The sequence below is a fragment of the Acomys minous genome, assembly GCF_964271855.1.
Source record: "Acomys minous genome assembly, chromosome: 13".
Lineage (NCBI taxonomy): Eukaryota > Metazoa > Chordata > Mammalia > Rodentia > Muridae > Acomys > Acomys minous.
In genome coordinates this window covers 82,271,170-82,342,798 of record NC_140495.1, presented here as the reverse complement: position 1 = coordinate 82,342,798, position 71,629 = coordinate 82,271,170, and the positions used below count along the sequence as shown (strand labels likewise).

General features: G+C 43.7%; 1 protein-coding gene, 2 long non-coding RNA genes and 1 pseudogene across 5 annotated transcripts; 3 read left to right on the top strand and 1 right to left on the bottom strand.

The window, feature by feature from the left end:
• Positions 1 to 1,335: 1,335 nt before the first annotated feature.
• LOC311582012 lies at positions 1,336 to 13,035 on the bottom strand. 2 transcript variants are annotated; one of them, XR_014773987.1, is made up of 4 exons: positions 12,847 to 13,035; positions 11,432 to 11,540; positions 3,060 to 3,165; positions 1,336 to 2,088 (listed from the first exon to the last, which is right to left on the bottom strand). It is a non-coding gene; the product is annotated as an uncharacterized lncRNA (long non-coding RNA). The 2 variants fall into 2 exon arrangements; XR_014773988.1 differs by having other exon boundaries at positions 12,958 to 12,993.
• Positions 13,036 to 13,133: 98 nt separating this feature from the next.
• LOC311580647 (large ribosomal subunit protein eL21-like) lies at positions 13,134 to 15,372 on the top strand (annotated as a pseudogene). The gene has a single exon. The product of its transcript is annotated as a large ribosomal subunit protein eL21-like (transcript).
• An 11,253-nt stretch (positions 15,373 to 26,625) lies between these two features.
• On the top strand, positions 26,626 to 40,470 carry DAZL (deleted in azoospermia like). The gene is made up of 11 exons (XM_084754664.1): positions 26,626 to 26,886; positions 29,827 to 29,970; positions 30,369 to 30,460; positions 30,965 to 31,016; positions 31,477 to 31,540; positions 31,623 to 31,762; positions 33,264 to 33,335; positions 34,825 to 34,875; positions 35,547 to 35,660; positions 37,157 to 37,255; positions 38,556 to 40,470. Exons 1-11 carry the CDS (start codon positions 26,884 to 26,886, stop codon positions 38,616 to 38,618), a joined length of 894 nt encoding a protein of 297 aa, XP_084610790.1. The 5' UTR covers positions 26,626 to 26,883; the 3' UTR covers positions 38,619 to 40,470.
• Positions 40,471 to 46,259: 5,789 nt separating this feature from the next.
• Positions 46,260 to 54,877, top strand: LOC311580511. Its single transcript, XR_014773482.1, has 3 exons — positions 46,260 to 46,550; positions 48,397 to 48,483; positions 54,701 to 54,877. It is a non-coding gene; the product is annotated as an uncharacterized lncRNA (long non-coding RNA).
• Positions 54,878 to 71,629: the final 16,752 nt, after the last annotated feature.

The following is a 71,629-nucleotide window of genomic DNA, read 5'->3' as shown; positions in this document are numbered from 1 at the left end:
GTGGGGAATGGGGGGGTGGGTGTGTCTGCTGGGGTTGGGGGTTGGGATGAAGCAACAAGGCCAGGAGGGAAGTTAGAACAGGAAGGTCTGTGGGATCCACAGGAGATGTAGGTAGGGGGCAGTGGTGGAGGGTAGGCAGGCTGCAGCAGGTGTTCCGTTGCAGAGCTGGGGATGAGTCTGGGGAATTGGAGGAGAAGAAGGTGTGGTGGCAGTCTTCAGTTAGCTTCCCAGGCCAGCTGGGATGGGTGTTTGTTTGTTTGTTTTGTTTTCCTCTCCATCTTTAATGTGATGATTTTCATGCATGCTTGTCAGTTTATGGTCTTCCCATGGCTCCTGCTCCTTCCAAGCCTCACTCCCCTGTAGAAGGTCACAAAAAGTGGACAGAGGGAAAGGAGTGCTCTCCTCTATGTTTTACATTGTCATGCAGCAAGTGACATTCTGGAGACTCCCCCATGGGAGGCACTTCTTTGGTTTTCCACCTGTAAAAGATGCTAATGTCGGTCTCAGCTTGTGTGCAAGTCAGGAAGAAAGCTGAAGAAAATCAGGAAGAAAGAGCTGACCAAAGTTTGAGTTCAGGTTAGGCAGAATGCAGTGGTTTCCACAAGCCCTTTCTGAAGGGCTTTTATCCAGCATTTCTTGTCTGGGACGTATAGCCCCTATGATGCCATTTAATTATGTACCCAAACTAAATGCTCGCACCTACCTCCTCATAGGCCATGAGCCTATGCTTGGGAGTAGTTGCTGTTCCAGTTGCCCTTGCTTGATGCCTTACGTTTCCCATGGTAAGCAGTCTGACTGCCAAGTGGTTTTCATCTGACTATACGGAAGCCATATTATTCTCTGGTGATCAAAAATGTGCAACGAGATTATGTTTGTTTTCCACTGTATCTAGAAATACTATTAACAAAACCCACCTGATTTTTCAATGTTGTCATTTTGTTTTAAGACCAAGTCTTCGTGCTTAGCAGGTGGGTTGGTTTTTTTGTTTGTTTGTTTGTTTGTTTTGTTTTGTTTTGTTTTCTCTTGCTTCAACTTCTGGGTTGAGGGTGGGGTGGGATTATAGGTTTATACTGTCTAGCCTTACATCTTTATGTTTGCTTTTTTTATTTATTTAAGTTCAGTTTTTCTCTGATTGCTAACTTATAAAAGCATGAATTTACCCTCTGATAACACTTAAAGGTTTTGCTCTCGGTTGAATCTCTATTTGATTTCCTGTCATGTGCCCATATATCCTGTGTAAAGGACCTGCCCTTAATGGGGAATAAGAGTTTCCATTGCTCTTTTCCCACAGAAAAAATGGGCATCTCTAGACAGTCAAGAAGGATAATTTTAAGGGTTTTATCCCTAAAGGGAAAAAAGCTACCTCAAAGTAATTTGCTATTTTTCTTGGTGAATTCTACCTGTGCTAGGAATAATAATAACTCAGTTATAAATATATTATCACACTTTCCAAAGTGGGTAGGGAAATAAGATTTTTTTTTTTTTGCAGCAATCTGTGTGCTGGAACCAATAGTAAACAAAGACTAAGGGAAAAGGGAAACACAAAGATAAAAATACAAACATCAAGGTAGCTGGGCCTAGCATTCTTCGGGTTTACTGAGATACAGGAGAAAATGGAGAATGAAGAAATAGATTCATATTGCAGTCTCAAAATTCTGCACCATATTTAAATCTAGGATTCAGCCTCTTTCATGTAACCTGTTATTGTCCCTGAAGTCTCCGGTTCCTGCAGCAGCATCATGCCTCTAACCCCTGAGCAGCTGGCAAGAAGCACACTGGGAACAGTGCTGAGGACAGAGAAGGCAGTATCTTTGGTGCCTATCTCCCATTTGCTGGACTCCACAGGAGGGAGTGGCCTGGTGGCAGTTGTCCTCAGATCCTTTATCTATTGCTCAGAAAAGAAGAAATTCCGGAAACAGGAGACAAAAAAAAAAAAAAAAAAAAAAAAAAAAAAAGACAAAAAAAAAAAGGCTGCTTCATTTTGCCTTTGAAACTCTGGATGACTCTCAACACTCAAGCTGTCTCGATTTCCACAGAGGTTGTAAGGGAGCTTTTATTCCTGTCCTCTTCTGTGCCAATATTTCATGCCTGGCAAAAAAAATATACAGGATAAAGAAGAAAAGTGCATTTGGAAAGAAAAAACATGTACAAGAGGTCACTTTCCCCACAAGACCCAGAAGATGACTAGGCAGGGACAGAGTGCAGTGCTATCCTGGACTTGAGATGCAGGGCACTGGGGCAGCCACAGGTCCTGACACTCAGGCTTTGGTTGTAGTTTAGTTCTTAAGGATAAAAGATAGCATTCATGGCTGAACAGTGCTTTCACTAGTCAGCCGTTTTTGTCCTTGAAAATAGCAGACTTTTTCTAGGGGAATCTACTTGTGCTGCATGACCTCATAAGATCTCAGGCGCTCTCTCTCTCTCTCTCTCTCTCTCTCTCTCTCTCTCTCTCTCTGATCTTTGCACTGATAAGAAAGAAGAGCTGGGCCTGTGAGAGTGGAAAGGAGGTAAGAGATCAACAGCACTTCTGGTCAAAGTCCCAAGGGTCAGGCTGTATCAGGCAGAGGAAGAAAAAGCCAAAGGTTGAGACACCCAGGGAGGAGCAGAGTGGTCCACCCCCTTACCCTGCTGAGATGGGGCTCATTGACTGTATAGGGTTGGCACCTTGCAGCTGCCAGGACATCCACAGCTTGATGCAGGTCTATATGAGAAGAGATAACTAACTGGCCAAGGACCAACCCAGGGAAGTGTCTTTAAATCCAAAGTCTCCCTCTGCTATCATCAGGCCTCACACAATGCCCAGTTAAGAACAAATGAAATTGAAATGCATAATTAAAATGTCTATCTACTACATGCTACTTTCCATTTTCAAGATTACCAGGGGTACGGAGCTTTGAGTTGATCCTCAGATGCGTTGACTGAACCCAGAGCAGTAACTCCACAGGAGAGTGGGATATAGCAAGACGGGTGGTTAGATCTTACCTCACCTTGACTCCCGCCCTCCCTCTGAAAGCCCATTGGGGGAGAGGTTTGATGAAAACAAAACTCAAGGACGTTACCTGTTCAGGAAAGAAGCATGGGTGAGTGTTTGTCACTGGCAGTCCTGACAACATCAACAACCTGTGGGTTTTAGAGACGAGAAGGGCAATCCTGTGACAGCATATCCTAAGTGGATGAAAAGAAACAATAGTGTTTCCTTACCATAAGCATTTATACTGTGTGTGTGTGTGTGTGTGTGTGTGTGTGTGTGTGCGCGCGCACCATAAATTCCTGAGTGTCGACTCTTTTTGCTGGAATCAAAACAGAGCAAAGTCGCCTTTTCGTTGTTTTGGATTCATCTGTGGGCCAGTTGCAAGATCAAGCACCTATTGGATCTAGATTGTTTTATAAACAAAAAGCTTCATTATATTAATTTTGTTTCTTGTAGACATGGATACTCATTAAACTAAAGTCTATATGACATAAAATTCAATATTTGGCATAAAGGGGAAAACTCAGATTTGGCTAATATATGGTTTAACACAAAAGGCCTGGTGATGCTGCATCACTTTTTTAAAAACAATGAGCAGTAATATTAAGACAATTTAAATTATCCTAAAAATGTACACCAAGTCAATTTTTTTTAACGTTTTAAGACAGAGACAGGATCTTATTCTGTGGCCATGACTATCCTGTAGACCAGGCTGGCCAAAAACTGACAGATTGCCTACCTCTGCCTCATGAGTGCTAGGATTAAAGGTATGTGGCACCATATCTAGCTTTTTTTTTTTATATCTAGCTCTTATGTTCATTTTTAAATCCTATTTTAAGTTAAATAAGAATATCTGGGCTGGAGAGATAGCTCAGAGGTAAAGAGCACTGGCTGCTCTTCCAAAGGTCCTGAGTTCAATTCCCAGCAACCACATGGTGGTTCATAACCACATATAATGAGATCTGGTGCCCTCTTCTGTTGTGTAGGTGTACATGCAGGCAAAAACATTGTATACATAATCAATAAATAAAGCTTAAAAAAAAAAAGAATGTCTAGAGTTCTTTAAGGGAACATGTGAAATTCAGCACCATTGTACTCAAAACTGTGCTTTTCTGTCTGGTTAACATCACCCTAAAGAAACAGGAACCAAATCATACATGTCAGTGCAGGCCAAGCTGGTGTCTCTAAGGTGAAGGCTTTGTGAAACAAATATTTCAAACACAAAGAAGGGAATTAAGACATATTCACTAGGGCTAGAGATGTGGCTCTGCCATTAAAGGCGAAACTCACAACCAAAAATATAAGAAACATGTACTAAAAGTGGTCAAGTGTGCTTTTTTTCCCCCAATTTCCTTTTTAGAAAGTGTTAGCTTATTTTTCTACAGACTCTAATGGTGCTTTGCATCCTTGAAGTGATGGAAAGTTTGGGTGGAATGAGGTGGATTGTCCCACAGATAGGGCTTGCAACCTTACCCCTTAAGGTAACAGAAACTCTGTTTTTGTATTGAAGTACATCTTCTCATTCTTTTAATAATTTACTTGAGTTTCCAAGATGTTACCAACCTATCAGTTTAGAACTGCATTTTGCTAATCTGATATAAAATGTTGGGGACAATAGGCCATATGGCCAATGTTCAGCCATCTTGTCCAAGTTTGCACCTTTAAGTCTCTGTCTTTCCCAAAGCTTGCCTCTCACCAGAAACTAGTTGACCCTGTTGTGAGTCAACAGTTAGACTAAAGACAGATAGGGATGGAGCGACCCTGTTGTGAGTCAGCAGCTAAAGACAGATAGGGATGGAGCGACCCTGTTGTGAGTCAGCAGTTAGACTAAAGAAAGACAGAGATGGAGCGACCCTGTTGTAAGTCAACAGTTAGACTAAAGCTAGATGAAGACAGAGCAAGATACCCTGTATGGTATGACTCTGCCTGGAATTCCGTATGTTTTGAGAAAAGGCTGCAGTTCGGTAGCTATGGCAATATGCTTCCCTGCCTTCTGACTTATAAAAGCTGCTGCCTGACTAATAAAGTTTGAGAGTTTGATCAATCAGATTTGCTCTCCTTCTTTGTGTCTTGCATTTTCAACAGGTGAACTCTATCCCGAGTTTTAGTCGAACCCCGCAGGCCAGGGCAATAAAATATATTATGATGCTTTTCTTTCTGTTTATGAGACAGCCAAAAATGATATCAACCAATCAACCTACAAACATTAGATAACCTTGATCATATCTTGTTGTTAATATTTTTTTAAGAACTGTGGGAAAGGGGCTGGAAAGATGGTTAAGGGCACTGACTGCTATTCCTGAGGGCTGGGATTCAAATCCCAACACCCACATGGCAGCTCACAAGTGTCTGTAACTCCAAGATCTGATGCTCTCTCATAGACATACATGGAGGCAAAACACCAATGCACATAAAATAAAGGTAAATAACCTTTAAAAAAAAAGAGCTGTAAGAAATACTGTATATGCTTAACTTCTGTCTTAAGGATTTTGTAGTCTCTGGACAAGAAGAGACATACATAAAATCATTTCTAAACAGAAGTGGACGGTTACTATTACAATGCATGTTTATTTTAGTGACTGTCAATAAAGACCAGACAACTGAGGCTGTGGCTTAATTAAAGTTCATCTCATTTCAAGAGCCAGAAACTGGGTTGAGGATGAGCTCAGTAGTATAGAGCTTGCTTAGCATTTGTGAGCTCCTGAGTTCAATTCTTAGCACCAAAAGAGAAGAGTGGGGAGAGGGAGAGGGAGAGGGAGAGGGAGAGGGAGAGGGAGAGGGAGAGAGAGAGAGAGAGAGAGAGAGAGAGAGAGAGAGAGAGAGAGAGAGAGAGAGAGAACAAATAGCTGTAGTGATAACCTTTAAGGAAAGGTACGGTGACACATAATCCCACACTCAAGAGGCTGATGCAGGAGGGCAGGAGGGTTGTGAGTTCAAGGCCAACACAGATTACATAGCAAGTACGGGGCCATTTTGGGTTACATAGTAAGATGACGGAAGAAAGAACAAAAGAAGGAGAGAAGAAAGGAGGGAGGTACAGTAAATAGGAATTTATTGAGAAGATGCAAGGGTGTATCTGTGACATGAGGGTCTATTTCTTGGCTATACCACAAATCACTACAGTCTCTGGGGAAACTGGCTATGGAGGCTGGCCTAGAACTGGCAGACATCTGCCTGCCTCCACCTCTCCCTCCTGAGTCCTGGGATTAATTAAGATCACCATGGGAGAAATCAGTTTAGATAAACATTCATTCCCATCCAGTTGGTATAGCCAGAAGAAAGGCCACGTGGCATCTTGAGTTACTCAAAAGAGTAGACATCTGTCCATCCCTCCTCTTTGCTAGTAGCACTTGACTTTAGGGGAGAAGATGCCTAAGATAAGCAATAAATAAAAACAGGTCAAGCTAGTCATGACTAAAGCGTTTCCCGTTTGCCTTAGACATGCTTCCCAGACTCTTTGAACTGGGGGGTGAACACACTAGACAGCTCTGCAAAGTTGAGATTCCAAAAGGAGCCCATCAGGAAAGACTTCCCTCCCAAATGAATGAGCTGTAGGAAGAGACTAGCTTCCGGTCACACTCTTGGCTCTGCTGCATGACTAGAAGCCATATTGGCTCCTAGAGGGGTCCATTTGACACAAAGATGAGAACATTAAGGTAGCTTGCTAGTCGGATAGGGTTTTTTTTTTCTCATTTATGTATTTGTGTTTTTTTGTTTGTTTGTTTACTTTATACTCCTCTTCTCCTCCTGGTCCCACCCTCCCACCATCTTTTCCCAGATAAATTTTTAAAGTGTTTTCTTATGTACTCAGGCTTGCCTTAAACTCGGGGTGCCTCCTGGGGTAGGCCCTTTCAGAAGGAGCTAAAAAGACACGAAGGAACATTTCGATGTGTCTGCTCTAGTTCTGCATGGTGTGAAGCACCACACGCCAACCATTCCACGTGTGCTATACTTGCTCTGATCCTCTAAGGTGAAATAATATCATCTCCCTTGTAGAGGAGGAAACAGCTCCAGAGTGTAGGAAGCTCGCTCGACATCCTTGTGTACAGTGCCGAGGGGGCTGGCTGGAGAGGTGGCTCAGCAGTTGCTGCTCTGGCGGAGGATCAGGGCTCTGATGCCAGCACCCTAATGGTGGCTCACATTCATCTATAACTCCAGTTCCAGGGGATCTGACACCCTCTCCTGTCCTCTGTGGGCACCAGAAACACAAGCAGTACATATATATGTCAATAAATCTAAGAACATTTAAAACACAGTGCAAACGACCGTGCTAATCCACACATAATCTCCAGGCACAAACCTAGCGACTTGCTGGGCCCCCTCTCTATCTCACAATCCCGAATCACACATTGCATGCTGTGCTGACATGACTACAAGTTCAAGGCAGAAGAGACGGCAATGTTCATGGGCTGGACCTTTCAGAACAGGTCAGAGAATGACCAGGAAGGCAAAACAGAACTCAAAAGAGGAAGACAAAAAACCAAAAACAAACAAACAAAAAAGCAAGGCGGCTGCTACATAAAACAAAACGTCTGCTGACCGTGTTCAGAGATTAATTCCACAGAGGATGGATGTGGGGAAACTCTTTTGAGGAGAAAAGGAAAATCTGGGTTTATTCATTTTTAAGAAACATAATACTATAGATTCTTCTGCATAGAGCCTTCCTCACTAACCTCTGAACACCAAGCCAGTGAATGCTGTTTGCTGGCTTATCTATATCTACTGCACTATACATAGCCTCACTCTAAATTTAGGGCTGGCTGCAGGCACAGGAAGTGTTGTCAGCACATCAGTTCCCTTAGCAAATTTCTTTTGGTTGTCAGATTGCCTTTTTAAATGCAATATACAGGGGCTGGAGAGATGGCTCAGCACATGAGAGCACTGGGTACTCCGGTGTAAGATGGGGGTTTGATTTTCAGCACATGGATGGCACCCCACAACCTACCCAGTAGATCTAATGCCCTTTTCTGTGATACACAGACATGCGTTCAGGCAAATCACCCATATACATTTTTTAAACCTGGGCAGTGGTGGCACATGCCTTTAATCCCAGCACTTCAGAGGCAGAGGCAGGAGGATCTCTATGAGTTCGAGGCCAGTGTGGTCTACAACGGAAATCCAGGACAACTCGAAAAACCAAAAAAAGAGTGTTTTTTTGATGAAAAATAAGATAAAACAATAAAGTGAAATAGACAGAGCCTCCCTCTGGAAGTCACACCTTCTCTCTGAAGTCTCTGGCATTTCCAGAGCATGTCTGAAAGGAACAGACATGAATAACATCTTTCATCTGGTCTGTTAGGAGGATGTCCAGAAAAAGACTCACACTCAAAGGCGCTGAAAGATTCAACAGCCGGCGTTTATGACCAGGCATTTCTTTTTCTCTCCTGTGCGTGCCTTCAATCTCTTAAATTTAGGAACAAAGAATTCCTGAGAGTGAATACATTTCTACGTCACTATGCTAGACCTGAGCTTTATATCACTGCAGGAAATACAGAAGGAAGTCAGACGCCCACACACAATAGGAGAGACACAAGCAGCCCCGGAGACACATAACAAAGGCTGTGAACCAGCCAGTCGCACAAAAGAAACCTGAACAGCAGACAAACAGCAGAAAGGATTTCAGCTCTGCTACCAGGCAGGGAAATGCAAAGTAAAATAAAACTGAAGTGGCACCCACCCCTGTTGGTTTGGCAAATTATCAATATTGGCTAGTAGACAGATGATCGAAGTTATCCACACACACATTACAGCTGCAGAAATGTGAGTGGATGTTTATAGCACTTTAAAGGGAAGTGTCATGCTTGCTACTAAAATCTGGGATGTAGTTAAGAATAGAAGACTTATTTTTCTTTCTCTTTCTAACTCCTGCTGATTTGATAATTTGGGTCCATAGAACAAACTAATAGCAAAGTGACTGAGGGAAAAAATAACACAAATTAGTTAATATACAAGCACATGAAAGCCACACTAAGTAGAGACCCCAGGTAGCAAAAGCTCAAACAGCACGCTGAGCTAAAGGAGAACATGGCCTGAGGTTTCTGGTTGTGGTTGCCATGGCCACAGGAAGAAACAGAGGAGTAGAGACTTTAGAGGAAGAAGCAGACCAGGGACCCCTGCTGCAGCTAGGGCACTGAGTGTCCTCCATGATGTTATGGAGGCTGATTCTGACTTTGAGGAGTGGAGTGACAGTGGGAAGAGTGCGATGGTTCCTCAGGGTGGCCCTCCCAGTGATAGTGTGCTCTCAACCTATCTTCTCTGTGCTCCTGGCTCAGGACACAGCTGATCTGTTCTGCCACTCTGTACTACCCTTGCCAGCATCCTAAAGCAGAGATGCCACGTGACCTTAGACTAGAGCAGTGCTTCTCAACCTGTGGGTCTCAAGCCTTTTGGCAAACCTCTGTCTCTGAAAATAGTTATATTATGATTCATGACAGTAGTAAAATTGGAGTTATGAAGTAAGCACTGAGAGTAACGTTATGGTTGGGGGTCACTACACTGTATTTATGGGTTGCAGCATTAGGAATATTGAGAACCACTGGGCTAGAGCCTCAAGAATTTGAGCCAAACTAAGAGGTGTGTGTGTGTGTGTGTGTGTGTGTGTGTGTGTGTGTGTGTGTGTGTGTTGTGTATTTGTGTGAGTGGGTGAGTGGTGTGTATGTGTGAATTGTGTATGTGTGTGTCTGTGAGTAGTGTGTATGTGTGTATATTGTGTATGTGTGAGCAGTGTGTATGTGTGTGCATGTATGTGCATATGTGTGTATGTGTGTGCATGTGTGTGTATGTGTGTGCATGTGTGTGTGTGTGTGTGTGTGTGTGTGAGATGCATGGTGAACAAAATCATTCTTGCTATGTAGATGTTCTGTTGGGTTATGACCCACAGAAGAATGGATAATTGCCTTTGGTAGTCTCTCTGGGCCAGATGTCACACCCTTAACCCTCCTTGCCCTGTGAGATAAGCCTCTATGTTTAATGGATATAAGTGGGGAGGAAGGAGGTGAGACAATTCCATTCCTGAAGGAACTCCCTCAGTCAGATAAAAGAACTTCACATAAATCCCTTCCTGCAGCTTCCGGAGGAAAAAGGGCTGTGGGTGGGAGGTCAGAGGCCGTCCTCTGAGTTCAAACTCAGCATGTAACTGCCATAGTTTGGGGAGTGCTTTCATTTTCTGAATGCATACATAAATTCATACATACATTCATACATACATATATACATACATGTATATACATGTATATACATGTATATCCCATGACCCTGAGAGTTATAACTCTTTGGAGTTTATCACAGGAAAATGTTCATATGGCTCTAATGAAATACATTCATTATGTATTATTTGTAACAATGAAAAAATACAAATAACCTAAATTATTTCTATTATAATTATAATAACCACTAACAGGAAATGACTAATAACTATGACAGGCCTACATTGTGCAAAAGCATGTCACATGTAAAAGTGCTTAAGTAAATATAAATACTAACATTAGAAATTTCTGAGTTATATTATTAAAAGCAAAGTGTCATGTTGTAGAGCTGGGTGTGATGGTTCATGCCTGTAATCTCAGCACTTGGGAGGCAGAGGTAACCTGGGCTACATTTCAGGCCATCCTGGGCTACAAAGTGAGACCTTGTCTCACAAAACAAACAGCAGAGTTTTGACACAATAACAAAAATGTCAACATTTGCATATTACAATTCAATTTATGTTTAAAAAAAAAATGTTGTGGAATGCTGTCCTGATAGGCATGGCTGCTGCTGTGGGAAAGATTAAGCTTTGTCACAGGTGGAAGCAATCTTGGGGAGCTTTACCCTTGGGGCACCCCATGAATACCTTATGACAGACTGAGTGGAGCCATCCTGGGCCTGGAATTCAGGAACAGACCTGGGAACCCCAACTGGGCTATTGTTTTTCTAATGGACTCTCAACAGGAGAAGGAGACCGCCTTTCCCATGTGACTCAGGCAGGTGGGGAGCAGAGAGCAACAGGTTCAGCCAGGGCTGGAGTGAGTGTGGAGCAGCGGAGAGGCTGGACCAGCACGCGGGCCAGAGAGACACCTAAGGACCCGTCCCGAGGAATGGATACTGGAAGGTTCACTCTTGTTTCCCTTTAACCTTTTTTCCCTCTTGTGTAAGCTAGTTGGGTTGTATAATAAAGTTTAATTGTTAAGAAACAGAGCCAATATGCTGCCATTTGGGCATCGCAGCAGCTGCTCAGGTACCCGTATCATAGGCCCTCACCAGCATGGAGGGAGAGCTCTCTAGGCAAGCAAGGCAGGGAATGGGGTTACCAAGGAGACCACCCTGGAGGCAGTGCTTATGGCCTTGCCCTCCAGTGAGACTATGTCAACACTGACAGCTGCTGGGGAAAGTCATTCTTTCTTGGCACACTGTTGCCCTGCTCCTGTAGGAAACCCGTCACCAGTGCTTTCTGAGAAACTCTAGTTAAATCTATTGGCTCACCAAAAGAGTCTTGGATGGAGTCATTTCTTTTGGCCTGTCACTGGTATCCTCTTGGATATTTGTTCATGTTTTCCCAGAAAACTTTAATGCAACAAGAGATGCATTCTCTCTAAGGACAAATATAAAGCATTACTATATATAGTCTACAAGTATAGAATACCACACACCCTCTACTTAAATGAGTATTTTCTATAAGTATAAATAGCAGGTATTTTATATATATACAAAAGAGAACATCCATAAGAAGAGCTGAAAGAATTTGTACCAAGCTAGCAACAGCGCAGAGTTAGCGATCAAGCTGGCAACAGTACAGAGTTAGTGACTGGGGGGGGGACGGGGACACACGAACCTTCATTTTATTGCTCTGAGTATTTTGTCTAAGAAAGAGAAACAGAATAAACCTATAGAAATAAAGCTGAGTGACCAGGGCTAAGCCAACAGAATTATTCTATCATCCTTTTCTCCTTACTTCTTTTACAGCTAACAAATGTTCGCTCAGCGATGCCTCCACACAGAAACTGTAGCCTCAAAGTGCCTGGAAGAACGTGTTTATAACTTAGGGAGCTGGTGCTGTGGCCAAAGCTCAAGGTTAGATCGTCAAAGCTTTTACACTTGAGCTCAGTACTGGGAAAGCTACTGACAGACTGTACCAATGAAAACGTGAGGTTCTCCTCTCTGTTAGGTGGGAAACATCCTCAATTCACTGGTGTAGGTTGGCATCTGTTGTACTGAATGTGCCCCCTCAAAATTCATGCACTGGAAGGTTAATCCCCAACACAACAACATTGGGACCCTTAAGAAGTGTTTGATTCTTAAGAGAGGACTAGTGTCATTGTTACAGGAGTGAGTTATCAAGACTCGTGAGTTCATGACGAAAAGCTGTGTTTGTGCACCCTTGCCCACTCGTCTTCTGCTCCTACCCCATCCTTTGTGTCCGCACTCCTTTGCCCTTTTAGCCTGGATTGTGACAGCAAGAAAGTCTTTATTGGGCACTGTCACTTCAGCATCAATGTCCCAGGCTGTAAGAGTGTCTAGTACTAAAAGAAACAGGCATTCATTGTCTCAGATATTTTAATATAGAGTCACAAAATGGATTAAGAGTGTCCTTCTAGTGCCGGGCATGGTGGCACACGCCTTTAATCCCAGCCCTCAGGAGGCAGAGGCAGGCGGATCGCTGTGAGTTCGAGGCCAGCCTGGTCTACAAAGTGAGTTCAGGACAGCCAAGGCTACACAGAGAAACCCTGTGTTGAAAAACAAAAAAACCAAAGTATAAATAAATAAATAAAGTGTCCTTCTCTGTTTATGCCACAAAATACTAGGACATGAACACAATTCATCCAACCTCTGTGACTCTGTGACAAAAAAAAAAAAAATCACCATTTTCCAAGCCCCAATAACAAGTTCTTCATTTCTACCTGTCATTCCATCAGAGCTGGCTTTACTGTCCATATCTCTACTCTCCATTCTGCTCATGGACACCTGGGTGTTCTCTGCAAAGACTCTAGAATATGCCCCCACACACACACCCGAATCACCAATCTGCAGCCAGCTGCCTCACGGCGATGTACTGGAAAACTTCCATCCTCTCCCATTATCCAGCTCCAAAAGTGTTCCCACGTTGTTAGGTATTTCTATGGCAACAGCTCACTCCCTGTAGAAGATTCTTTGTCCGTTTGCGTTGCTCTAACAAAAGTACCTGAAACCCAATGGCTATAAAGAAAAGCCTTCTTGTCAGTGCTCTGGAGGCTTACAAGGGCACCGGCACGACCAGTACGCACTAAGGTTTCTAGACTGCCACTGTCTGCTGGTGTCACATCAGGGAAACGACTGGACTCCTTTGGGTGCTGCCTCGGGACCTAAACATCCCCTAAAGGCACCGTCTCCTGCTAGTACCCAGGGTTTGTTTCTCTTCGGTGAATTGTCTGGAAGCCTGAGCCTAACCCTGCTTAGTAACATAGACATGGCAGTGACCACCACTCTGCTAAGTGAGAACACCTCAAAGCCTCCCTACTGTGTCCTGCTATGAAAACCAGGGACTTAGACGTAACTTTGTCTATGCTAGTCCTTTCTTCCTCTGCACAGCTGGCCAATATGTCACAGGTGACCAAGAAACACTCTAAAGCCAGACTGGGTTTCAGCTGAGGCTCCAATGCTTACTTACCAAGTATGCTTTTTGCTTACATCTGCTTTCCTCTCTGTGAAATGAGAATAGTTAGAGCAGTTATGGGGCTGGGGAAATGGCCTGGTGTATAAGAGCGCTTACTGTGGAAACAGGTTGATCTGAGTTCAAATCCCTAGCACCCGCTGAAAGCCCAGCAAGATCACAAATGCCTATGCCCAGAACTGGGTGGCAGAGACAGGTGGATCCAGCTTTTGCGTCAAGCAGCCCAGCTGAAACAGCAAGCCTGTGGTTCAGAGAGACCTCCCACCTCCTCAAAAAATAAGGCAGCCCATCCTCTTCTGGCTTCCATATTGAAAGAGGTACACATGCATACTTGTGTGCATACACCGGTTGTGTGCACACACAAAATGGTGGTGGTGGTGGTGGTGATGATGATGGCGACGCTCCTCTCCAGCCCCAAGGACCCAATACATTTTGAGGAGTTTCCTTCCTGTTAAAGTTGGCCAAAACTTCTGGGCCAGCTGCCTTACTTCAGAGGTGATGAGTACGGCCCCAGCCAAAGAACTTTTTAAGAAGAAAACTCACAGCTGAAACATTTACAGCTTTTTTTGCATTACGTAACTTTTCGCCCCTCTCTTGTTTCCAAACTCTAGTAAAAAGTCCACCTATGGCTTCACAAAAGCCTTGGGCGGCGGCTGCTTGGTGAGGTGTGTCAAGGAAGGGTCTTCCCTCCCTCTGTGTTGCAATGTGGTGTAGACAACGACGGTGTGCTGGGCTGCGACATGATCCACCGATGAGGTGACTCAGCAGGGACAGAAGCTCGGCTAGAACCGGCAAGAGCATAAGTCTCCTCCCGGGGTTCCTAGGAGACGGGAAGAGATTTTCACCCTGTGTGAGCTGGGACCTGAGCCAATTCCCTTCAACCTCAAGGTCTGTTGTCTCCACTGCTCGTTTTCTATCCTGATCCCCGCTTGCTCCCCTTTAACCCCAGCACCTGCACAGTTGTTTATGCATTCAGCACTTAGTTTCCAAAGCACATTGTCTGAATTTTGATGTCAGTCTAAACCAACCTGAGTGGCCTCAAAAGATTTGTTTAGAAATATAACTTTGAGCCCCACGCCCTTCCTTTTGGCCGTGGCAGCCATCTTCCAGTAACTCGCCAAAATGACAACCACACGGGGAGAGGGAGGAGCACTCGCTGTATGCTCTCCAGGCCTTTTAGGGAACATGGAGTTGTTCCTTTGGTCACATACATGCGAATCTACAAGAAGGGTGATACTGTAGACATCGAGGGAATGGGCACTGTTCAAAAAGGAATGCCCCATAAGCGTTACCACGGCAAAACCGGGAGAGTCTACAACGTCACCCAGCACGCTGTGGCCATCACTGTGAACAAACAAGTTAAGGGCAAGATTTTCACCAAGAGAATCAATGTGTGCATTGAGCACATCAAGTGCTCTAAGAGCAGGGACATCTTCCTGAAGTGGGTGAAGGAGAGCAACAAGAAGAAGAAGGAGGCCAAAGAGAAGGGCACCTGGGTTCAGCGGAAGTGCCAGCCTGCGCCACCCAGAGAAGCACACTTCGTGAGGACTAATGGGGAGGAGCCTAAGCTGCTGAAGCCGGTTCTATACAAATTTATGGACTAATGTACAAAAAGAAATAAAGAACCCGGACTGAAAAAAAAAAAGATAAAATGAAAGAAATATAACTTTGAAATGTGATTGGCTTGTACTGTTTGAAAGTCAAGCTAATACAGCGTATGCGTTAGCCAGTACTGCTTAAACTAATACAGCGTATACGTTAGCCAGTACTGCTTAAACTAATACAGCGTATGCGTTAGCCAGTACTGCTTAAACTAATACAGAGTGTGCGTTAGCCAGTACTGCTTAAACTAATACAGCGTGTGCGTTAGCCAGTACTGCTTAAACTAATACAGCGTGTGCGTTAGCCAGTACTGCTTAAACTAATACAGAGTATGCGTTAGCCAGTACTGCTTAAACTAATACAGAGTGTGCGTTAGCCAGTACTGCTTAAACTAATACAGAGTGTGCGTTAGCCAGTACTGCTTAAACTAATACAGAGTGTGCGTTAGCCAGTACTGCTTAAACTAATACAGCGTGTGCGTTAGCCAGTACTGCTTAAACTAATACAGCGTATGCGTTAGCCGGTACTGCTTAAACTAATACAGAGTATGCATTAGCCAGTACTGCTTAAACTAATACAGAGTATGCGTTAGCCAGTACTGCTTAAACAACTAGCCACGTACGCATAGAGGACCTTACGCAGAGATCCAGGTTAGCCAAAACAAATCGTGACAACAGCCTACAGATGAATGAATTTCCGAAGTGCCTGTGTCAAGGTAAAATTTTTGTCAGAGCTCTAGGCTTTTAGAACACAGAACTGGCACAGGGCTTTAAAAAGTGCATGGGTGGCCCAGCTCAGTGAGAGAAGTTAGCCACGCGCCTAACAGCCTGACTTCAGCCCGTCTTGGTAGGAGAGAACTGATACATGCAGGTTGTCCCCTGATCTCTACAAGCATGCCACTGAGGGCAGGCACGCCCGCCCGTAAGCAGGCATGCACGAGTCTCCAAGATGGGGAAGAAAACATCTGGGGACTGGCTGTTGCCCACAGACTACTAGCTTGTACCCAAGATCTACAATGGGAAGACCACCCAGGCCCAGCCTGAGCATGAGCTGGAGCAGGGGCTGGAAGCCCAGGACCAGCACTTTGCAGGTGAGTCTGCTTGCATCAGAGATGAGACAGCACATCGGTTGACTAGGGGTAGATGACTGCACTTAATGGCCCATGCTGGGGGTACTGTGCCTGGGTCACTTCTACCACATCCCTTTGCTGCCAGTATGCCACGCCTGGCCTGCTGTACCATCTACTACATCTGGTAGTCTGACCCTTAATGCAAGTACTGAGTATGGCGTCTGTAAACTGCTCGCCATTTCTGTACAGGCTCACTTTCCTTGACCTGCAAGAAGGGCTGCACAACACAGCAGTACTGGATGCCTGGTTTGCCGTGTAAAGAAGTGTATGGAGTCTACACCATACGATGGCAGGAGAGCAGCACTCATAGCAGAAGCCTACACAGACCACACAGTACTTAAAGGACCAGGAGCACTGCAGCCGCGCGGTGGGCTTGCTATGCGGAGCAGCGCTGTGTACATAGGCAGTGGTTTAATACTAATTATGTCTTAAGTAATATCAAGCGGGATCTTATTCAACTCATTCTAGACACTGAGATGTCCACTTCTATAGTCCGGGAGTGAACGAGAGGCTGTGGAGGTCTGCCTGGGCAATAGAATGTGAACGGAAGCCGTGTTGCTTCTGAGGGGTGTGACTATATACTAGGGTGTGTGTGTTTAAGTATGTGGCTAAGTTATACCATTCAAAAGCCAGCCAGAAGCAACTGATGATTAAAATTATGGTAATTTTAACACATACACACACATATGTATATAATGAAAATTATAAATTAAAGTGTCGGCCTTATTTTCCTGTTAATAGTCCCAGGCAGATAAGGAAGCAGTATAGAGATTGACTTCTGAGCTTCTATGAATTATGCCACTAACCTTGCCACGTCGACATGCTCACTGTCAACTCTTATCTTAACAATTATCTTCCTTGGCTTAAGTACAGTTTTTGTAAGATTTCAAGAAAATGTCACCAACCTTGCGATGACAATGCCCCCTCCCCTAAGAGCCATGGGGTACCCAATAAAAAGTCAGGACTCTGTCTGAGAAACCTCTTCTCAGGCTTTTGGTCAGAGGAGGCTAAGACACCTCCAAAGCAATACAGGCTATTGGTAGTGCTTGCCTCTCAGAATCTGAAGAGGAAGCCCTGCTGCTGAGGACGTGACCCAGGACCTGGAGGACTGGAGCTCATCATAGTGTCGTCTGCTTCTGTGGCTCTCGTAGTATCGGAAGGCACTGAGAAAGCCAAGAGGAGCAATTGCAATGCCCATCTAACCGTAAAGCCCACACACCACAGCAATGGCTGCACTGGCAACACTTCCACAACGGTGAGATAGTGGTCCTTTTACCTCGGGTGTTACAGAAGGGTTAATGGTCTAAAAGCCTCAGAGGAGCTGGGAAAGTCCGGGCAGGAAGGTGGACAGGCTGATAACATCTGCAGGCAGTTATGGTCCTGGAAGAAGGTCAGGCACATCATTGGCATTTACAACTTCCAGATTTAAAAAAAAAAAAAGAGGAGGCCTACAGACGGAATCTTCCACCCCCAATGTTCCTTTTCTGCCCTATTAAACTCTCAAGTTTCATGCATCTAGGTGTGTCTCCACTTCCAAGGAGAGACCTCTGCCCTTTATTGTTCTGGGAAACAAATATTCTGCTTCTGTTGAGGTAGGTCTCTTTCTTTTATTTTCATGTTGCCGCCTTCCATCCTGACCTGGCATTTGTGCACTGAAACCCTAGAGGGGTTCAGGGCTCCTGCACCCCACTCCCTGGGTGGTCTTCTCTCTCCTTCCCTATCTCCCTCCCTCTTCTGATAACCATCCACCGAGACTTGGCTTACTAGGGACTGAATGGCTGCCAGTTGCAACTTGAAACCTCTGGGGCTTAGGAGGCGTTGTCCACATGGGTGGTGGAAGCCCCATTGTGGGTGGTGATTGGCCAGCCACATAAACTCCGCTTGGGCTCTTTGCCTAATCTGTCCTCTTAGCTCTCTGCCCATCACTATCTACTGACCTCAAGGACAGAGGCTCCGGGCTGTTTGTAGGCCACACCTACTACCACATACTCCATGGTAAGCGTCTTGGCCACTGTCAGGACCAGACCTAGGCCTTCTCCAGAACTCCAGGGGTTCCTTGGCTTTTGCTACCTGATGTCCACAGGCCAGGGATAACCTCTTTCTGCCATTCATGCCTGCTCCGCCTGCTGCTATCTGGACCCAGGTGACCACCTGGGAAATGACTCTGTAGTCCTTCTCCTCTGCCTTCTGAGATAAGTTCTAAAGTCTGTGCCCGAGAACACCCTTTGGCATGCTAAAAATCAAACCTCAGAACTTTAGTCTAGCCAGCCTCAGACTTACTCTTACTATTCTGTTCGGATCTGGCCACAGTATCAATTATGCAACGGCCATACCTGCCTGGATCCAATCCTTACTGACTTAAAGGCCTTCATCAGAGGAAACAGCAAATGCTGAAGTTCCCACCTTCACAGCCCCTTTTTCCTTTTACCTTCATTCCTTCTCTTTGTTCCCCCATTTCTACATAACAGGTCAAACTTCTAGCCTAACTCCTAATCTCTCTCAGAGGTTAACAGGCTGGTGAGCCTGGCCCCTGACTCTGTGACAAGAGAAAGAGAGGGAAAAAAAAAATACACACACACACACACACACACACACACACACACACACACACACACACACGAAACATAAAGGCGCTGTGTCCTTAAAGACAGCTAATGGGTAAACTATTTCCAGCATAGTTACTGTGATTTGTCTCTTAATATAGAGATGTCTTTAGTTAAAAAATGACTACTATAAAAGGACACAAAAGTAAAAGCAATCCCCCTGCCTCTGTGTTAGGGAGGAAGCATATGGTGACTGCTGAGCTGCCAGAACGCTTTGCCCATCCTCACACTGGGCTGGACACATTCCATAGGGAAACGCTGGAAGTCACTCTCTACCTGGAAACAAATGCCTGTCATTTCTTTCTCCTTCCCCTGTCTCTCCTGCAAGCCTGACCGAGAGCTTGCACTGTGATTCTGGGGACTCTAACAGCAACATAAGAGCTCCTTTCCTTTCCCTGAGCTGACACCATGGAATTTCTTCCTTTGCTTTTTATTTTGCTATTTTGGGCCTACCTGCCAAGGCCATAGTGCAGTCTCCTGTATTCATACTAACCCAAATAAAATGCCCCCCCTTTTTTTTTAAAGAAAAGGATGTAACAGTCCACATATACTCTGTGTGATATGTGGATCCCATGGGGACTTGTGCCCGGATGGGACATGGGCTTACTTTATCATGGGGCATCCATAAAACTTTCCAGTCCCACTGAGCCCCCAAGGCCTCACTCTACCCTTTTTATATTAGACTAAGGAGGTAAGACAAGCTTCCACAGGGAGGCTGTGCTGCAGCAGGCTCCACAGGGTCCGAATGCCTGCAGTTCCTGCCCACTCTCTTCAGGCCCCTCCCCCACCTCAAGACTCCCGTGTGCCACATATGTCTGCTTTTGTTTCTGCATGATCTGGAACTAACATATATCTCTAGAGATCCCTGTGTTATAGTTCCTTTTCGCAATAAAATTTACAGACAACATAATCTCAACAAGCAACATTCAAAAAAAAATTTTTTTTTTTTTTTTTTTTTTTGGTTTTTCGAGACAGGGTCTCTCTGTGTAGCCTTGACTGTCCTGGACTCACTTTGTAGACCAGGCTGGCTTCGAACTCACAGCGATCCGCCTGCCTCTGCCTCCCAAGTGCTGGGATTAAAGGCGTGCGCCACCACCGCCCGGCCTCATTCAAAAAAATTTTAATGTATCTTATGTAGGATCGTGGACTGTCTGACTACATGTGATTATGGTTTGCACATCATGTACTTAGTACTCGATTGACATCTAAGTAAGTGCTCATGTAAACTGAAGCTGTTAACTTGGCCCAACTTCATTTTGTTCATAACTAAAATTTTAAGAAACAACGTAATTACTAAACACAAAAAGCACATTTAAGAACTGTGACCTTTCTTTGGGACAATTAACATGAGTTTTGAAATTTTTATTTATATATACTAATAAAAAGAGGGAGACCTATTAATGTGACTATATGACTATTAAAAAGCCTTCATATACACTGAGTAGAATCTCTGCAATGGGGAATAAGTTTGATTCACTGGCACATGAAAGGATTTTCTGAACACAACACTGATAGCACGGGCACAGAGACATAAATTAATAAACGGGACCTCGTCAAGGCAAAACCCTTCTTATGGCAAGGAACAGCATCACTTAGACAAACCAACAGCCTACAGCATGAGATATAGGGTAGTCTATAGAATATGTAAAGAACTGAAAAACCTAAACATCAAGAAACAAAGCCCAACTAAAAAATAGGATACAAAACTAAGCAGAGAGTTCTCAGAAGATGAAACACAAATGTCTGAGAAGCACAGTGGAACATTATTCATCTGCTAAGAAAAATTAAGCCAGGCACGGTAGTGGTGCATGCCTTTAATCCCAGCACTCAGGGGGCAGGGGCAGGCAGATCTCTTTGAGTTCAAGGCCAGCCTGGTCTACAAAGTAAGTCCAGGACTACACAGAGAAACTCTGTCTCAAAAAACCAAAAAGAAAAAAGAAAATTAAAGGTGCAGGTAAATGGATGGAGCTATAAAAATTATCTTGAGTAAGATAACCCTGACTCCAAAAAACAAATATCAGTTGTTTTCTCTTTTAAGTAGACATTAGCTTTTATATGTTTTAATTTTTTTTTTTGATATGTGTACCACAATCTAAATAACCAGAAATCATATACCCACTAAGGGACCAGGGTGGAGAAGGGGATCTTGAGAGGAAGGTGAAATTGGATTTATTGTTATGGAGGGACAAATGGGACATTAGAACAGGAGGATTAAATAGGGAGGGCTAAGAGAGCAGGATGGGGGGCTATGTGGAGGGACATCTAACCCTACAGGCATCTGGAAAGCCATATGGAAACCATCTGCTGTGGAAGTTTATAGAGCATACACATGTAAGAAAGGGATATGAATGAGGTCACCACATTCGGGTGAGACAATGACACAACGAACATCATACACTACTCTAGTGCCAGGAATGCGTCGTGCTGAGTCATTGGCCGAAAGGGTCCCGTGGAACCGCACCCCACCCCAAACCTCACAGGCTGTTGCCAAGGCTATCAGTTGCCCTCCAGAACCTGATGTTAAGGCCCTGTGGCTGAAGGCAACACTTAAGTCATTGAACATAGAGAAGCTGAGCTGGTACCTAACTAGAAGAGTTTCGCCCCATCTTAGTCAGTGTCCCATTGCTGTGAAGACCAAGGCAACTCATAAAAAGAAAACATTCCCTTGAGGCTGGCATACAGTTTCGGTGGTTTGGTACATTGTCCTCATGGCAGGGAGCACGGTGGCATATAGATAGGCATGGTGGCTGAGATCTGGATCCAAAGGTAGCAGGAAGAGAGGGTCACTAGGCCTGGCTTGGGCTTCTGGAACCCCAACTCCACCCCCCACCCCCGTGATATACTTCCTCTATCAAGGCCACACCTCCTAGTCCTTCTCAAGTATTGCCACTCCCTAATGACCAAGCATTCAAATTTATGAGCCTATGGGGGCCATTCCTATTCAAAGCACCATGCACCCCTACCAACTGGTGTTTATGCTGCTAAATGGTACTCTGAAGGCTACTAAAAGACAAAGGTAATCATCAATATCACCCAGCTACACACCCTGTGACTTACAACCGTGACCTGCTTATAAGAGATATTCATGCAAACATGGCACAAATAATTATGGGTATGAGTAACCAACCACTTTTAAAAAAAAATAGGATTTAAAATCCATTCCATGAGACGAAACCCATACCTGATATTGCTAAAGTAGCCAAGAACCTGAGACTAGCTAGGTCATGGGCCCGGGGGAAACCTATTACTATTCATTTGCTGAAGAAACATGTGGATAAAATGACTCCTGGAGACATAGTGTTATAGCCACAGATTAGTGCCTCACTCAGCCCACCTCAGTGAAGCTTCTTGCAGGAGATGGAAATTAACATAGAGACCCACAGCTGGACAATGGGGAGCGAGGGGAATAGACTTTGGAACACTTAGCCCTAAGTGGGATACTTTCATCAAAGTGCTCTAGATCAGGAGACTAGCCTTGAACTCAGATCTGCCTGCCTCTGCCTCCCAAGTGCTGGGATTTAAAGGTGTGTGCCAACTAATTAACAATTGCTGAGAGAGGGAGGGTGAGCCTCCTGATTTTTGTTTTAAACTTTAAAGTTTTTGCTTTATTCACTTTATAGCCTGATCGAAGGCCCCCCACCTCCCACCTCCACCCAGTTCTACCCTCACACACTTTCCTCTATTTGGCCATCAGCCCAACCCACCCTGGTACATCAAGTCTCAGCAGGGCTAAACGAAGCATCGTCTCCCACTGAGGCCAGACAAGGCAATCCAGCTATATGAAAAGGATCGAAAGACAACCAACAATGTCAGAAGCAGCCCCAACTCTAATTCTTAGGGGACCCCCATGAAGAACAAGCTGCACATCTGCTACATTTGTGTAGGGGCCCTAGGTCCAGCCCATGCATGCTCTTCGGTTGTGTTTCAGTCTCAGTGAGCCTCCAGGATAGTTGACTCTGTAGGTCTCCTTGTGGTGTCCTTGACCCCCTCTGGGTTCCTCAATCCTTCCCCCCACTATTTCACAGACCTCCCTTAGCTCTGCCTGTAGTTTGGCTGTGGGTCTCTGCATCTGTTTCCATCAGCTGCTGCATGACGCTTCTCAGAAGACACATCTGCTTGTCATGTTTAACTAACACCTGCTGAGGTAGAGAAGATCTGTGTTTTGCTATGAAGCATCAGTGGGTCTATCAACCACACGTGAGAGCAGGCCCCGTGCCTGGGAGTAGTTGGCTAAGACAAAAGGAAATCCGTGGTTTTGTTGTTGTTGGTGGTGGTGTTGGTGTGTGTGTATGGTTTCTTTTTGTTTGTTTTGCTTTCTTTTTACTTTTTTGTTTTTATCTTATTGGAATTTTTCTTGTTTGATTTTCATTTTGAGATGTTTTTTGTTAAGAAAGAGAAATAAGATGACATCCATTAAGGTGGGCAGGGAGCTGAGGATCTGGAAGGAGTTGGGGAAGCGGAAAACATGATCAAAATATATTAAATAAAAAATATAATAATAATAAAAAGAAAAAGACCTGAAGGGCTGTGCATGGTGGAGCAGGCCTTCAATCCCAGCGCTTGGGAAGTGTAGGCGGATCTCTGTGAGTTTGAGGCCACCCTGGTCTACAAAAAGAGTTCCAGGACAGCCAGGGCAGCAAACAAGGCTGCAAACTGACCAGTTCAAACTGAGAGAAGGAGTTTACTACTTAAAACATCCCAAGGCCTTTGAGAAACAAAAACAAAAAAGACAAAACAAAACAAACAAACAAAGACAGGAGCAATTTCACCACCAGGTGACATCCTCTGAAGGAAGATGGGGGTTGGGGGGGGGGTGGAGAATCTCAGCACCCCTAGGTGAAGAGAGAAGGCAGGTGAGGCACCTGATAATACTAAGTGGTCAGCCTTTGAAATACAAGCATGCGGAGAACACTGCATAGGCTCAGCCGGTTGTCCTTACGTTATTTATTGCTTCGAATGCATATGTAACAGTGGTTAAAAAGATCCAGGAGGTCCCAGGAGTTTGGGAAGCGGGTGGTACAGGGTAGGGGTAGGAGCGGGAAAGGGAGAAGGATAAATGACATAATTATATTTTCATTAAATTTTAAAAAAGATTTTACCACAAGTAGAAGGTAAAAAACCCAGGAACATCTGAAAAATGCACAAAAATAAAGGATGAGCAAAACGCTGTTTCTCTGTGTGGCTTGGTCTAAAAGCATGATGGATGATTTACCGGAGGCTAACAGAAAGATGAAACTCAAACTGACCAGTTCAAACTGGGAGGAGGGGATTACTAGGTAAAACATCCCGAGTCCTCTTAAGTACTTAAGGGAAAAGATATTTATTAGCTTTCTATTTAAAGTGTATTTAAAGCACTGAAAGAGCCGGGAGGTGGTGGTGCATGTCTTTAATCCCAGCACTCTGGAGGCAAGGGCACTCGGATCTTTGTGAGTTTGAGGCCAGACTGGTATACAGAGCAAGTTCCAGAGTTATAAAGTGAGAGCCCGTCTTGAAAGATCAAAAAAGAAAAAAAAAAACCAGAAAAATAAAAAAGTAACACAATCCAAATGTGCCATTCTTATTCATGGCAAATGCTTTATAATCCTTTGTTGTGAGGGCTCTGCGCCTTCTCAGTGTGCATGCATGTGCTTGTGTGCGCGTGCGCACACCGTGTTTACAGGGAGTTAAACCCAGGACATCCTCCGTCCATGCTAGGCAAGTTCTCTGCCTCATGCTGCACCCTCAGTTCTCTCCTTATTTTGAAACAGTGTCACTAGGTCGTCAGGGCAGGCCTTGAACTTTTGTTTGCCTCAGCCTGTCCTCCGAGGCAGCCAGGATTAGGAGGAGATTGGGAGACTGTGGAGGCCCACGTCACTAGGCTTACCTTTGAAAAAAGTCCTGTCTGTAGGCTCGCTTGATCTCTCTCCAGGTTGCCTTATGTCTGCTTTTTCCTATCATTTAAGATATGCGGTGTCTAGGAATCTTTTGCAGGGCAGGGGATAGTGAAGTGGGGGAGACGGGTTCCATCATTTTGTTTTGTTTTGTTTGTTTTCTGAGACAGGGTTTCTCTGTGCAGCCTTGGCTGTCCTAGACTCGCTTTGTAGACCAGGCTGGCCTCGAACTCACATGGCTCCGCCTGCCTCGGCCTCCCGAGTGCTGGGACTAAAGGCGTGTGCCACCGCTCCTGGCTTGAGATTCTAGTAACAAACATGTCATGGATGTAAATGCCAAGCTTGGACGACGCAGGTATAGAGTTGCCAATTCTAACCAGAGTTAAATGATTTTTGTTCCGGTTGTCTCCACCGTACTTTCTCGTCCCTCGAGTCCACCCTCTTTCCTAGGACGATGCCATTCAAGGGTACTGGTGTCGCGGGGTTTTCAGTTCCAGATCGCGCTCTGCACTCTCCCACCTGGCCAGTTCCATTCACCCCGTCCCCCATCCCCCACCCCCACCCCCACCCCCCACACATCTAGGCTGGGAGCTACAGAGGCGAGAACTGGCTAGTTCACACTCATTAACCAGCCATCCCAGATCGTTTGTGGTATATTTTCTCCGTACTAAAACTAGGACAGTCCAGGCACTTTGTACAACTGCCCACACTACAATGTAGCCACCTCTCAAAGGTCAGAGGAGGCTCAGATTGTCACCGCAGCAGTTTCGAGCTTATTTTCATTTTCAGTACCTTGGAATTTTCACCGTTTTAAATGGGTGCCTGGACTAGTTAGCTAGTTATTTTATCCATCATTACTGTATAGCTAATGACAATTTTAAGTCTATCGTTTTGCTAGCTCAAAAAAATATTTTAATATTTTTCATCTGTATAAAAGGTGAGTTTGTGAGAGAAGAAGAGGAGGAGGAGGAGGAAATGCATGAAGGTATAGGGTGCTTAAATGGTTCTGCAGTGTAGGATTATCACCACCCACCACACACTGGCTTTGCTGTAGGTGGGCCGTAGTTCTCTGAGAATGTTCTAGAGCTCTCTCGGCAGGTCTAGCTTCTCTGGTAAAGCCTACCAGAGAAACGCCGCCATTTCAACCTAAACTCCAGGAGGGAAGAAATATTCTCTCATATGTTTGCTGCTGTGTCCACTGTACTTGATAATTCAGGCACACAATTTACTTGAAAGGGGGAAAAAAGGAAGGAAGGCAGGAAGGAAGGAAGAAAAAAAAAAGTCCTGACTGGCCAGCGACCTGGGCAGCGTTTTCTTCATCCAACCGGACTCCACCTCCCACATGCGGCAGAGAGGCGTCAAGAGGTCCGGCCAGGCGATGCCTGTTTCTAGACTCTCTCGTTATTTTCTATTTCTGCATGCATTTTACTCATTTTTAAGCCCGGTGGCCAAGCCTTTCGGACGGGGATAACCCTATGCATTCAGGGCGCCATTTTGAGGCCCATAACCTAAATAAACGCTTTCTGAACAACAACAAAAAACTTTGGCCACGACTCAGAACGCAACTCTATTTCAAAGGGGCTTTAAATATGTCACATGAGTCTGTCCTTCCATCTGTGTCGGGGTGAGGTGAGAGGGGGGGGGGGTGGCCGGAATCCGGCCTAACACGGCGCTGGGCACCGTATGTCGCGCATGCCCCGTGCGCACCCCTTACGCACCCGGGTGGGCGACGTGGGTCCCCCCTCCCGCCCCCCCCTGCGAGGGCCGAGCGCTGCCACCCATTGGCTGAGACCCACCACGAGGCCGGCCACGCACAGTCACCCCCCCGGGCACGCCGGCCACGCCTCAGTGATTCGGCGACCCCCGCCTCGCTCACTTCACAGCTCCCGGTGTCTCTGTGGCCTCCGGCTCTGCTTCCACCGCCGCCTCGGCTCTTCCCGCCCGCCGGTTGGGAGGCCAGGCAGCCGCCTCAGCCACTCCACAGCCACCCGGAGCAGCAGCCAGCCGCGCCGGCTTCTGCTCCACCTCGAGTTTTGTTGTTGTTGTTGTTGTTTTTTCCTTCCACCCGAACTCCGGCCGCCATCATGGTGAGTCGAGGGCAGTGGCGGGTGGCGGTGCAAGACCCGCTGGAGGCCGCAACTCCTCAGACGGAGGTTGAAATTCGGCCTTTTCGGGGTAGCACGGGGGGCGGGGGGTGGGGAGAGGGCAAAGAGGAGTTCGGCCATATTTCCGGTTCTGGGTCCCCGCCTGACGGCCCCCGGGGTACGGCCCTGGAGGGTGGGAGCTGAGGCCTTGCTGGCTTTGCGGCCTACAAGCTCAGGGAGGTGGCGTGAGGCCCGCGGCTACGAGCCGCCCCCCGTCCTGGGGACCTCGGCCTGCTCCAGGGCGGGCCACGTGCACAACCTGGGCGTCGCGCGACATGGCCTTCCCGCCCTTGGCCTGAGGCGCCCGCCTCAGGAGCAGGCCTCGGGAGAGGCGCGCCGCGGCCCATCCCCCCCCTCCGCCCCCGCCCCGCCCCTCTGTCGCGCGCCGCGACTTCCGGGTTAGGGGCTGGCGCGGCCTCCTCCGCCAAGTGGCGCCAAAGAGGCCTGGGCCTGTGGAGTTGTGGGTTGGCTGCTAACAGCAGGCCAAGGGCGCGGGACCGTCGTCCCAGCCGCCATTTGGCGGGTCCCTGTCAGGAGTTGCGCCTGAGGGGGGGGGCGGGGGCGGCTTTGCGTCGCCTGTGCGTGGTCTGGGGGAGGAGCAGGCGGCAGGTGACCGGAGGGGAGAATGGAGGCGGCGGTGGGCGGGGACAGCTCTGCTGTAATCCCAGTGCAGAAGAGGCTGTCAGTTCCAGCCTCGCTTGGGCTATGAGAGTGCGACCCCGTCTTAAAAACAGTAGTAAAGACTTTTATAGCCATTAAGTCACAAGCCTGCTATATGTTGCGTACTCGTGTTTTTTTTTTTTCATTTTAAAGCTAAAGGAAGACTTTATAATTTATGACAAATGTTAAAATTAAGTGGGAACTTTTTGTGTAAATATTTGGAGTAATTGTGAAATAAATAGTCTATCAATTAAAATCACAGTATTAGGATATTGTGTAGACAGTTTTCTCACTGCTAAATTGGAATTAGAAATTTGATGACTGCAAACTTTTATCTTGGCCAGTATTTCTAACATACATGAATATTTGCTTGTATAGTGATTTAATTAAATTTCAAAGATGTTATCCTGGGATTTTTAATAACAGTAGTCTCAGCTTCTAGCTATATTTGATATGTAGATATTCAACATAATGGAATTTGCTACTGTATATAAGAGTTTGTGTATGATAGCCTCCAAGTTCATTGTTAGTATTCTACTATTTCTCATCGCAAAACCCAGAGCTCTTTTGAAGATATAATCAGTAAATTCTGTCTTACATTATTATAGTCTATTGATGGGTAAGATTTCACTTTTCCACCGGGCTCAGGAGAGAGAGAGACAGTGTGTGTGTGTGTGTGTGTGTGTGTGTGTGTGTGTGTGTGTAAAATCTCAACTACTGGAGGCAGTGGGGGCCAGATACCAAAGCAAGAAAAATCACATGAGCCCTTCAGAACTTCCAGGCCAAACTTGGCAACATAAGACACTGTCTTTAAAAATAAGTAATCGTACTCAGGAGGTAGAGGCAGATGGGTCTCTCTGAGTTAGAGGCCACGTGGTCTATAGAGCCAGCTTCAGGCCAGCCAGCGCTATATAGTAAATAGACACTGTCTCTAAATTTTAAAATTATATTTACGTGAACATCAAACTTTTACTTACGAGGATTTGGTTGTGGAATAGGTTTGGTCATGTTTAAAATGTAGGCAAAGCATCTATGGCAATTTTAAATAACACTATATAAAGCAAACTATGCCTGTGGTTGGTTCAGGTCTTGTTGAAGTAGAGTACTTTGCTTTGTTAGTTTTGAGTGCCACCTACTGGATAAGGACCAGAATATGGTGTGCCTTCCTTAGTAAATATTGCACTATTAAATTAAGGTGGGACCAATTTTATATTTATATTTTATATTTACCCTAGTTAAGCCCAAATCTAGCATCCTATAATATTTAATAGTTTATTTTCATTTTCCTTTTTATTAACTTGTCCTCAAACATCCATTTTACTTTTGTATAAAGAAATAATTATAAGACAATTGAGGGTGTCTTTTTGTTTTCTTTTTCGAGACAGGGTCTCTGTGTACCCTTGGCTGTCCTGGACTTGCTTTGTAGACCAGGCTGGCCTCGAACTCACAGCTATCAGTGAAAAGCAAGTTCTTCCCCAACAATTATTTTCCTCTTCAGTTCTAGTGCTACCATATCAGGATTTTTCAGCACATCCCTATACAAGTAATCTTTTGTTGTAGGAGGCTGGTGTTGTCATTATGGGATATTTGAAAACTGTCTCTGGCTGTCTGTCTACCAGATGCCAAAAGTTAACCTTACTGGGGACACCCAGAAATGTTTCTAGATATTGAGTACCCCTGTAGTACTGAGAATCAGTGAATTTATAATTTCTTACACTCTGGTTAATTGGTGAAGTACTACTATACTTCTAAGTTGAAAAATATATCCGCATATTGTACATACACAGGAAATAACATTATTTATCAAACAGTTCATCCATAAAAGGAGAACTTGAGAGAGTTCTCTAAAAATTACAGAATTATTGTTTGAGTTTTTAATTTTTTTTTTTTTGAGACAGGGTTTTTCTATGTATCCCTGGCTGTCTTAGACTTGACTTGTAGACCAGGATGGCCTTGAACTTAGAGAGATACACCCGCCTCTGCCTTTTAGCTCCTGGGATTAAAGGTGTGTGGCACTACACCTGGCCTTTGAGTTTCTTTTTGGATGAAAAATTTTTGAGAAATGACAGGTAGATTGTCTATTAGGAAAGCAAATCTATTCCTGAGTGCTGAGATTAAAGGCGTGCGCCACCACGCCCGGCTAAGATATTTTATATAATTTGTCATATGTATATGTGTTTATATTTAAATATATATTTAAATTGTTTATTTTCCAAATTACAGTCTGCCACAACTTCTGAGGCTTCAAATTCAGCTGTCTCCAGGGAAGCCAGCACCCAGTCTTCCGCAGCCACCAGTCAAGGATATGTTTTGCCAGAAGGCAAAATCATGCCAAACACCGTTTTTGTTGGTGGAATTGATGTTAGGGTATTGTATTCATATTTCATTCGTACTTTAAAATACATTGTGACGAAGCCAAGAAGAAGGCAAGTAGTGCTGAGGTGGGAAGAAGCTGGAGGAGTGCTTGAGCCCAGGAGTTCAAGAGGAGCCTGGGCAACATAGTGGAGAGCTAATCTCAGTAAACTTAAGTTAATTGTTTAAAATGTTGGAGATGATGGGAGCTGATATGTAGACCTAAAAGGGATTTCTGTTGTTTTAAGTTTTATGCAGGTTTGGTTTTAGCCCATAGAGACTAAAAATACACTCAACAAAGTGGAATTCTTTGGGCATATTAGAGATTGACTTGCACATAATCAAAGCTCTTTTTACAATGAGAAGTTTTGAATGTTTAATTTTCATTCTTGAAGTTCAATTCTTTTCCATAGATGGATGAAACCGAAATCAGGAGTTTCTTTGCCAGATATGGCTCAGTAAAAGAAGTGAAGATAATCACTGATCGAACTGGTGTGTCAAAGGGGTATGTAATCGTGCTTAATAACAGGCTATTGTTTATAGAACTAAGCATGGCCAGAGAAATGCCCAGATAACCACACAAGAGTTAACATGGGCATTTTAACATTAATGAAATGGTTGCTTTTGATAATTTGCTTTATGGATAGAGTTTTTTAGTCAGTTCTTTTATTTAGTCAGTTTCCTATATTTTTCAATATTTTCTATCTCTTATTTCACACAAATGTATTATCAAATAATTATTTTCTTGGCACATTTCACAACATCTTAAATTTTAGCTGTCTTTCCTTAGATAATAAATTTTGGTTAATGAATGTTACTATTAACACATTCTGACATACTTGACTAAGAAAACATCAGTGGTATTAGAGAGGATCTGTTTCCTATGTTTCAGCATATTTATCACAGCATATTGACCTTTAATTATCACCACTTCTGTTTCATAGAATGCTAGAAGGTCTAAGTGATGGTGCTATGTAATTTTGATTTCCTATTTTATCTGCCTTTCTAGCTATGGATTTGTCTCATTTTATAATGACGTGGATGTGCAGAAGATAGTAGAAGTAAGTAATAGTCTTTGAGGAAACTCTTCTTTAGCTTTAGTGTTGAGTAAGTCCTGGATATTCACTCTTATATAAAATACAGAGAAAAATAGGCTTCCTTTCTGTTTAAAATCAGAATGTAATCTTTTTTTTTTTTTTAAATACAGGGTTTCTCTGTGTAGTCTTGGCTGTCCTGGACTCACTTTGTAGACTAGGCTGGCCTCGAACTCACAATGATCTGCCTACCTCTGCTCCCCCTGAGTACTGGGCTCAGAATATAATCTTATGAAACTTTTCAGAACCTGGTTTCTTAGAGGCCTATGGCTCTTATCAGCTAGAGACAGGGTTAGAAATGTGATGAATGGCTTTACTAAGTTCAACTTGGTGCATAGTGACACTGAGTAGAGTAGTAAGGCTGAGCACAGGAGTGTTTGCCTACGTCTTGGAAATGAAAGATTAAATTATTTGTTACTGTTTTTAGTCACAGATAAATTTCCATGGTAAAAAGCTGAAACTGGGCCCTGCAATCAGGAAACAAAATTTATGTGAGTAAAGAATTTTTTCTTGATGAAACTGTTTTTGTTTTCAGAGAACTCCATGTAACTTTTGGTTTTTTTATTTTTTAAGGTACTTATCATGTGCAGCCGCGTCCTTTGATTTTTAATCCTCCTCCTCCACCACAGTTTCAGAGTGTTTGGAGTAGTCCAAATGCTGAGACATACATGCAGCCTCCAACCATGATGAATCCTATAACTCAGTATGTCCAGGTAAAAACTGCCGACCTTAATGTTCTTGTATTTGTTAATAGTCTTCTTAAGCTCTGAAGGTATACGCACAGTTGGATGTTAAGTGATAATACACTCGATTTCTTATTGGAATACTTTAAATATAAGGAGTTTGTTTCTACTCTTTCATTTTTAGTTGCTTTTTCCTTATTTTAAGCTGAAGTCTGCCTCTGTAGTTTGTAAGCCTTTATTCTAGGACCTTGATATATACATTAAATATATTCCTTTTTCACACAGATCAATATTTCAGACACAGAAAAAATATATACATAAGACTTTTACTATTCCTTTTTTCTTTTCTGGTTGGAAAAAGGTCTCTAAATTTGAAAAGGCTCTTTAAATGTTCAGAAACACCTTTGTATGTTTTCTTACTTGATTCTTCCCAAAGACTTATAAGTTTGTCTGTGTTTTAATTGCAGTGCTTTCAAAATGTTTCCTCATATAAGTTGTTGACACTTTGGTTTATTTTAGTTCTATAATTGGTAGGTTTTATCTATAAATCATAAGTTCTTTGCCTCTAATTTTTCTAAGCTATGTTAATACTTAAATTTTCATGTTTACTGACTCTTATTGATGCTAAATAACATTTCTCCTTGGTACATTTTTCTTTTTCAATTTGAGAGACATTTTTGCTTGAAAGAAAAATATAATAGTAAAATCCTGTATATTTTTATGTGAATAGAAGATAGACCAACCGTGTCTTATTTTTCTTGATCTAAATATGACTTAGAAGAACATTTCTACTTACTCCTAACATTTACGGTAATTACTGATACAAGGTATTCATCTTGTGCTACTACTTGTTTTCAGTCAATAAGTACCAGTATAGATAATGTTGGTTTATCCTTTTTCCAGTTTTACCTCATAAATTCCCTTAACTTTTAGAAATTAGATACAGAAAAAATCATAAACATTGTAGGATATTAGAGATTATCTGTGTTGTTATTGCTGTGAATACATACTGTGTGAATGTGCTTTTTTATATAGTTTTTTAAAGATTTAAGTATACAGTGCTCTGTCTGCATGTGTACCTGCCTGGCAGAAGAAGGCATGAGATCACATTATAGATGGTTAAGGGCTACCATATGCTTGCTGGGAATTGAACTCAGTGCCTCTGGGAGAGCAGACAGTGTTCATAACCTCTGAGCCATCTCTCCAGCCTGCAAAGATGATTTTATAAAGAAACAGAAGATTTATTGATTGAGCTCCATTACTATACTTATAGTTAGTGTACACGGACCTACTAAGATAGATATGGCTTGGAAAAGTAGTAATTTACATTGTCTTTTCTTCCTGTCCAATATTTATTGTTAGACAAGGAATATTTTTTCATAAAGCCAGAAATTTATTTAGGCTCCTGTATTGTTACATATAGAAAAGAGAAAAATTATATTTTTGTTGTATTGTGAATAATACTATTTCTCATTTTCTTAAATTTGTTTTATTAATATTTTTTTCCCTTTTTTCTGAACTTTATTCTCAGACATACCCTCCTTATCCAAGTTCACCTGTTCAAGTCATCACTGGGTATCAGCTGCCTGTTTATAATTATCAGGTATTGCTTTTCTTTTTTTTTTCTTATTGAAAATAGATTTTTTCTCATATATAATATATTCCTAATTATGGTTTCCCCTTCCTGTACACTCTTTACCCCCACCACTCACCTTCCATCTCATTCAGATCCACTGCTAATAAACAGGCTTCTAGAGTTCTTAGTATTCTATTGCTGCGAAGAGACACCATGAATACAGCAATTTTCATAAAAAGAAAGCATTTAATTAGGGCTTGCTTACAGTTTCAGAAGTTTAGTCCATTATCAGCATGGCAGTACCAAGACAGACATGGTGATGAAATGTAGCTTAAGAGTTTTACATCTGGATCCATAGGCAGCAGGAAGAGATACTGGCCCTGGCTTAGGCTTTTGAAAACCCTAAAGTGCACCCCCTAGACACACACCTCCTCCAACAAGGTCATACATTTAAATCCTTTTAAATAATGCCATTCCCTAGTGACCCCAAACATTCAAGTATATGAGCCTAAGGGGGTCATTCTTATTCAAACCACCATAAAAATGAAAATAATAAAGTATACTAAGATAATAACAACTAACACATCAGAATTGACCAAAATAAATAATGAAAAGAGCCTAGGAAAAGGCACAGAATTAGAGAATCACTCATTGACACACTCAAGAATCATATAAAACACGAAACTGGAAACCATAATACATATGCAGCAGACCTGCGCAGGTCCTGTGCATGTTGCCTTCATTCCTGAGTTCATATGAGCTTTGTTGAGTTGATTTAGAAGGCTCTTGTTTTCTTGGTGTCTCCCATCCCCTCTGATTCTTAGATTCTAGCTGCCTTTTCTTCCCCAGGGTTCCTTGAGCCCTAACGGGAAGGATTGTGTTACCAGATCAGTTAAGAGAATGGAAAATAACTTGAGTGATATTACTATGGTCTGTCTTTATATAAAATTGCCACAGTGTATTATTTAAACTGCCTAAAATTAAAGGAAAGTAGAATTAGTCTATAAATCAGTCATCAATATTTTTTAGAGATAAGTATTTTGACAAGAAAAAATTTTGTTCACACTTTTCACAAAGATTCAGTATATTTTGTTCTTACATCAATATGCATTCCTGTCAAATAACTGAAAAACATCCAGGCTGATTATTGAAAATTTTTATGGGATAGGTTGAAGTAAAAATAATACTCAATACTTAGAGCACCAGAGTCTATTTGGTAGTGTTTAATTTTGCTGGATGCTATGTAATAGCAGTTCCATGAATTTCTTCCTATAAGTGTCACCATATTTATGACTCTAGCTGTGTAATAATTTCCAAGAGCCTCTGTCTTTTTAATTTTTCCGGAATGCCAGCTTCTGAGAAATGAGAGCTTCTATATAGAAGAAACTAAGAACAAATGTCAGAAGTTCTGTTTTATAATAAGAAATTGAGTCGACACAATACATATCTTAACATTGTCTTATCACCTCTTTTGTAAAAATACGTGTTTAAACAATGTTTGTTTCCTTTTCTTAAGATGCCACCGCAGTGGCCTGCTGGAGAGCAGAGGAGTTATGTTATACCTCCGGTAAAAGAATTAGCTGAGCATATTCTTCTTAGTCTTACAGTGTTTTCTAATACATTTCTTTTGCCATACTGTGTATGTCTATATTTTAATTGCCTTTTTATATTATATATTTTATTATTATCTCAGTTGTATACTCATGAGTGAGAAACTGCTTTTTGTTTTTCACATTATTTTTTTATGCCTAGTCACAAATAGCTGCTTTGTAGATAATGTTTTTGATTACTTGTTGGCATAATACATAATCCAAGAAAGCTAGTATTATATTAGATTCAGAATTAGCCTTTTGTTCTTGGTAAAATTTGCCTCTGACTTGGCTACCTAGAGAAAATGTATAGGAGAGAAGGATCTTACCATTAATATTACTTAATAAAAGGAATTTTAAAAAGATGGTGCTAACTGTAAAATACCTGTGCTCTTGTTAACTTTCATAAAGATTAGATATTTTAAAAAATATACCGAGAGATTCTCACGTACTCCATTACTTCATATTATAGTCACTTTTCTTAGAATCCTACTGATTGATAGTATTGACAGAAAACATTCTAAAATAAGACTTAAAATTTTGACCATTTAATTTAAAGAAGTTTATGAAATAACAGCATTTTGAAGAAAAGATGACTTAGAATATAGGTGTTACTCGTTAATCATTCTTTTTCATTATTTTAATATAGGCTTATACAACTGTTAACTACCACTGCAGCGAAGTTGATCCAGGAACTGAAGTTTTGCCAAATGAATGCTCAGTTCATGATGCTGCTCCTGCCTCTGGAAATGGCCCACAAAAGGCAAACATCTAATTTTGTTTATTTATTTTTATATATTTATATTTATTAATAGTATTTCCTTGAGGAGTAAATTTATTTGCCTGGATTTAAAAATTAAAGTTACAACCTGCAGAACTTAGGGAATTTAACTCTGCAATTAATGTACAAAACAGTGGAATCTTAGACACTTTGAGAGTTTATGATTCCCTTGTTCTGTCTGCTGTTCTAATTACATTTCTTCTTCAATCAATTTTAGTTATTGTTGGTTAGTATGACTCGGCAGAATTCAGTCGCCAGGTTTCTATAAATATGAGTTATATTTGCCTTGTTTTTTTATAATTTAAAATTTGTATTTAGCTAAATAGTAATACATATCATTTGTGGTACTCTGTGACATGTATGATATTAACTTTTAAAATGGTAATTATTTGATACTGAACTAACGAGTCATTTCTTTAATTGTATTCTCGCTCCAATTTCTAACTTATGTTGGCGAATGACTAAAGCAGTTGATATGTTGGAAATGTGTATTTAATAGAAGGTTTCATTGGACAGATCCTTCATCTATACTCATTATTAGAAAAAACTATTGAACAATAGTGGAACAAATCGCCTGATTTGATCCATAACCTTTTGTTTTTGTTTGTTTGTGGTTTTTTGTTTGTTTGGTTTTGGATTTTTGAGACAGGTTTCTCTATGTAGCTTGGTTGTTGTAGACATGCCTTATAGACCAGGCTGGCCTTGAACTCAACAGAGATCCACCTGCCTCTACTTCCTCAGTGCTGGGATTAAAGGCGTGTGCTACCACTGCCTGGCCAATCCACAGTCTTAAATTTTTAAAAACAGGTCTGAGATAGGGATCAGAGGTTAAGAGCACTGGTTGCGCTTTATAGGTCCTAAGTTCAATTCCCAGCAATAACATGATGACTCATAACCATTTATAATGAGATCTGGTGCCCTCTTCTGGCGTGCAGGCATACATGCTGGCAGAATACTGTATACATAATAAATCTTTATTTTATTTATAAATCTTTTTTTAATAAAAATGGAGAGTACAGTAATATACAACTTGAATACATAGCAAATTTGAAGCAAGCTTAGGGTTACCATAAGATGCTATTTCAAAAAATCAACTTCACACATATAAATACACACACATATATAATATATATAACAATTTAAACATGTATATGTAGCAATTAAAATATCTTGCTGTATAATTACACTTAACAGATTTCATTCTGAATATTTTTTCTTGAAATAGTAAAGCTCCTAATTTCTTCTGTAATAGGAAAATGAATGCTTCAAGAAAATACCATAGTCTTAATAAATTCAGTGCTTAAACCAGCTTTTTAAATCTTGCTAAGATACTAAAACATTAATTTAGAAGGAATATATAAAAACGTAATTGTTTGACATTATGAAAATATCTTAGAAGTAAATGGATATGCTTAGTATACATTGAAAACACCGTTAGTGGTGACTAAAAGGTGTAGTCTTTAAATTTTGTGTTTCAGAAGTCTGTGGACCGAAGCATTCAGACAGTGGTCTCTTGTCTATTTAACCCTGAGAACAGACTGAGAAACTCTCTTGTTACTCAAGATGACTACTTTAAGGTAGGAACAGTATGCTGAGTAAACCGTGTGTGCATGTTAACATTAAAGAATCATTTTTCCTTTGGTGCATAATACATGTTTTATACTGATTAATTAAAGTGTTTATTATAACCCCAAGTAAATCATTATGGTAGTTGAGTTTTACCCAGCGGTGTGTTTGATGCAGTGTGAATCTTAAAGTAATTTGTCTTCAGGGGAGTAAACTTCAGAAGGTAAACAGGTTATGAGAGGTTGGGCACAGTGAATAAAGTGTTTACTGATGGCACACACCTTTAATCCCAGCATTCAAGAGGCAGAGGCCAGTGGATCACTGTGAGTTCAAGGCTATCCTGATCTACAAAGGGAGTCCAGGACAGCCAAGGCTAGACAGAGAAACCCTGTCTCAAAAACAAACAAGTGCTTACAAGCAAGTGTGAATTTAAACTCAGAACCACATAAATGCCACGTGGGCTTAGTGTCCTACCTAGAATTCAGTCCTCAGAAGGCAAAAACAGGATTCTGAGCACCTCATACCCGTGATAGCTGGGTAGAGTGAAAAAAGAAATAAAAAGAAGAAAAGAAAACCTCTCATTTGAAAAGGCAGGGAGAACAGGAATTTGAGAGGGAACAAGGGGGTGCATGACAGAGCTGAAAGGAAGGAAAGAAAATTATAGAAATGATTTAAGTATACATTTTCCAAAGACACACGTGCATAAAAAAGAGAGAGAGAAAAAAGAGAGCAATCCGAAAGACTCCAGTTGTTGTTCACCTCAGACCTACTTCAATGTGCACACGTAGGGGACACAACATACACACAGAGAAATGGGAAAGTAATGTAAAAGTTTGTGAGAGTTGGCAGATGTGAAAATAATAACTTGACCCCACAGTAAAAGAGAAATCTGAAAGCAGAATGTAACTCAAAGCTTTTGGACTATGGAGAACAAAAGAACTACGTGGTTAATATATTTGAGCATTGCGGAGAGGGAAAGGGGATAAAACTGAGGTTGAGAATCGCCAAGTAGGAAGAAATAGAAGTTGATCCAGAATTGAAGTGGAAGAGACTATGAATGTTTGGATTTAATAGAGATTTGGTTTCTAATCTAGCCAATTCCTGAGTTTACTGGGATTCCTTTTTTAATTTCGTCATTTAATAGCCTCACCAGTTGGTGCGTTTGTTGTTGCAGAGTTCCACTAAATGATCTCCTTTTCCTCATGTATAATATTAAAGCTTAAAACAATATAATGATTGTTTCGTAATCTTAAGTCAGTAGTGGTACTATGGAATTTTCAATGATTTAAAAGGACTGTTTTTGTCTTCTAGGATAAGAGAGTGCATCACTTTCGAAGAAGTCGGGCAGTGCTTAAATCTGATCATCTCTGCTAACTTTCTAGTCTCAGGAGGTTGTTGGTTTTGAGTATTAAGAGACTAAAAGGTTTTCACTAGTACAGAAAATTTGACAAGCCATACTCAGACTTTCTATATAGAAGTTATATTAGATTACCTAGTTTTATGTTGAATCTGTTCATTAGATGTTTATATAGAAACTGGTTCTGTGTTCACTATAGTTGAAAAAAAATAATTGCAAGTAAAAAAGATAAAAAATAATTTTCAAATAATTGAAAGATAGTTGAAAGGAATAACTTTTAAGATATAATTTAAGAACTTTTAATTGACATCGGCATTTTAGGAGTTCAAAAGCAAGTACTAATTTTCAAGAAAAGGATTTTATAAACCTATTTTGAAAGGTCAGAATTTTGATAGTTTGACTACAAGCATTTCACTTCTCAACCTGAACAGTACAGTATTAACAGTATTGTGCTTTACATTTATTATTTGTCTAAACATTGGCCACAAAAGCATACTTTTTAGAACTGCATTTTTAATCAGTGGAACTCAACATATAGTTAGCTTTATTGAAGTCTTTCTTATCTAAACCCAGGAAAACAGATTCTTAACAGTCCAATCAGTGGGTCTTAACATTTATACAAAATATTTTACCCTTTATCTAGAATCCACACATATGCATATATCCTATTTATTTGGTTGGGATGGTAATTAGGATATCTAAAATCCTGGATATAATTTTCTTTAAAGAATCCGAGACAAACTAAACTTCACTAGGTGTATAAGCTATTCTTAGTCAATACTCCTTTTTTTCTTAAAATGCCAAACTCAATGGCTGTGTTAAAATTGTGCAAAATACTGGTAGTGAAGAGTGCTGAAAATTTTTTATGTCACTTAAAAGTTAATCAGAGTACCTGAAAGAAATTGTTTTTATAAAAACACTCAAAATATTAGTTATTGCATACAGAGTAAATATATTTTTAGTTTTGTTAGTCTGTTGTACTTCCTTTTGTAAAGTAGAATATGTCCAAAACAGTCAAAGTAGATAATTTTGACATTTCTAAACCACAAAAATTGTTCCATAAATGTATCCCAAGAATATGCTAAAATTGATGTTTTTAGATTAGGTGGTCTCTTTATTGGACATTATGCATTGTGACATCAGAGACCCTTTGTACCCATAGTTTTTTACAGTCTGTACTCCATTTTGTCAGGATTTGCTCCAGGGTATAAAGTAGGAAAGTTAACAGTTTATGAGCGGTTGAGGGCTAATAAGCCTTAGGGATATAGCGCTGGGACAGTGCCTTTCTAAGGGAAACAGCTGGGTGTACATCATCCAACCTGCCAGGTACATGAGTTTTAAAATGCCTGTTTAGTCTTAAATTAGCCCTTTTCCCTCAAACATGGAGATCCCACTTATCTTAACTTAATAGAACCACCATGGTTTATAACACAAGTGTCCCTAATGATCTTTAACTATTTTATTCTGTATCTGAAGTCACAAACTTTAAGTCACCAAGAGGTCAGTATACCAGAAAACTAGGAAGTATCCTGAAATTTGTTCTTTTTACAGGATGTCCTTTGTTTATTTCAGTGTATTTGTAATGTGTGTGTGTATGTTCTTACATGTACCATTCTGTGATTAAATATCCAGCTAACTATGAATGATACCCTAAATTCTGAAGAGCAATTATAATTGTTGCCATATGCCTTTAAGGGAAAGTAAGGGAATAAACTTTTGTCTGCTGTTTTGTTGGAGTAAAGTATTTTAAGAGCAGGGAGAAAGAGGAGACAAGTACTGAACCTTTCAAAATGGAAGATTAATTTTAAACTTAAAAGTATGTTCCTATTACCTACTGCTGATACTATCTTTGCATACAAGAATAAAAGATTTTTTCAAAAATATCACTGATTTGCCATGTGTTTAGAAATGATGTGAAATTTTGGTGGACGATGTAAATCCTTGTGATTTAAAATTGTAAATATGCTGAATTTGCTGAGCTGGGCAGGTAATTTATAAAAAGCATGTGGAGACATTTTACAAAAATTAAGTATATATGTGTACATATTTATATCCATACATTCATATATATGTACATCTTAAGTCACTGTTTCATTGTTGTGAAGAGGCACCATGACCAAGGCAACTCTTAATAAGAGAAAGCATTTCATGAGGCCTTGCTTAGATTTTCAGAGGCTTAGTTTATCATTGCAGAGAGGGTGGAGTCATGCAGGCAGGCATGGTGCTGGAGAAGTAGCTCTAAACTATAGGTTTCAAAAGCCCACTCCTAGTGACACTTCCTACAACAGGCCCATACCTAATATTGTTCAGACATCATACCAACTAGGGACTAGACATTTAAATATATGAGCCTGTGGGGCCCATTCTTTATCAACCATTGTACACATGCTATGAGAAAAATACTATATGAAGCTGAAAATAGAGTTTTCAATGTAGTGCATGAACAGTGGTACTTGTTGAAAATGCTGGAGTATACATGACTTTAGTCACTTGGGAAAGCCCCTCCCCCTATTTTAGATGAATTTGTTTATTGCCCATTTTGAGAGCTGACCTCTGACTCTTGTCTCTGTATATACCCTAAGGATTCACATTGCATTTGTTTCACTTAAGAGTGCTTCCAAGGTAATTTATACCAGTATCTATGCAATGAAAGTTATACTCACTGCTCTGGAAGCTTGAAATTTTACTTGTACATTGAGAAGATCGGTGCTTGCACCATAGATCACTGGTTTTTTTCCCCTCGAGACTGGGTTTCTCTGTGTGGCCTTGGCTGTCTTAGACTCACTTTGTAGATCAGGCTGGACTCAAACTTAAAGTGCTGGGATTAAAAGGTGTGTGCCACCACACCTGTCTTTAGATCTCCATTTCTAATGCTAATATTTTTGAATTCTGCAAAGGAAGCCATAGGTGCATGAATTCTTGGAGATACCCATACATCTTAATAGTTGATAAGCTCTGAATAGCTCACTTAAATAGAAAAGACATCAAGGCTATACAGGATACTAATGAGCTTTGGGAATCATCAGAGATTGAAGTTGACAGTATAATAGCTGAAATTAAAACTCCCCCCCCCCCCTTTGGTTCTCTCTGCAGCCTTGGCTGTCCTGGACTCACTTTTATAGACCAAGCTGGCCTCAAACTCAGAGATCCACCTGGTTCTACCTCCTGAGTGCTGGCATTAAAGGTGTGTGTCATCACTGCCTGTCTAAAATTCATTTTAAATATGCATTTGTATGAGTATATATGATGCCTGTGTAAACACATAGCCACCAGTTTAATAACGATTTTTCCTGGCTTAGGACCTGTGCCCTCGAGCCGGGTGTGGTGGCGCACACCTTTAATTCCAGCACTGGGGAGGCAGAGGCAGTGGATCTCTGAATGAGTTTGAGGCCAGACTGGTCTGTAAAGTGAGTCCAGGACAGCCATACAGAGGGAAAAACAAAAAACAAACAAAACTCTGTGCTCTCAAGTTGGTGACCCAAATTGTGGTACAGCCAGGTTGCCCAGAGAGACCCAAAATTTCTGCCTGTTCTCAACCCTACTGCATGGAAGAGAGAATCGTTGCCTGACCTGGAAGTTAAACTTACAGGTTCATGTTTATGACCTCTATTAGTTAAATAATTGGAAGCCCCAAAAACCCACAGGTCCTTTAAAACCTGTTGGAAACTTTTAAGGTAATGTGCTTTTTCTTTTTTAAAATAAACATTGAGAGGGTTAAAAGTAGCAGCCTGAAAATATACCACTTACTTAGTTACTTTGATGAATTGCACACTGGGTTTCTGGGAAGGCTTTTGACACCTACTGGCTATTTACCCCCATAGACCTAGAGTCCCCCAAACCAGCAAGCCACTGATTCTGCCTTTGTCATGCAGTTCACTCCAGACATAAGAAAGCTCCAGATATAGAGGAATTTAAAGGGATAAATAAGTCAACTTTGAGAAATTGCTCAGAAAGTTTGTGACAGAGATACACCTGAAAACAGGGAAGGAAATGCCCATGTGATTTCTGTCCTTGGGGAAACAGACCAGAAATGAGGCAAATAAGGCCATGAGAAGGGGCTCGGACTCACCAGCATTGGTTTGTTTTTGTTGTGTGTGTTTGGCCTGGCTTTTCAAGACAAGGTTTCCCTGTAGCCTTGGCTGTTCCGGACCAGGCTGTGATAAACCAGTAAACCAGGCTGACCTCAAAATCAGAGATAGCCTGCCTCTGCCTCGCTGAGTGCTGGGATTAAAAGTATGCACCACCATGCCCTGCTCTCACCAGCATTATTTGGGGGGGGACCTGAGTGCAGATCTGTTGGAATTTAGACAAAAAATATTCTCAAAGCACCCTGCTCTGTGATGTGTAGATGGCCTCAAAGTTACGACCGCCGAGGAGGAATGTGAACAGACAAAGAGTTTTAGAGGCTCTCCAAACCCTGTATTCTGGTCTCAGCCAAGAAGGCTCAGCTGTGCATTCCTTAGGTCACATAGCCAGGCTACCTAGGGGAAGGACAGCAGACACACTTTGCCAGACCATGTTTTGGGCATCCTGCAAATCCCTGCCCCCACATGGGAAAAAAAATGGGAATTCTTGGGGTTGGTTAGATATTGTGGGTTATTTGCTGAGATTACTAAGCCTCACTATGCCAGCAACAGGGTTATGGTATGCAGCCTTTGCAATGGACTGAGACTGAGCAGAGGGCCTTTGAGGCCTTGAGAAGGGCCCTGGTATCTGCCCTTACCTGGCCATCCCAGACGTTACTAAGTCATTTCCTTTGTATGTGAATGAGGCCAGAGGCATTGCCTACAGGGGTCCTCATGCAAAGCCTGGACCATGGAAAAGACCAGTGGCATGTCTGTCCAAGAGACCTGTCCTGGTCCCAGCTGGATGGCCAGAATGTGTACTGGTCATTGCTGCTACTGCCCGGCTGATAAAAGAAGCTGACAGATTAACTTTAAGGCACAAACTTCCAGACATCCCCACACTCTACTCTGTTGCCTCCTTGAGAGGGTCACCCGATGGATGTCTGATACCTAAGTGACTCCATACCAAGCCCTGCTTCTGCACCAACCCTGCATCTGTTTTTGCAAGACATCAGCCCTCAACCCCACCAGTCTCCTGCCAGGTGATGACCCTGTGTGACCCCAGCATGACTGCCTTGAGATTACTAACCTGATATATTGATACAGTATGTCAGGCTTGATCCGACTGAAGTCTTGTTGAGGACACCAGACGAGGTATGGTTCACAGATGGCAGCAGATTTGCCCAAAATGGGATTAGGTGTACAAGGACAGTGGACTGTCTGGGCCAGTCTTTAAGCAGAGTAACCTCAGCTCAACAAACTGAGCTTTTAGCTTTGACTCAAGCACTCTGTTGGGGGAAAACAAGGCTATTACCATATACATTGACAATTGATATGCTTTCTCCATGGCCTATGTCAAATAAAGGAAACATAGATCTAATAATTAGTGTCAGTCTGTTTACGTAGTCCCCCTGGCTGACCACCTTACTGTCCGTTGATTCTTGATCGGGCTAATGGTGGCACCCTGCATCCTCAACTGCATGACAAATGAAGTTACCGGTCCCCTAGGACCCATTATTTCCCCTAGAACAAGACAAGTCAACAATGTGACTCATACCTATAGAACCAGTGGAGATTGTGACAAGATTAGACAACGCATAGGATCCTCCATCTTGTATCCTTGCTGAGACCTCAGGTTTAACTAGAATTTGATCTCCTTGATGGAGAATCCCATGGAAAAATACACAGCTTTATTCTAGGAACCTGAGGCCAGGATGCCCCAGCTAGCTTATCTCAGTTTCTGTTAAATGTCCTGCTTGTGCAAACCTCCCCTCCAGCTAACTGCTTAGCTTCTGTTAAACTGCTTGCTACGCACCCCCACCCCCACCCCCAGTTCTCACAGGCAGCTGCCGAACAAGATACCAGAGTGCCAGAATTCAGGTTTTGCCTTTAAAAGCCCCTTACTCTAAATGCTTTTGGGCTACACTTAGGTTCCAAATACCTGAGTATAATCCCTGCCAGCTGAAATAAAGACTTTCATTGGCTATAAAGTATAAAGAGTGGTCATGTCTGGTAGGCTCTTCAGAACACTGTTATCTAGACGATTTGGTTACCTCTGACCAAACTAGGTTTTAATATTATGAAAATCCTAAACTACACTACATACGTCTTCAAATTTTGCTTTAAACCTGCTTTATGGTATTTGAAGTAGAATGATTGAGGAGTATCAGAATTTTCAACCCAAAACCACATCTTCAGTATTAAAATTTGACACATTCTTTGTAATTGTTCATTCAGTGTTAGGTACCCTCCCTGCAAGAAAGTTGTTGAGTTCCAAAAAGTCATGTCCTCTGCCATAGTTCCCTGTAGCTGTAAAGCCTCACATTCTCAGATTTCCTTGGCTGCTTTTGAAGGTAAACTAAAAATGGGATGCCACACTGCTTAATTGCTGTGCCAGCTTTTATTGCTGCTGTCTTGAATGTAATAAGGAGCAGCATCAATGAGGATGCCAGTCTGCTGTCACAAGATGCCAGTGGGGGCTGGGGAGTGGTGCAAAGGGAAGCAGCAGCAGTCCCATTGACCAAGTATGGCAGGCAGGGCCAGCTGTTGAGGATTATCGTCTGGAATTCCTAAAATGTTTCTTTCAGATACAGCTTCCTCCCTTACATATTTGGAAAACTGTAACCTAGTCTTTCCCAACATTACGTGTAATATGTCTATCTGTGTGTAACTCATACTTCTGAGCGATTCCTCACCACCCATCAAAGGCTTGAGTTTCCATCTGTAGAGAGTACATTTGGTGGTAGAAAACAATAGACTTAAAAAGCTAAAACTATAAACATGTGTTTTTGAATGCTCATGCAAAATATTCAATCTGCATAGCAAAGGAATGATAGGTAATTCTGCATTGCGTTTAGAGTTAAAAACATCTGTCCGATATGGCTGTAGCTGTAGGCCAAGCCCACAAAAATGCAAAACATTGTCTCCTGATAGCAGAAGTTGAAACTACCATTGTACAATTAAGCTCTATGGTAGCTATATTTTACATTTTTAACTGGTCTGGAACAAACTTTTCTAGTTTAGTCTCTAGCTTGTCTTCCCAAGGCAAGACTTTATCTTAAGTGTACCTCCATTAAGGCAGTGTGCCAGGAATGTGCCTCCCCTATCCATATAAAACTCCCAGATACCAGTTCACCGGGTCTTTAACAGTGGAACAAATGCCTGAATAACTGGGATATTCAGGTCATGAAAGCTGTTTATAAATTTAAGCAATAGAAGCAATTCAGGAAGCTGGAGGTTTTATAATCCTTAATTGGTTCCTTTTTACAGAAAACAAAATTACCAAAACTACACTAAGAGTATAATCACAAATATCGTCTTCCCCAGCATAAAGTGGCTAGAGACACACTCTTCTAGTTCGGTCTCGAGTGAAATATTTATGGTAGAAGAAAGCAGAGCTGACAATTGGTCTGTGCTGATAAGAGTCAGCCCAGCTGTTTATGACAGCTCTGTCCCCTCTGCCCTGGAAAGGCTGCCATTACTCCTTTCCACAATAAATCAGGCTGGACATTAAGGAAGAGAGGGGCAACTGAAAACCACGGAGACTGTTTTCTCTTTGTGAGGGCCAGGTCACTGTGAGGGAAAGCTCGACAGGACAGCAGCTTTGAAAGAAAGTTTAGCTCTGCTCTTCTTTTTCCAAACTCAACTTCGCTACTACTCATTGCATGTCCGTTTTCAGCAAAATGAAAATCTACTTAAGGTTGTATCCACAGCTATCTGCCTGCCTCTGCCACCTGAGTGCTGGGATTAAAGGTGTGCACCACTATGCCCAGCCTGAGTGCTGTAGACTCTTTAACCGATGCCAGAGGCTTCAGAAAGGACATGGATGTGACTTCAGCTCTTGCCTGGCAGGAGTTACTGTGGCTCAGGTGCCAAGGGATCCTGGTAAGTAAAGTTCAGGGGGACCAAACGGTCAGTCTGGGGATCCCCGGTCCTGCCTAGGGCTGTACTCAGCACTCCACTTGGAGGGCCTCATAGAAAGGTTTCAGAGAAGTTAAAGAAACAGCAGCTTTTATGATTTATTTTTATATTTTTATTTAATGTGTAATTTTGTTTAATGTGGCTTCATGTACCTGCAGAGGCTAGAGGTGGGTGTTGGGTGCCCTAGAATTGGAGTTTAGGTGACCATGGGTGGCTTAGTGTAGGTGTTGGGAACTGAACCCAGGTTCTCTGCAATGACCCAACTCTTCAGGCCCTAGCTTTTGGGTTTTAGTGACAGCAGCGGTGACTAGTGGGAAGGCTGACTAGTTCTTCCATTTCTCCTTTTCCCTAGTGTCCAGGGTTGTACTCCACCACTGAGCTCTGTCCCCAGCCCCTCTGTCTGTGCTTTTACTTTCCAAAGAGGGTTTTACTAAGTTGCCCAGACTAGCCTTATACGAGGCAGGCCTTCGATTTAAAATCCCCCTGCCTCAGACTTGTAGCTGTCCCGGACTTGTGCTACCAGCGCCAGCAGCCTTTCTTGGCCGATATCTAGAGATCCATTTGCCCAATGTGTTCAATATTCTGGTGGTTCAAAAAGCACCCGATTTTGTTCCCTCTGTCATCTGTCAGCTCCTGAGTCACTGCATAAAAGTAATTAGAAGTAGCCAGCCGTAAGCCATCAATGTAAAATTAATGACTTTACAAATACTTACATTCCTATTTTTTTTACTAGTAACTGCTTATATCAAGTTCTGTCCAAAATTTATTTAAAAAAATAAATTTTACTTTTTAAATTTAGTAATAAAATAAAAATTTTGTTTTTAAACGTTTATTAAATCATTTTTAAAATTTATTTTAGTTTTAGGGATAATGTTTTCATCTTTTTCCAACTAACACTAGACCACAATTTTATGCAATGCATTTTTACATACTTGGACAATGTTTGAAGGTTAGCACACTGACAACCACTGCCCAACCCACAGACATTGACTCCAGTTTTCAATAGCATTTAATTGAACAAGAACATTTTTTTTTTTTGCCTGCTGGACGCCATTCTCTCACTAAAAGAAACTTTGCTGCTTTTCTCAGGCTCGTTTACCTAATTTTCTTTCTTTTCTTTCTTTTTTTAAAATCTTTATTTATTTATTTATTTATTTTTTGGTTGCTTTATTTTATTTTTGCTTGTTTGTCTGTGTTTCGAGACAGGGTTTCTCTGTGTAGCCCTGGCTGTCCTGGAACTTACTCTGTTGGCCAGGCTGGCTTTAAACTGAGAGATCGAGTGCTGGGATTGAAGGCGTGTGCCCCTTCTGTGCAGCAATATTAATTCCTAACAAAGATTTTATATACTTCAGGTAAATAGCATAACGATCTGATACATTACGTAATTATTACCAAGATCAAATTAATGCGGTGTCTGTTGCCACCCTGCCTGGACATCATGCAGTTCGGAAAGTTTGCGCCCTTTAAGCCCACGCTTTCCTTCAGTCTCCCATCGGCGCCTGTAGCGCTCTTTATTTTAAACTCTACTTTATTTGGGGTGTGTAGGTCTCAACCTCCCTCCCAACCTCCCAACCCTACATAGGAGAAAGAAGGTTAGTGGTGAGAGGGGGCCCCTTTACTTCTCCTGGCTGTTTAGGGTCCATTGGATTCTTTTGGGCTATACCTGTCGCTGCCAACAGCAGAAGCAGCCTACAGTCTCCTCCAAGCAGCTGAGCCCTAGAGAGATTCTGGTCTCTTCAAGCTGCTCCAGGCCACTCGACAACACTGCGCACCTCCCACGCGCTCTCTGTGTTCTTATTTATATCCTCAGAGCCCTAGACCACGCCCCTCTCCGTGCTGCACAAGGAGGGCCCTAATCAGCTGGAAGAAGACACGCCCCTCACGAGACAATTAACAGGTGTGTATAAACTAAAGCTCAACCTTTCAATCCCAGCCCTGGGGAGGCAGAGGCAGGAGGATCGTTGTAAGTTCAAGACGAGCCTGGTCTACAAAGCAGTCCAGGCCAGCCAAGGCTACACAGAGAAACCTTGTCTTGGAAAAAAGAAAGAAAGAAAGAAAGAAAGAAAGAAAGAAAGAAAGAAAGAAAGAAAGAAAGAAAGAAAGCTAAAGCTCAAACTAAAATCCCACACTTGGAATGAGAACAAAAACACATTTACATAACACAACTTCCATCGTGGACCCCCAAGAACACCACACTGATTCAACCAGTTTGACTTCCAGATTCTTCATGCAGGTGACACCATTAGCATTTCTCTCTGTGCCTGACTCATTTCATCGGGCACAATGGCGTCCATCTATGGTGTCAAAAGGGCAAGAGCTCCTTCTTTCTGTCACGGACGAATAGGAGACAGTGTTGTTTGTGGGAAACGAAATTGTGAATATTCATCCATGGTTGTGCACAAGTGGTGTCCATGTCTCAGCTACTGCCAACAGCCCTGTTGCACACTGAGTGTAAGAATGCAGGTGGGCGTGTCTCTCACCTGTGTGCCTGGTGCCCACAGAGGCCAAAAGAGAACCCTGGGCCTGGAGTTAGGGATGATTATGAGCCAGTGTGTGGGTGCTGGGAACCAAACCTGGGTCCTCTGTAGGAGTGACAAGTGCTCTTTACCACTGAGCATCTCTCCTGCTCCTCTATTTTTCCTGGGGACACTCTATAATGGCTTGCACTGATTAGCAATCCCACCAACAGAGTGTAGAAGTTATTTTATCTACATTCTCTCTCTCTCTCTCTCTCTCTCTCTCTCTCTCTCTCTTTGTGTGTGTGTGTGTGTGTTGGTTTTGGTTTTTCAAGACAGAGTTTCTCTGCTTAGCCTTGGCTGTCCTGGACCTGCTGTGTAGACCAGGCTGGCCTCGAACTGACAGCGATCCACCTCCCAAGTGCTGGGATTAAAGATGTGCGCCACCACGCCCGGCTTATCTCACCTACATCTGTTATGTGCCATTTTCTTGATAATAGCCATCCCAGTACAGGTGAGAGCCTATTGTGATTTTTTTTTTTTTTGGTTATTTTTGTTTTGTTTTTCAAGGCAGGGTCTCTCTGTGTAGCCCTGGCTGTCCTGGACTCACTTTGTAGACCAGGCTGGCCTCGAACTCACAGCGATCGGCCTGCCTCTGCCTCCCTGAGTGCTGGGATTACGATGTGCACCACCGCTCCCGGCTTTCTATTATGTGGGTTTTGTTTTTTTTTTTACTTTTATTTCCTGTGATGTGCATGCTAAGCCTTTGTTGTAGAATGCGGTCCTCTGTGTACAATAGCCACCTCTGATTTTCCGTGCCTGCTTGCCAAAGCCCAGGGCTATCGCAGTCTGTTTGATGCTATATGTTCCGTCACCGTCACCGTCACAGACAGAGAGGGCCGAGAGGGCCACTGAGCCCTCACCTGACGTTCTAGCCACTCCTCCCAGACATTTGTGTGCAAATTTTGCCCCGGTTGCAGGTGGCCCTGGCCATACGCAATGGGGAAGATTGGCCCAGGGGACTCTGACTTTGCGGAAGCCATCTTCCATGCTGGGGGAAGACTTTCCAGGGTGGATTCCTTGGGGTCCCCCATGCTTTTGCCAGTAAACCCTCACTCATGCCTATGAGCACAAGGAGCATGCTGGTTCTGCAGGATGAAGTTTGTTGTCAGGCCCTGATAAAATGGGTTCTCACCTAGGGAGGAATTCCCCAAACAGCATCTTCTCAGCTTCCTCACGGCCAACGGCCACTTCGTGTCCTCTTTCCATCCATCAGGTCCTCTGCTCATGTTTAAAGCAGAGTACTTCATATGATTTGTTCGTGGTTTTAGATATTGAGCAATATGAATTTCTCATGTATTTTGGATATGAACTGCTTTTTCGAGTGTGATTTTCTAGTGTTCTCTGACAGTCTGTAGGTTGAATTTGCATGTTCTTGTTTTTCTTTTCTTTCTTTCCGTTTATTTATTTATTTATTTATTTATTTATTATTTATACACTGTTTTGCCTGCATGTGTACCTGCCCGCCAGAAGAGGGCACCAGATCTCACTATAGACGGTTCTGACCTCTGACAGAACAGCTAGTGCCTTTAACCTCTGAGCCATCTCTCCAGCCCTGTGTTTTTCTTGGTGCATGGAAGCTTTCTTTTCAATGCACTCTCACTTGTTTTTTGTGTTTTGTTCCTTGAGCCTTTGATGTCATATCCAAAAAGCCACTGCCAAATACCAAAGTCAAGGGATTTTTTTCCTTCTACTGACTTCCATGAGCTTGTTTTTCTTTTCTTTCTTTTTATTTATTTATTTATTTATTTATTTATTTATTTATTATTTATACACTGTTTTGCCTGCATGTGTACCTGCCCGCCAGAAGAGGGCACCAGATCTCACTATAGACGGTTCTGACCTCTGATAGAACAACTAGTGTCTTTAACCTCTGAGCCATCTCTCGAGCCCTGTGTTTTTCTTGGTGCATGGAAGCTTTCTTTTCAATGCGCTCTCACTTGTTTTTTGTGTTTTGTTCCTTGAGCCTTTGATGTCATATCCAAAAAGCCACTGCCAAATACCAAAGTCAAGGGATTTTTTTCCTTCTACTGACTTCCATGAGCTTGTTTTTCTTTTCTTTCTTTTTATTTATTTATTTATTTATTATTTATACACTGTTTTGCCTGCATGTGTACCTGCCCGCCAGAAGAGGGCACCAGATCTCACTATAGACGGTTCTGACCTCTGATAGAACAACTAGTGTCTTTAACCTCTGAGCCATCTCTCGAGCCCTGTGTTTTTCTTGGAAGCTTGAAAGCTTTCTTTTCAATGCACTGTCACTTGTTTTTTGTGTTTTGTTCCTTGAGCCTTTGATGTCATATCCAAAAAGCCACTGCCAAATACCAAAGTCAAGGGATTTTTTTTCCTTCTACTGACTTCCTTGAGCTTTTGGAAGATTTTGCATTTTAAGCCTTTAATCCATTTTGAGTAATTTTTAAGGGTCCAATTTCAGTCTTTTAAAGAACATTTATGTATGTATGTATGTATGTATGTATGTATGTATGTATGATGCATTTAGTGTGTGTGGAAGAGAGAGGAGCAACTCCCAGCCCACATGCATGTGGAAGCCATAGGCAATGTTGGACATCTTCCTCCTCTGTTTCTGTCCACCTCAGCTTTTGAGGCTGGGTATCTCACTGAACCTGGGCCTCACCCTTTCTGCTAGACTGTGTAGGTGGCGAACTCCAGGGCTTCCCCCGTCTCCACCTCCCCTCCCCACCCGCACCCATCAGTACCAGGGTTACTGATGCACACTGCCCCGCCTAGCATCCCACAGGCATCTAAACTCAGCACAGCAAGCACGTAGCCCAGGGAGCCATCTCCCCAGCCTCACAACAGAGTTCTTCATCCTGGAACCTTAGCTACAATTAGCTACCATTTCTAGTGGCTTTTCCTTGCGTCCCGTTGCACAGCCTAGATGACATTAAAGCTGGTGCATAAAGATAGTTTTACTTCTTCCCTTCTATGGATGCTTTTCTTCCCAGTTTGACGGTGCGTGCCAAACCTCCAGGACAAGGCTAAGTACAAGCAATGGGAGTGTCTTCTTTGTCTTGCTCCTGATCACAGAGGCCAAGGTTAGCAATGGCATCTACAGGTGCCTCATATTGTAGGATGTAGATTCCGGCAAGTTTTCAGGAGATTCTCTCCTGGGCTTAATTTGCTGGAAGTTTGTATTAATGGTGTCAGTTTGTTGCCGAATGCTTCTCCCACGCAGCCATGAGTTGGAGAAGATAGGGATTTTCCTTTTGTTTTTCTAGTTGTTGGTCTTCTAGCCAATAGTGCTGTGCCGACTTTGTGGTTCCTTCCTCGGTATTGGCCATTCCATCCCCTGCCACTTTCTATTAGTTTTGGTTCCATCAGTGGTTGATGAACCATCAGTAAACCATGCATTAGACAAAGGTTGTGACCATTTCATTGGTCCCCACAGTTCCTTAGGTGCCTCTTTTGAGGGTGTGTGTGTCTGAGAGAGAGAGGTTTAGGGATGGGGATTATAGGCAACTGAGCTATTTCCTCAGTGAGGAAAGCCACAGGTTTTCCCAGTAAACAGAGCAATCTGAGGCTCAAGGTATGATCAAATATCCTGCAACATCCAGGCCCTTCTGGGTTTTGGAGTTTCCATTGAAAAAGCCACGTGCTATCTTAACGGGTGTACTCAGAGGCTGTTCCCTTGCTGGCAGCCAGAAAGGGAAGAGAGTCAGAGACAGAGAGACAGAGAGAGGGGCGTGGGTGGATGAATATGTCTGCTAAGGAAGAGTGGAAAGGACTTTCACCAAGCCTTACAAAATTAGCACACGGAAAGCCAGGTTGACAAATGCATGCTGAGATGCCTCCATACCTACCCTACCAGCTAAAACCAGCGGTGCCCTGCCAGAGCCAAGCAAGCACTGCAGAATTTCTGTGGTTCATTGTAAGACTCAAACACACAGTCCTGGGTGGAGATTTAGATGCTTGCCAGATGTGTACACATGATGAGGAATGTAGAGCTACATGGTACAGATACAACACACACAGGAAAGCCCCCATTCTGTGACAAAAAGCCTGCGCTGTGGAACAGAAAAACAAAACAAAACAAAACAAAACAACCCCTTGGACAGTGGGACCTTTGAGATCCTAGACTTTGTTTCTTTGTTTCGCCTTCTCCTCGGTATCTTCCTCAGAGTGTACTGTCTCTTTGTAAAACAGTCTCTGCTCTTGATGGAGCTGTGTGTTTCCGTTCAGGTCATGAGAACCTGGAAGCCCTCTGTCGGTGCCCTCCCAACCCTTGATATCAGTAGATATCACATCCTTCTTCCCAATTACCTATTCAGCCGTAAGTCCTGAGGCTAGAGCCCGCAGGAGCCAACCGCCTCCTCGGAGTACCACCTCTACACACTGGATAGCAAGTCTTCAAACCGGGAGCTCAGGGCTACTTTAGTGGACGTTTACATTAATATGTGTGAAGGAAAATTCCTGAAAAGAAGCTGTGTCTGGCTGTGAACAAAACCGCCTGGAAGGACTCTGTGTCTGGAGAGACTGATGGGCCGATTGGAATTGGAGAAAGGTTGGAATTTTGCAGGTTCTGAGGCCAATTACTTTATCTTGGGCTCGTTTTAGCCTTCTGGGGGAAGGCAAACCTTGCCCTACTCCGTAGCTAAACTAACACCTTTGATCCTGTCTAAAAGCCTTCCTCATCTCATTGTACCCACCAATGTATTTTAAATTTGCCTTGATTCATGGCTTTCTTTATGCTGTAAAACTATAAAAACTGTATGAAACTGCTCCCATGTTGGAACATGGAATTTGGGATAACTTAACTCTGCGTTCCTGGACCTCGCTGGCGTTCTGTCTTCATCACTAGCTCCCTGGATTCACAGCTTTGCCTCTTTAATCCAGGGAGTTCCTGTCCCTCAGTTTCCCTTTCCCACGCTTCAGCCTAGGATGCTGGTCAAAGTGATAAACTCCCCTTGCTACCAGTTTTCCAGGCACCAGTGTTCTTCAGTGTCTTAAAATCTGTTGTGTCATCTGGTTTGTGTTTTCACCGTGGTTATTTCAAATGGAAAGACTCACGTAGTTTCTGTTGTTCTGAATTGTGGGCAAGAAGTCTATTATTTAACGGGAAGAGAAGATGCATTCAGCGTGCCTAACAGCAACAGTAACTCAGTCCTATGGCAAAATTCCATTTGAGTCAGCTGTACATTTGGGAGCTTATTATGACAGTCACCCAGCAGGGGGCAGTAGAGTGCTCTGAGCCCAGTGACAGTGCCTGCAGGGTCAGGCTCCAAGGACAGTCTGGCTCTTAGGGGTCCTCAGCACAGGAGCCTGGAGGCTTCAGGGAGAAGAAAGATAGAAAAAGAGACAGAGGCCGTAGAAGGGGATACAGACACTACCAAGCCGAGTTTCTCCACTGAGTACCAGGAACGTGGTGACTTTGGAACTCCCTCATTACTGTTACTGAATTCCCATGTTTCTCCCCCAGACTCAAAGCACTGAGCTCCTGGCACCACGCCTTCTCCCATGGCTGTAGAGGGGAGGCCAGTTGTACTGGTGTCTCGTAGCCACCACACACTACAACCCTGGGCAGTGGTCCAGGAGCTGTGGGTCCCTTCAAAGGGCAGTTTGCTTTCCTTTGACAAACAGGACGGTGTGATCACATATCCTGGCTACCAACAGCTGAAGGATGCCCCAAATGGAGATGTGTTGTCTGTTCTGCCGTGATCTCCACAGTTCCACATCATCTCTACAGCTTGAAGGGGAACACAGCTTTCGAAAGCACTGGGAAGCACACCTCCCAGCCCAGGACTGTCCCCCAAAGTGGAAAAATAACGACAAACAAAGCCCGTTAGTGCTATTATTGGTGCATCAATTCGTGATTTTTCTTCCCTCTTTCAGATACCCACTTCCTCCTCCCTCTCAGCAACCTCACAAAGAAGGCAGAAGAGGCTGGGCATGTGTCTCAGCTGGTAGACAGCTTGCCTAGCACACATGAAGCTCTAGGTTCGATCCCCAGCACGTACTAAACAGGGGAGAAGTGAGGCAGAGAGGCCAGAAGTTCAAGGTCAATTTCAGCTATACAAGGATTTCAAGGGCTACTAAGATTCTGGCAAAACAAACAAACTGGAGAGATGGCTCACAGGTTAATCGCTGCTCTTCCAGAGGTCCTGAGTTCAATTCCCAGTCAACCACATGGTGGCTCACAAACATCTATAATGTGACCTGGTGCCCTTCTCTGGTCTGCAGGTGTACATGTAGGCAGAGCACCAGATACATAATAATAAATAAATAAACCTTTAAAACAAACAAACAAACAAAACCAAAACCCACAGTGGATGTGGCTCAGAGGGTAAACATGTTTGCGGCTGCCAAGTCAGATGACCTGAGTTAGGTCTCTGGAGCCCCAAGTGGTGGAAGGAGAGAGCTGACTTCAACCAGTCATTTTCTAACATAAACAGACATGCTTTCCTACACACACACACACACACACACACACACACACACACACACACACGTTTAAAGTATAAGGAAATAACCACAAGAAATTGCATTTAGCTGAGGAACCTGTCGTTGAGATTGGATGAGGTTATGTAACTAGTTAGCATCCCAGAACTTGAGGCTAGTATCTCACCCAACAGGGACCTTCCTTGCCCCAGGGTGGGGCGGTGAGGGGGGAGCTATGCCACAGTTCTGTGCAATCCATCTCATCCCCGTTAGGTGGCGCCGTAAGCCAACAAAGCCAGGACAATGCCTCTGGAAATAGGCTTTCTTCCATTATTACAGGATTTTTAGTCAACATGGCTCCGCCTCCCCTTTCTTTGCTTCTTTCTTTTCTAGCAGAAAAGGTCTTTCAGTATACAACATAGCGTGGCTTTGGTGCCAGGTGGAAAATGAAATTTGTCTTAATCCTTCGCCTAGGGAGAAACACTGTGTGTCACAATTGACATCTGGTAAATTTTCAATTAAGTAAGCAAGCAATAAGGACGTCTGCGATGCTTCATTTGTTCCAGAAGCTAAGCGAGCACCAATCAGCTGCTCCATACAATTAGGAATTAAACAGGCACCCTCTGCCCCAGCTCTGCCCAAAGCCTCTGCCACAGGAGGGCAAAGAGGACACACTCGGGGAGCAAAGCCTTTGCTTCAAATTCAAGCAAATTGGCTGGGCACAGCAGGGAGGACGCACTGACAGCTCCATTGTGTCTGCTTCTGGCTTGAGACTGAAGGAGGCCAGGCCTGCCCCCATCTCCCCTAGGGTTCTGCGAAGTGTGAGGAGGTCTGAGGGCCTTGACTAGAAGAGTTTTAACCATCCGAATGCTATGGGCGAATCTACTCTTAACTCGAGGTGCATTTTATTTTTTATTTTTAAAATTTTGTGCTTCCCGTTGGTGAGGCATATTGAACCAATCTTTACAGCGTTGTCGCTTGCTGTCTATCCAAGCCTAGTTATTACAGAAAATTGAGAGCACACAGCTTGAATACAGACCACCACATGAGAAAGGGAAGGCTGGCCAGTGAAGCCAGAAGACCGAGCTGTCCGATGTGCTTGTGGTGCTGTGATCTCCAGATAAACAGACGCTGGCAGATAGGCCTTCAGTTCCCAGACCATTCTGACACCTAGATAAAGGCTAGGGAGTGAGGACAGTGACCCTGGGGGGGTGGGCCAGAGTGTCCATCCTTTCTCCAGCCTCCCTCAGAGCTAAACTTATGCACACACTGGAGTGCAGACTGTGTGTGTGTGTGTGTGTGTGTGTGTAAGGGATGGCCTACACTCTGAGATGCTCAGCATCCTGACTTTTCTTCCAGGCATCAGATCCGAGAGGCCAAAGGTGTTCATCCCTGAAAGCAGAGTGGCTGTGTGCAACCTGGCACTGAGCTGCCCGGGCACAGGATGAACTCTCTAATGATCACTGCATGTGGGAGCTTCCTGTCACTGCAGCCCAGGAGCAGCAGGGACCTGGTCAGAGACCCCTGAGTCAGCCCACATGGCTGTTCTGTGCCCAGGGCTTGAGGAGGCTTCCAAGAAGCTGCTGGGCAATGGCTGTGTCTGCTTTGACACCTGGGAGTCTGGTCTGTGCTCACGTAAACACTCCTTTCAATCAGGCTAGTTTGAGCTCTAGCTTGCAGCTTGCAGCTTTGGGCTTAGACTTCTGTTTATCACAGGACAGCCAATAATGCCTGCACTTTTCTGTCTCTCACTCAGGAGTTGTCATCGTCCATCTTCTGGGGTATATTAGCTTCCGGGTCAATGTCCTCTTTCTTCTGTCACATGGCATACTAGTTGGTGAAGTGTGCAATTAAAATACACATATCTTTTTGTTCGTAAGTTGAAAGCACCATTCTTATTTCCAAAGCGTGTTTTACTTATTAAAGAATAGTCAGAAATTTAAGGCCAGCGGTATGATAAAAATCAGACCCTTTCTTAGAACAAAACAAAGACTAGTCAGGAAACACACAAGGGCCAAAGGAAGCTGGAGGGGGTGCAGGGGGGGGAGCGGCGTGTGAGGGAGTGCTCAAGATCCCAGATGTCCAAAGGAAAACAGGATCCCACTTGTAGCCCTGGCTATGTGGACCGAACTGGCCTTTAATTCACAGAGGTCCACCTGCCTCTGCCTCCTGATGCCTCTGGAGATCACAGGCCTGTGCCTCTGGGCTTTGCTTTGGGAAACACATTTCAGTACCACTGTTCAATGGCTACATGCTGTTATTCCATTCCGTGGCCACATGATTAAATTTCTTCAATCTCTATTTGTTCAAGTCACAAACATCCATGCAAATTTTGGCCGTATACTTTGTTTTCTTCACATAAATTTCCAAATGTGGAATTTCTGTATCAACACACAGGAGCATAAACACTTTAGTACTTGTTGCCAAAGCACCTTCTAGAAAAGTTCTACAAAACTGGAGTGACAAGGACCCATTTTCCTGGATCCTCCCTGAGTTTTATAACTTTTGATTTATAACATTTTAATTTGATGCAGATTATTATTATTATTATTATTATTATTATTATTATTATTACTATAATTTATACTTTTAACCACTAGAAGAGTTAACGGTACCTTTCTTCCTGTGTTGGTTTTGGATCGTTTTCTGTGGCTTGCTACCGGGGACATCAGTCCCGTGTGAAGGAAGGCATGGCAGCTGGGCAGCTCTGCACATGGCAGCTTGAGGCATGGCTTGTTCACATCCTGAAAGATCAAGAAACAGAGAGCTCGGGTTGGAAATGGTGGTAGGTATGGTCTCTAGAGCCTACTTCTAGGGGCCTATATCCGTCAGCATTCAAAAGAGTCTGTGACCTATCAAAATAGTGCCACCATCAGGTGCCAGGTGCTCAGACCTATAACCCTGTGTGTGTGGGGGGGGATGATGCTTCACTTGAAACCTTAACACTGTTCTTCTAATAGTTTTCTATTCTTACATTTGTCTTTTTTTTTTTTTTTTGTATTGATATTATTATGTTGTTACTGATTTAAAAGGCTCTTTACATATTCTGGATATTATCTTGGAGTGTTTTCTGTTGTTACTGCTCACCTACTCGGTGGGCTGCCGGCCTTTCTGCTGTGTCATAGCCTGGCAGACAGTGGTGAACACACAGTGGGACAGCAGGGAGCTCTCAGTCTCTTCTTCCCACAGGGCCCAGCATCATCATGGAGCCCTCTCCCACATCCATTTTCACTACAGTTACCGTCGCAGGCGTCACTTCAAATGTGGCCACCACACAAATGGAGACTGAAGCTCCCCTGGGAACTTGAGAATATGTTTGAGCCATAGCAGATGGTAACTCCTTATTGTCTCATATATAGTGTAAAGCATAATCCATTTTATATTTGACTTCTAATTTCTTTTTTTTATTTTATTTATTTTTTATTTTTATATTTATTTGTTATTTTGGTTTTTTTGAGACAGGGTTTCTCTGTGTAGCCTTGACTGTCCTGGGCTTGCTGTAATTTCTTAGGCACAGGCATTTCTTTTTAAAATTTCTGCATGTAGCAATGATTATCTTGTCGTTTCTGTCTTCAGAGTCATACTTTCCAGATTTTCCATACCCTGTTATGACAATATTTACTTGTGGCTTTGTCTCGTCTGTTGTTTCACTTTTTCTCTTCTATCTTGAACCCACTTGCAACTCATTTCTGCACAGGATTGCTTCTCACAAATTTACCCTATGCTGCCTATCAGTTCCTTTGGCCCCCTTCACATTGCAAACACCAGCCTTTGTACTTGGTAAATTCTGATTTCTAGATATTGGGTCCAATCTTTATTTTTGTTCACTCCTGAGTTGCTTACAAAGATTCTAAAATTTAGTAAATTTGAGACATATTTTTACCACCTAGTGGATCTGCCTCCTGAACAGTTTAACCATCATCTTCGTTGCTCTTATAAACATATTCTGTGGGAGCTTTATGGTTCAGTCGCTGCTTAAGAGGCTTCCTGACAGGCGAGCCTGACAGAGCCAGCAGCAGTGGCTGCTGAACACTGAGCCTCCACGTTGAGGCGCAAGGTGTCTCCCCCTTCCTCGTCCTCCACCAGCTTCTCATTTCCTCATTTGGTCTTAACTATCACGTGGTTATTTCGTGATGTTCCCACATGGAATCTGTTCTTCCTTCTGTTTTCTAACTTCTTTAGGCTGCCTGTTACTCCGTTGTGTGTCATTTCCTGGGGTTTAAAAGAAAAAGATTTTAAAAATTATTTCTCTATCCATCCATCAGTGCACGGACTTAAGTTACTGCCTTCTGGTGGCGGTTTTCAAATAGTACTGCTGCGAGCATACGCGTGCACGCAAGGGCTATTGAGTCCCGGGTTCCATTTCTTTGAGTTGTGCACCTGGGCGCTGGATTGCTGGACCGCACTGGATTTCTGTGCTCAGTCATCCGAGGAGCCATCACCTGTTCTCTGTGGCAACCAAATCACATCACACTCATGCCAGCCATGGGCAAGCTATGGGCTCTTCACAGCTAGCCAGCATATTATTTTCTGGGTTTTAAAAGAAAAAGATTAAAAAATATATATTTCTCTATTTATTTGTTGTGCAATTGGGCCACTTTTATCACTGCTGTGACAAAACACCTGACAAAGGAAACTGAATGAAGCCAGGCGCGGTGGTGTACGCCTGTAATCGCGGCATTCAGGGAGGCAGAGGCAGGAACTTCTGTGAGTTCGAGGCCAGCCTGTCTACAGAGCGAGTCCAGGACAGCCAAGGCTACACAGAGAAACCCTATCTCAAAAAACAAACAAACAAAGCTACCAACTGGATGAAGAAAGGGTTTATCCATTCCAGTGAGCAACTGGAGGATACTCCATCATGGTGGGAAGGCACGACAGGCAAAGATGGAAGGCGGCTGTCCATTGCATGTACAGTCAGGGCAGGGAAGAGAGAGTGCTAGTGCTTAGCTTGGCTCCTCCTTCTCTTGTCTTGGGGCCTAAGCCCATAGAAGGATGCCGCTCACACTTAAGGTGAATCTTCTACTTCCTTAACCTAATCTAGACATTGTACAATAAAGAGTAGCCATCATTTCTCTCTCTCTCTGTCTCTCTCTCTGTCTCTCTGTCTCTCTCTCTCTCTCTCTCTCTCTCTCTCTCTCTCTCTCTCTCTCTCTCTCTCTCTCTGTGTGTGTGTGTGTGTGTATGTGTGTGTGTGTAACAGGGTATCATGTAACCCAGGCTTGCCTCAAGCTCCTTGCTTGGCAGAGGATGACCTTGTGACCTTGACTTTTGCCTCAAACTCAGAGATCCTCTGCCTCCCAAGTTCTGGGACTGCAGACCTGTGCCATATGACTGGCTTGACCTTGATCTTTCGATCTTCTTCTTCTTCTTCCGCAGGGAGTCAGTGCGGATGGACTGGCTCAGTAGCTCAGCATAACTGGAGACTCATCCATCTTCCATTGGATGCTAAGAAAAGCTTTGTCTCTTTGGTTTCTGCCCTCATGGCTACAAAATGGCTGCAATAGCCTTAAGCATCACGTTTTCCCCCTAGAACTTTTTTTTTTTTAATGAGGAAAATTTACCTTTCTTCAGTAGACTTCTTGTTATCCAGAATTGTCACATGCCTCAACCTAAATAGATCACTGACAAGGGAAACAACTGCAGCTTGAAGCACAGCTCCATCAACACGTGACTCCCGGGATTTTGTGGACCCCAGCCTCCTAGAATTCATTATCTGCTAGGCAACATCTGCTTTTCACTGACCATAAGGACCAGCAATTTATACCCTCATGGTCTCGTGGCTCTATGAGGTTCAAGGTCAGCAACTTCCCAGTGAACTGTTGGTCTTTCCTAACCTTGTCTCTGATGCACTTGAAGCCATGGTTATGATAAGTGACGGAAACTTGAGCTCCACTGCACACTGTGTGGCCTTGCTGGTTCCAGTGGCCTCTGCCATGCTCTTCAAGGCCCAACATGGTCTCTCTAGTTGACTTCTGCATGGCCCCAGCAATTACAGATTTAAACTGGGATTTCCTGCATTCAGCACAGTCTACCCTTGCTACAGCGCCCCTCCAATGGGCACTTAACCTCATGTTCTTGCTGTACCTTAAAATCCAAATACCCTTCACACTGAAATGACAACTAGGAAGGTTCCTGCTTTGGGGGTAGAGTGCATGGCCATGGTGTCAGCAGCCTCTGGTGTCATCAAATGTCACTGAGCTATCCCAGCTAAAACAGTTGTGCAGGTCATAGGAGACTTCTTCAAACAATGAAAGCCCCGGATAAAGCCTCTACTTCCTACAATGACGCATAGACACAGTACTCAAACAGCTACTCTTATTATCTATCTTTCTGAGCACTGCTCTAAAATTCACAACTAATTTTAATGTATTTCTTATAAGGAAAACAAAACAAACATGTTTACCCCTCTCCCCCACAAAGGGAAGACGAATGACTCCCTTCAGGCCTTAAAGCAATACCTGTAAACATGCGGTCGCACAGGGAGCCTGCTGAAGAGCTCATGTCTTCCTGACAGCTCATCTGAGGTGATCAGGACATCACAGAGATGTGCATAACCTGGTGCTAGTGGCTCTTTCCATGGTGTAAAGGGTGTGTCAACCCAAAAAAAACATGGTTTCACCTCAAAGGGAGCAGGAGATGGTTTATTCTGGAAACTAAATATGAGTGACCATGGCTCAGGAACACAATCACCCACATTCCATCTTCCAACATGGAAGCAGTTTCACAAAGTTTTCCCAGTAACAGAATAAAGATGGTCATACATCAAGGTGCAGTTCAGTAGGAATGCTGAGTAAGTGTGCGGTGGGGACATCTCAGCCACGGGGAAAACTGGGGTCTTATTAAGTTAGGTCATTCTAAGAGGGTTTTTGTCCGTCAGTCACAGGATGTTAGGTCAAACACAGGCGTTGGCAAGAACAGGCGTGTGGAAGGCATTGGAGTTCAACTTGCCAATCAACCTTTCCAAGGGCAGCTGCTTTCCAGGAGTTCTTGTCCACAGATAACCAGCAGGGGGAGACTCCTGCAAGAGTGGGGCTGGACTTGGACCCAAGTGAAAGTTTCCTCTGAGAGTCCTGGAAGAGAACAAAACAAAAACAAAGTTTATATATTTGCCTACGCTTTACTGCCAGACCCTTGCTTTATCTCTCTGAGTCTGTAAACCACGCCTAAGGGGGAGCAAGGGAGCTGGCGTTTTAGTCCTGTTTAGTCCGCGGAGAGGTGGAGGTTTGGAGAGCACCTCAGGGTCACACTCAGAAGTGGACCAAGGGAGGGAGTGGGGAGCACAGAGCCAAATCCAGCACTGTCTAAAGACACAGCGTGGACAGAATGATCCTCTCCACCAGGCAAGGAGCAGGGGAGTCCCGACCACAGCTGAGCCCTGAACACAGGTTTTACTTAAGAAAACACCTGGGCGCGGAATGTCCTCAGTGTGCCCAGTTTAAGAAGGAAAGACAGTTTTGGACATGCTTAGCTCAAAGCCATGCAACAGTAGACAGGAATGCCTCTGGGCCTACTCAATTCCTATAGAAAGTTTTGGTATAAATAAATAAATAAATAAATAAATAAATAAATAAATAATAGGTCGTCAGATGGGTGTTAATATAGGAGTTTGCCTAGGGTCAAGGCACACACCAGACCACCTGAGAGCAGGTCAGGTCAGAAGAGGCACACACTGCTGCCAGGACCCTGAAGCTAGTCTTTCAAGGCACCATCTGTCTTAGGAGTCTCTTGGAGCCCTGGTTTGGTTTCTGCTGCTGTGATAAAACACTGACCAAAAACAACTTTGGGAGGAAACGGTTTATGGTCATCTGATGGCTCCTAACTCACAGGCTATCATGGAGGAGGCAGGAATAGTAACAGAGGCCATGAAGGAACCTACTCACTGGGGTGCTCTCAGGCACCCTCTGCCCAGGGATGGCACCTTCCACCATGGGGTAGGCCCTCCTGCAGCAATCATTAATCAGGAAAATGCCCCATGGACATGCCCCCAGGCAGATCTGACAGAAGCTGACCCCCCACTGAGGTTTGCTTTGCCCTGGTGTCAGGTTAACAAATGAAGATTGCCAGCACGCTTGGGGAGCTCTGCTAGGTTCCCAGAGATTAAAAGGGACACTTTCTTTACACAGACCTAAAGACACTAAATAACAAGGAGGACCCTAGGGAGGATGCTTGATTCTCATTCAGAAGGAAAAATGGAATTGGCACTAGAAGCAGTTGAAGAGAAGGAACAGGAAGGGAGCCTATCATAGAGGTCCTCTGAAAGACTCCACCCACAGGAGATCCAAGCAGATGCTGAGACTCACAGCCAAACTTCCGGGTGGAACACAGGGAGTCTTATGGAAGAGTTGAGGGATAGAGGGACCTGGAGGAGACAGGGGCTCCACAAGGAGACCAATGGAGCCAACAAATCTGGGAGGGGGATGCTGCAGAGACTGATGCAACCAAGGAGCACACATGGTGAGGACCTGGGCTCTCTGCTCACATGTAGTATAGGCAGCACACTCTCCATAATATGGGCAATAGGGATTACCTCCGACATGGGCTCCAGTGCCCACTTGTTGGTCACTTCCCCCTGGAGGGCGGCCTTGCCAGGCCACAGAGGAAGAAGATGCAAGAAGTCTAGATGAGACTTGATAGGCTGGGGTCAGATGATAGGGGAGGACGGCTCCCCCTTTCAGAGGACTAGGGGAGGGAGGAGGGGGGATGAAGGAGGGAGGGTGGGACTGGGAGGAGAAGAGGGAGGGGCTGCAATCAGGATGTAAAGTCAATAAATTCTAGAAAAAGAAAAAAAAAGGGACACTTTCCCTTCCCTTTTAAGGATGCCAAACACACACACACACACACACACATACACACACACACACACACACACATCTCAGACATTTGTATCTCTTTTTTCTTTTAGTTTATTTCCATGCCACTCTTTTTAATTGGGTTATATTTTCTTGCGGTTTATTTTTTGAATTATTTATATATTAGACCCTCTGTCAGATGAGTAGCTGGAAAGACTTTTCCTCATTCTATAGGCCGCCTCTTCATCCAAGTGTGCTGTCCTCTGCTGTACAGAAGCTTTGAGATTTCATTTTACCCTGGTCAGCATGGTGAAGTTTTAAAAAAGGAAGACAACAGTGCTGTCATGGACCTGGGGATGGGAGGCACTTACTCTTTATTGGTGGGTAGGCACTAGGGAATTGATATGGAGGTTCCTCAAAAGGTTAGAAATAGGGCTACCATATGAGCCAGCCTTAGCCCTCCTGGGCAATCCTTGCTGATCCACATCCATTGCTGCTGTGTTCAAAATGAAAGAAAGAAAGGAAGGAAGGAAGGAAGGAAGGAAGGAAGGAACAGCCTAATGAAAATGTGGTTTGGTAAAATTTACATGTAAATGGATAGAGTCAGAAATAATCCACCCGAGTGAGGTAACCCTGACCCAGAAAGACAAGCACTGCACACTCCCATTCCTGTGTGGATGATAGATTCGAACTTCAGATGTAAGTGTTTAAACTGAGGAACTAGTACGGGGCTACAGGGAACATTCAAGGGAAGGTGAAAACAGATGGTTTGAGGGCAAGGGGAATAATGGAACAGAAAGGGTTAAGCGGGCTGAGGGACAGGACTGCAGGGCTGTGGGAGGGAGGGATAGCTAACACTAATGGCCTTCTGAAATAGCCATAGAGAGATCAGGCATGGTGGCACATGCTTTTAATCCCAGTGCATCTCTGTGAGTTCGAAGCTGGCCTGGTCTACAAATGGAGTCCAGAATAGCCAAGGCTCCAAAGAAAAACCCTGTTTCAAAAACCAAAAAGGAAAAAAAGAAAAGAAAAAAAGCCATATAGAAGTGTTTAAACACACACACACACACACACACACACACACACACACACACAGAGAGAGAGAGAGAGAGAGAGAGAGAGAGAGAGAGAGAGAGAGAGAGAGAGAGAGACGCCTCATACATAGTTTTTTTTTTTTTTTTGATTTTCAAGACAGGGTTTCTCTGTGAAGCCTTGGTTATCCTGGATTCTCTTTGTAGATCAGGCTGGCCTCGAACTCACAGCGATCCACCTGCCTCTGCCTCCCGAGTGCTGGGATTAAAGGCGTGCGCCACCACCGCCCGGCTCTCATACATAGTTTAAATGGAGTTATCCATTTAATACCCCACTAGATTCCATATGCTACCAAAATACTGGGGGGGAAAAAAAAAGATTGAGACCTGTCAGTACCAGGCAGGACTGGGTTACATCTCTTTGGATTGTTGGTCAATGGTGTCCAATCCACCAATGTTATAGGCCCACAGCGGGTCAGTGTGCAGAGAACAAGAGCTTGTGGAGCGAGCGCTCAGTTCTAAATGGGACGGCCACATCATCTCCTTCCCCAGGGTTCAGGGATCATCTTAGAAGAAGGGAGTAGAAAGACTATAAGAGCAAGAAGCAGTAGACAACCCCAGCAAAACGATGTTTGCCAGGCATGACAGGGCCCCTGCACACACAAACTCACCACGGCTGTGGCTGTGTGGACAAGCCAGCAGGAAGCCCAGTATGTGTGGGGAGGGGCTCATGAACTCCCACCCTGAGCTGAGGAGCCATTAGCAACCGATGGTTACCAGGGCAGGCCAGTCAGTTTTCCATAGGGATGTGGCCCCTGAGAGGCTGGCTGCCCATCCCATGCTCATACAGGCAGCCCTCAGAGAATGCTGAGGGTTTATGAAAAAGGAGCACCTGAAACAGGGAGGGAAAAGGGGTCCGGGTAAGGGGAAATTAGAGAAGAGGGAATGGATGGTGATTCAAGTGGTAACATTCTTAATTTAAAAAAAAAGGGGGGGGGAAGGTTAGAATGATAGTTTACCTCTGCTTGGTATTTCAACCCTCTCCCTATAATTTCCTTTCTGAAAGAGCCTCAGACAGAGATATCTCAATAAAAGGGGGTTGTGGGCTGGGGTCCCTAGTAGTTAGTGCACATGGTGGTGGTGGTGGTGGTGGTGGGTTAGCATTTCTTCACAGTAGGTCTCTCCAGTCCAACACCCACCCCAGCTAGCATGACCTGTGTTCAGCACAATGAGAAGGCTGGTGAGTCAGGCAGGAATGCTGGTGGAGGGGGACAGGATGTCCCCACTTGTTCCTGACAGGCCGGGCTGTAGTGCAGAAGGACAGGTCCCCTCGGGGAGGGCCTGGGAAACCAGCTTCCTCTCCTGCCACAATTCTTCCCATCAGGCCTGCCCTGTTCTAGCGATTACACGGGGGAAACACCCACCCTGGAGTCTGGCTGGCTTTGGGAGGAAGGTAGATTAACAAAGGGAAAGTCACTGCCAATTCCCGTGGCCCTGCGCACAGCACACAGGAATAAACAGGGATACAGCGCAGGGAAAGCAGGCGTGTCACCACACCCTGCATCTAAGCAGGGGAGGGGCATGCCAGAAAGGGGCATTGCACCTCCCCCCCCCCCCCCCCCGCCCCCATCTAGATGGTCTAGCAGGATATAGCCCAGATGAAGAATTCAGGGGCGTGGCGAGAGGACCCTGGCAGTGCTGCTTTTTCACGGCAGCAGAAGGAAGGTACATTTTTATGCACTTGGTCTCTTTGACCATGTGAGATGAGCTGAAGGCCCATGGGTGACACACTCTGACCTCAAGGACCCGAGGAAGTTGAGATTCAGAGACATCAAGTGACTTTCCCTGGAGTACACAGCTTGGAAATGAAAAGTCTGGACTCTGCCCTTCTCAAGATCCTGAATAATAGACCTAGTCAAGATGGGGAGGCGGGATACCCACTGCACAGAGGACAATGGGTGGGCGGATGCTGATTGCCACAGTCATCTCCCTCAGAGGCTTTCTTCATCTCAAACTTTTCCGGAAGCGCCTGCTGTCTCAAGGGAGGGAGGCCAAGGCCTAGGAATTAAAACACCTTCCACACCGAAGCGCTGTGCAAGCCCCAAAGAGTAGGAGGTGCAAGCTTCTGCCAGGGCAGCAGGTGCAGAAGGAGAGGGGCTTGCAGAAGTGGGGTCCTCTCGCCCTCAAATGTGGAGGCACTGCACCCGAGAGGGGTTCAAAAAAGTCACTGAGAAACGAAGCCATACGCTGGTCCCCGTACTCCCACTGCCCAGGGTGTGTGGAACTTGGTGTGGAGAGGAGACTGCCTCAGGGAGGCCCTGCAGAAGAAGCCAGGGCAGAGGTATTCAAGGACTAATAATAATAAAGCCCAAGAAAATCGGGACATCTTCAGGACATGATGGAGTGGCGCCTGGTGACGCCCTGAGAGCATGACACTTTCCTAGAACTGAGACTACACCCCAACAACAGAACCAGAACCAAGCCCTCCCCCTCCCTCCAATCTCAGCTGTATTCACAACCTCAGAGTCTTTTCCAGATCACCTCTTTTTTTTTTTTTTTCTTTCTCGACAGCCTCCCTCTCTATCTGACTCTCAGTTGTTTATCTAGATTGATTGGCCACTGAGCTTCAAGGATCCTTTAATTCCCCGCCGCCCCCATACCCCGCCCCCAAGCTGGGGTTACAGGTCCACACAGGCAATGATGCCTAGCCTTTCAGTGTTTATTTGTTTGTTTATTTATCTATGAAACAGAGTCTCACTCTGCAACCCTGCCTGGCCCGGGACGCGCTATGCTTGTTTCTGCCTCCCAAGAGCTGAGATTACAGGTGTCCGCCATCACACCTGGCAGCAATGCCCAATATTTTGTGTGGGTCCTAGGGGTCCAAATGCAGGTCCTCATGTTTTGTGGCAAGCATTTGATTCACTGAGCCACCTCTCTAGCCCCTAAATTATCTTCTAAACCATATATATATATATATATATATATATATATATATATATATATATATATATATTTCATAACTATATTTCAGAAAGGAGAAGTCACACAATGCCACTGCTCATCACGATGTCAACAGCTCACAAGCTGTGGTCAAGTGTCTGTCATGCAGAACAAAGGGTTGGAAGTGGAAACAGAACTCAGTCCTAGTTAACAGACAGTCTCCCCATCTGCTCTGAGTCATGTGCTGGATTTGCCCCAAGCTGGACTGTCGTGGTTGCTGCCCAGGAAGCTCTTCTGGTGAGAATGGTCCTGTCTCTACCAAGGAGAGTCTGAGATGAGCCACAGCATGCTGTTCTCCCAGGGAATTGCACCCTCCCTGCGATAGCTTTGCTACGGTAACAAAGTCTCTGAGATGAGTCAGCTTTTTTAAAAAGGAAAGTTGGGTTGAGGAATGGCTCAGTGGGCAAAGTGCTCTGCAAGCACAGGGATCCGAGTTCAGGTCCCCAGTACCCATGAGAAATGCTGCGTATGGAGGTGAAGTCTATAATTCCAGGGCTGGGAGATTAAGACAGGGCGTTCACTGGCCAGTCAATCTAGCTCAGATGCAGTTCCAAGTCCAGTGAGAGGCCCTTTCTCAAAAAATAAGGTGCAAAGCAATAGAGGAACACACTGGACACCCTCTAGTGTTCACATGAGCATGAACAAGTGAATGTGCCCCCTCCATGCACAATAATAAATCAAGAAATAAACAAATAAATGATTTTTGGCTTTTTTTTTTTTGAGACAGGAAAGTTTATTTTGGCCAACAGTTTTGTGGACTTTAATCCTTGGGCAGTTGACACATTGCTTCTGATCCTGCAGGGAGAAAGCACACTGTGACAAGAACATGAATTGGAGCAGCTGCTCACTTCATGGTGGCCAGAGAGCAAACAGAAGGACCGAGACCTCCCTGCCAGTCCCTCCTCTAAAAGCCTTCACCAACCCCCCTCAGTAACGAGCCAGAGCATAAACCTGTAACACACAGGAAGACCAAGACCCACCAAGAGCCCCCTCCGATTGGGCACGGAGCATGCATGGCCTTAAGGATGCTTTTTCTCTCCTTGAGCATAACCCACTTAAAGCCATAAGCCAGTGAGCACACACAGCGTCCGTCCAACAAGTCCTCACCGTGGCCTTTAGAAGGGGAGGGTGCAGCTCTAAGCTTCTCACAGGAGAAGGCAACCAGGGTAGGGAAGACTGGTCACCGTTCACCAAGAGAGGAAGGCAGAAAACCTCTGGTAAAGAGATTCAGGCTCCCTGCCCTTGTGTGATACCTGAGGTACCTGAGGTGGGAAGGTAGGAGCCTTGAGAGGGGAAGATACTTGTGACTCGCGCAGCCTCGGGTACCACAAGGGCCTAGATGAATACAGGAGCACACTGGAGTGATGTAGATTCTTGAGGGGAACTTAGGAAAAAAAAAACCCCTTTCAAATGTGATCTAAACAAGCGGCTCTTAACCTGTGGTCAAGACTCCCTTTGGGGGGGGGGGTCACATCTCAGATATTCTAGAATGCTTGTTCTGTCCGCACAGTCACTGAGCAGGTGTTGACACAGACTCCAGATCCCAAACAAAATGACACTCTGGGTAGCTTACCCAGTCTTGGGATAGTTCACCACAGCGGTATAAAATAGATTAAAACACTTTCTGTTTCTTTCTCATTTCATTTTTTGAAACCCATAAACTATTTGTATTTGTAAGCAGGCGGTTTGAGTTACACGGTGCCCTTTGTCAAACAGGGTTTTGTCCACAGATTTTTCTCCCTTTCTTTAGTGCTGATCTATAAGTGCTGCGGCTGCGATACATTTAACAAGAAGGAAATTGCAGTGATTTTAGAAGCAAAAGCCAGCATTCTTCTTTCCACCCAGAACTCCAGAGTTGAAGATTTAAGATGTATCAGGGAGAAGTCTGTGTTGGCTTAGAATGTAGCCATGTTTTCATAACTGACAGGCTATGTCATCTTTTCATATTCTGCATCTGTGTGTGGCTGTAAAAATTATGCAGAAAACTTTCCACCCCCAAAGGGGAGCTCTTTTGTGGAAAGAAAATGTTCTTGAGGCTGCAGTTGTGTTTCTGACATCTCTGTCTCTCTTTACTTAAACAGCATGCAATTCAACCTCGCGAACTGCTTTTCTTACTCCCAGGATGTCTCTCTGAGGGAGGAAGGCACAGAGGCGTGGCCATCTCGCCATACAAACGAATATGTTTGATGTTCAACTGCAAATCTACCTGCCATAGAGAAGGAGTAGAATGATTATTATTATTATTATTATTATTATTATTATTATTATTATTATTATTATTATTTTTTAGGAAAACTGATTGTTCAATACTGTCTGCTTTAGATACACTTTATCATCATCTAGAATTTGGGTGGTAGTCTGTAGACTTTCTTGACCTTGGAGGTAATTCCAGAGGAAGTGGACTACGCCACGGATTACAGTTAACTTATAAAGTCCACGCTGCCCAAGAGGCCAACCCTCTGATTAGGATGGCAGTTTTGCCCTTCATGCCTGGGATTAGCATCGCCCTCTTAGTGTTTGATTTGGCTTTATCTGTGCTAATCAGACTCTAATCAACTCATCTCCTGCCACGTTAGTCCAGCCTTTGCTGCTTCCCGCCGTGTTAACCCAGCGACCTTAAGTCTGTTCTGGTGACTTTGAAGCCCTCTCCACCTCCTCCATTCCCTACTCCATTTCAACAGCTACAGAAATCTGTTTAAAGCATAAGCCTGGCGTTTATCCTTTGCCAAAGATTATTCCACGGCTTCCTGTGTTCTTAGGTGGAAACCCAGCCCCTACAGGTTATGATGGCAGAATTATTAAAAAGAATTACTGTGAATGGTGAACACTCTCGACGGGGTCATTATTTTAAGCCAACTCAGAAGAGCCAGTGTCGGGGGACTGCTGTGTATTTTAATGCTAATTTCTGGCCCCCAAGATCGGCTCAGACAAGCACGTGCACGTGTACACCTGTCCTTGTGTAAACCCTGCTCCACAGTCTCAATGTGTGGTTATCTGGGGGGGGGGGGAGGAATTATTGATTAATGAATAAATAAGGTTTTACCGAATATATGATTGAATATTAAGTATTAATATTCATCAACTAGTCAGCATTGGAAACGCCTAGTCTACTGTGGTACCATCCTATAATAACTTTATTAGTAGTTCCTCAAATGCCATGTGCTTGCCTGGGGAGAACAAACCTATGTGGTAAAGCCACAGAAACATCTGGTTTGGTGAAAAGATATTGAAACTTAGCAAACTTGAGCCAAGAAAAAAAAATGAAGAAAACTTGCCAACTGCATCCATCAGGCACGGTCTGCATCCTGAAT

Bases quoted from the DNA above. Each gene is read 5' to 3' on its own strand.
- DAZL (XM_084754664.1), top strand. The intron at 33,336-34,824 runs GTATTGCTTTTC...CCTTTTCTTAAG, and splicing joins TGCCTGTTTATAATTATCAG to ATGCCACCGCAGTGGCCTGC. The intron at 34,876-35,546 runs GTAAAAGAATTA...ATTTTAATATAG, and splicing joins GGAGTTATGTTATACCTCCG to GCTTATACAACTGTTAACTA.